The 72,089-nt window shown below is 44.2% G+C and overlaps 1 protein-coding gene and 1 long non-coding RNA gene across 2 annotated transcripts; one reads left to right on the top strand and one right to left on the bottom strand.

Moving 5' to 3' along the window:
- The first annotated feature begins 26,386 nt into the window (after positions 1-26,386).
- LOC143301113 (uncharacterized) lies at positions 26,387-27,867 on the top strand. Its single transcript, XR_013057732.1, has 2 exons — positions 26,387-27,774; positions 27,805-27,867. It is a non-coding gene; the product is annotated as an uncharacterized LOC143301113 (long non-coding RNA).
- Positions 27,868-27,997: 130 nt separating this feature from the next.
- LOC143301112 (adenosine deaminase AGSA-like) lies at positions 27,998-61,590 on the bottom strand. Its single transcript, XM_076615164.1, has 11 exons — positions 61,510-61,590; positions 49,519-49,744; positions 48,283-48,638; positions 45,397-45,543; positions 42,936-43,002; positions 42,156-42,366; positions 38,084-38,211; positions 35,633-35,838; positions 35,128-35,285; positions 31,491-31,693; positions 27,998-28,749 (listed from the first exon to the last, which is right to left on the bottom strand). Exons 3-11 carry the CDS (start codon positions 48,626-48,628, stop codon positions 28,644-28,646), a joined length of 1,572 nt encoding a protein of 523 aa, XP_076471279.1. The 5' UTR covers positions 48,629-48,638; positions 49,519-49,744; positions 61,510-61,590; the 3' UTR covers positions 27,998-28,643.
- Between the last annotated feature and the right edge of the window lie 10,499 nt (positions 61,591-72,089).

Here is a 72,089-nt window from a genome sequence, read left to right as displayed (position 1 = left end):
GATTAAGCTTATAATGCATTACATAATAGTTTAGCAAAAAGTTCAGTTACAGCTTATGCTTATATAACTTAACTTTATTACCTATCTTGTGTGTGTCTGCGTGTGTCTGTGTATGTTGGTCACACTTAGGTGCATTTCCTCTTTCATTTAAACAAAAGCAAGTGTGAGTTAGAAATGATTTTTTTTCCTTTGTGACTTTAATTTTGCAAACAAACAAAAAAAAGAAAGAAAAAAAAGTGAAATCCAACACAACTTTGTGTGGTCTATATTTCTGTTTTGGGAGGTGCACATGACTTGTTTTGCAATTGATTTTTTGTGTGTTTTGATTCAATTGTTGTAGTAAGTGCATGTCACAAGTGAGTCTTGTCGGCCTTGCCTCTCTTGTTCTCTTTGATTTGTGTTTGGAAAAGACAACCAACCAACCCCAATGACAAACGGTGTGTAATGGTTGGTATGTGTGTGTTGGACATTGGTTTGTGTGTGTTGGATAGTCTGTATACCTGTTGGACATTGGTTTGTGTGTGTTGGATAGTCTGTATACCTGTTGGACATTGGTTTGTGTGTTTTGGATGGTCTGTATACCTGTTGGACATTGGTTTGTGTGTGTTGGATGGTCTGTATACCTGTTGGACATTGGTTTGTGTGTGTTGGATAGTCTGTATACCTGTTGGACATTGGTTTGTGTGTGTTGGATGGTCTGTATACCTGTTGGACATTGGTTTGTGTGTGTTGGATGGTCTGTATACCTGTTGGACATTGGTTTGTGTGTGTTGGATGGTCTGTATACCTGTTGGACATTGGTTTGTGTTGTTGGACATTGGTTTGTATGTGTGTGTAAGAGTAGGGAAAGGTTGGTATGAGTCATTTAGAAGTATTCATGCCAAAATGTGAGTATGTGTGTTGGATGGTGGATATGTGTGTGTTGGATGGTTTGTATGTGTGTGTTTGACACAAGTACGAGCAAACTGTTGATTTTTAAATGATTTTAGAAACTCATGTGTGCTTTGTTTTACCGAAACCTGGTTTAGTGAGAAAGTGTTGAATGAATGTATTGCGATTGATGGTTTTAACACTCCGTACAGAATGGACAGAGACTGCAAGAAAGTGGGGAAGAAAATGGGTGGTGGCGTGTGCCTGTATGACAACGAGAAGTGGCATGATAGTGCGAATGTGTGTGTGAAAAAGCAACTGTGTACACAGGAACTTGAACGCATATCAGTGTCGCTGAGGCCTCGATACCTGCCACGTGAGTTTGGCCGTATTTTTCTGACTGTTGTGTATGCCCCAGCCATCTGCTGCACGTGCAGGACAGACTATCGCAGGTGTTGTTCGCGACCTTCAACTCATCTCTGCCGATGCCCCGTGTTTTATTGTTGGAGATTTTAATCACTGTGATTTAAAGAAAGCCTTACCTTCTTTTAAACAATATGTTACCTGCCGGGCCCGACTGGACAAGACAATCGATCTATGTTATGGGAACATTCCTAATGCCTACAAATCTGTTCCCCTTGCACCAGTGGGTGTATCTAATCATGATGTTGTTCATTTAATCCCAGCCTACAGAACAAAGATACAGACAGAGCCGATTGTGAAAAAGAGTGTGAAAGTTTGGACGTCAGAGAGTGTGGATGAACTGAGAGGATGTTTTGATTGTACTGATTGGAGTGTGTTGACTGACCCATGTGAGAATGTTCATGAAGCAGCTGATGTTGTTACATCTTATATCAGTTTCTGTGAAGACATGATAATTCCGACAAAAATAATTAAACTTTTCCCCAACAACAAACCATGGATCTCAAAGTCTCTCAAAACAATTTTAAACGAAAAAAAGGTAGCGTTTCAGTCAGGGAACAAGAAGGATAGGAAACTGATACAAAAGAAGCTTAGAGGTGAATTACGCAGGGGACAGAGGGAATTCAAATCAAAAGTAGAGCAACAGTTTCAGACAGGAAAAATGGCAGATGCATGGGATGGGTTAAAAATTATCACTGGAGAAACGAAAAGGAAAACAGTAGCTTGTGAAATGAAAAAGGATGAACAGCTTGATTTTTCAAACAAACTGAATGATTTCTACTGTCACTTTGAAAGGAATGATCTGGGAAGGGAACTGGATAGTGTTATCTCACAGCTGCAGGAAAAGATCAAAGATAGGAACACAGGTGAAGACTTTGAGATCGATGCAAAAGTTGTTGAATCTTTATTTTTAGAACTGAATGTCACAAAGGCAATTGGCCCCGACAATATCTGCGGAAAATTACTGAAAACATGTGCTTCCCAGTTGTGTGACGTGTTCTGTAAAATTTTCAACTGGTCTCTGAAAGACTGCTCTGTCCCCAGCATCTGGAAAAAATCTACAATCTGTCCTATCCCCAAGAAAAAGAACCCAGCCGCACTAAATGATTACCGTCCTGTTGCCCTGACTTCAGTAGTGATGAAATGCTTTGAAAAAATTATTCTCCGCCATCTTCTTTCTTTCACTGAACAGCAGCTTGACTCTCTTCAGTTTGCTTATAAAGCACACAGAAGTACTGATGGTGCTATCCTAACTCTCCTTCATAATGCTTTCCTTCATTTGAATAACACGGGATCTTTTGTTCGGATCCTTTTTGTTGACTTCTCTTCTGCTTTTAACACAATACAACCTCATCTCCTTGCCCTCAAACTGCTAGGCATGGATGTTGATCCGAAGCTTACTCTTTGGATAGTAAGTTTTCTTCTCAATAGAGCTCAGTCCGTCCGCTTTCATTCTGCCCACTCTTCTCTAAAATCTACTTCTACTGGTGCACCCCAAGGTACAGTGCTGTCCCCTGTTCTTTTTACACTGTACACAAATGACTGTAGAGGCACGGAGGAAACTCATGTCATAAAATATTCTGATTATTCAGCAATTGAAGATCTGTCCAACTCTGATGCTATTTATTTCAGTGAAATTAAAAAGTTCTGTTCTTGGTGTGAGAAAAACTATCTGGATCTCAACGTACTGAAAACAAAATAAATGTTAATAGATTTTCGGAAAGACCCCTTGCCTGTAGCTAACCTTGTTATTGATGGTCAAACAGTGGAGAGGGTCAATGAATATAGATATTTAGGGACCATCTTAGACAATAAGCTGACTTTTGACAGAAATGTTGATTCCATTCATAAGAAATGTCAATCTAGAATTTTTTGTTTACAGAAGCTTAGAAATGTTGGTATAAATTCAAATATTCTTCAAAGTTATTATCGATGTTGTATCGAGTCCGTGCTCACAGTTGCATTTATGTGCTGGTATGGAAGTTTGGGAGTGAGGAGTAAGCTTGTTTTGAACGATGTCATGAGTGTATGCAGTAAAATTGTGGGAGTGAAACAAGCTAGTATGCAAGAGCTGTATGAAAATTGAGTGGTTAAAAAAAGCAGGCATATAGCAACCGACAACACCCATATTTTAGCAAAGTATTATGAGCTATTGCCATCAGGACGACGCTACAGAACGAAGTTGAAATCCAGAGCTCTGAAGACTTTTATTCCACGTTCAATCCACCTTTTAAATTCTTGAGAATTGTGTGTGTGTGTGTGTGTGTGTGTGTGTGTGTGTGTGTTTACTGAGCTTAAAAACGTGACAATTGGTTATAATGAATGTGCAATATGTAGGAGGAATAATGTGCAATATGCAGGATGAATGTACAATGGAATATGTCTAATGCTAACGTCCATATTCTAAATATATTTCTGTTAATAATTACGGTGTAATAATCAATTGCAATGTTTTTAAAAGCAAATAATTTTGTGAAATGCTTTTATTTGAGAACCTATGTTTATTACTCTTGTTTAATCAAGTAATCCGCATGTGTGGGGTGGGGGGTGCGGGTGTGTGCTGATTATCTGGTTGCGGTTTTCTGCAATTTATCTTTATTCTTATCTTATCTGTCTATTATAATCAATGTGCAGTATAGTAGGCTATGTTTATAATTATATTCAAATAATGTTTCTTAATTCTTTCTGTTTTTACATTACGAATACTACTTATTACCTGCAGTGTGTGGATGTATGTATGAAACGGTGTATGTGATATTTTTTTTACATTTGTATCTTTGTAAAAGCTGTTGTTGACTTTTACAGTTATGGTCCCCATGTTGTTTACTTGTCTATGTTGTGATAATGCACCTGACCAAATTTCTCCACTTGGAGACAATAAAATTATTCTTATCTTATCTTATTGGTTTGTGTTTGTTGGATGGTTGGTATGTGTGTGTAAGAGTAGTGTAAGGTTCGTATGAGTCATTTAGAAGTATTCATGTCAGAAGGTGAGTATGTGTGTTGGATGGTGGATATGTGTGTGTTGGATGGTTTGTATGTGTGTGCTGTAGGCCAGCTATGTGTGCTTTGGAGAGGTATTTGTGTGTGTTGGACAGTGGGAATGTTTGGGTGAGGAGAGTGTGTGTTTGAGGGTTGATATACATGTGTGTTTCTAGGTTACTATATGTGTGTTAGGGGGGGTGGGTATGTGTGTGTTAGATGGTGGGTATGCGTGTGTTGGGAGTGGGTATGTATGTTGGAGTGTGGGTATGTGTGTTGGAGGGTGGGTGTGTTGGAGGGTGGGTATGTGTGTTGGAGGGTGGGTATGTGTGTTGGAGGGTGGGTATGTGTGTGTTGGAGGGTGGGCAGGTGTGTTGGAGGGTTGGTATGTGTGTGTTGGAGGGTTGGTATGTATGTGGGAGGGTGGGTATGAGTGTGTTGCGAGCGAGGGTGCGTATGCATGTTGGAGGTTGGGTATGTGTTGGAGGGTTGGTATGTGTGTGTTGGATGGTGTGTATGTGTTGTAGGGTTGGTATGTGTGTTGGAGGGTGAGTATGTGTGTGTTGGAGGGTTGGTGTGTGTGTTGGAGGGTGGGTATTTGTGTTGGAGGGTGGGTATGTGTGTGTTGGGTGGGTATGTTTTTTCTAGAGGGCGGGTATGTGTTGGAGGGTGGTTATGTGTGTGTGTTAGAGGGTGGGTATGAGTGTGTTTGGAGGGTGAGTATGCGTGTTGTAAGTGGGTATTGGATGGTAGATGTGTGTGTTGGGTGGGAAATTGTTTTAGAGGGTTTGCATTTGCATGTGTTGACAGTCGGCTGGCAATGCGTGTGCTGGGGGTGGGCCTGTGTGTGTTTTGTTTATTTACATATGTTATCCTTTATTTCATTTAAAAATTGTAGAAGATAAAATCAGAACGAAGCCTATGTACAAATCAAAGTCCATGAAGGAAGACGATACAAAATCTGTGAACAAAGTGGAGAGAGAAAAAAAATACGACTATGTACAAAGCCTCAATACCAACACACTATCACTCCTCCTCCTCTTCGATGCCTGATCCAAAGAGGTCAGTCAAGATGAGATCAAGCTGGGTGCTGTAATAGTGTTCCAGCCTGCGAGTCCTCCTTAACTGTTTATCAGCATCGTGGTTAGCACACTCTGTCCTAGAGCAACGACAAGGCTTGCTACCTCCCAGGCAGTGGATGCCTGCCTGTAAGCAGTCACACGATGATTCCAAACACTTGCCTACACAGCTACAGCCACCGTGCTGTATGGCCTGGCGAGCAGTTTCGTGCTGCTGGCCTAAGTCCATGTGCTGCTGCCGAGTGGCTGTGTCCATTTCCTCCAGAGAGGGTAGGAGGAGGGAACGGCGACTGCTGGAGTTCAGAGCTGGTAACCTGTACCTCGTGTCTTTCTCTGCACACAGAGGGACACTTTCCTCCGCAAAGTGCTGCATTTGCATTGCAAGAGCGCATTCGTTCCCATCCCGTGGGAATCGGTCGAAAGCTGCTTGCCTCTCAAAATAGAGGGTGGTCGTGTTCTCAGCGAATTTGACCATTCTGGACTGAGTTCCCGTGGAAGAACTGTCCCGTGAAGGTCGCAAATACGGAACTGACCTCCGATCTCGAATACAGGACTTTGAAACAGCACAGCGCGCGTTTCTCTCCATTCCAGTAACGTGAAAAGCAACGGAAGACAGAGTCTGAAGCCAGCAACGGACTCAAGAAAGTGCTGATACAAACGGCTAAACCCGAGGAAGAAGAAACCAGACTGAAGCTGAAAGATTAAGCACTCAGTCAACTGTGAAACCCGAAAGAGATGAGACGGCCCAAAGAGGAAAGACTGCGACCACAACCAAAGCGAAAATCACCAGTCTGAGGCAGCTACGGAAACAACTGACTGTGACAGCAACCAAAATGGCAGTATAAAACAGCTACCAAAGGAAACTGGTTGCCAGTGACCAATTCAACAGTCAACGACAGCGACAAAAGCTGAGCGACAGCGACATGCGTCTACAAGCAACAACGAGCAGAGTGAAAATGGCGGCAAGTGGAAATGATGCCCCAACAGCGGAAATGACGCCATCTCAGATCACTGCATTTCGGGTATGCGGTTTCTTAAGTTTTTGCCTTTTGTCGTCGGGCAGGTGATTCTATACTGTTAACCGGTCAGTCACACACATACACTCAAAAGTAGTAGCAATAGTAGTAGTTTTACTCGTCGCATTTATAATTTATTTTGATCAAATATGATTAATCATACTGTGACACGGTGATGACGTCACGAAACGAGGACTGTCAGAGTTTTCTCCCTTCTTTTCTGACACTTTTCAGCAGTTTCGTGCTGTTCGACGTTCGTGTGCACTGTCAGTGTGTGTTTGTACTGTATACACTGATAAAAACAAAAACAAAACAAAAAACATCAGTACATGGCTTGTGTGCGCTCGCACGCACACACACACACACACGCACACACACACAGAGTTTTCATGTATGTTCTGTTTCTTTTGTATGCATCTGGCATTTTCCTTTGGTTAAAAATGGAATTTTCACTTAGCACACCTTTGAGATTTTTCTTATATTCCATAAAAAAATTTTTTTCTTAAATTCTCTTTTGTCATTTCTGATTTTCCTACTACGTAGATTTCTTGATGCTGTGTATTTTTTGTAATCTCTTCCATTTTTAATTTCTAGAAACCTTGGTATAAATTATATTTTTTCTTGACAACTTTCACTGTTTCGGATGTCATCCACATTGATTTTTGACTCACTTGTGTAAACAAAGTGAGTCTATGTTTTAACCCGGTGTTCGGTTGTCTGTGTGTGTGTGTGTGTGTGTGTCTGTGGTAAACTTTAACATTGCCATTTTCTCTGCAAATACTTTGTCAGTTGACACCAAATTAGGCATACACATAGGAAAAATTCAGATCTTTCCAGTCATCTTGTTTAAAACAATATTGCACCTCTGGGATGGGCACAAAAAAATAACAAATGAAGCCTAATTATATGCAAACTGCATTTACTGTTATATTTATATTTTTTTGTATTCTCAAAACTTGGCACTTTGATCTGATATTCTGACCCAACTAAAACAGCAGTCATTATTATCATTTTCTGTTCAAACAGGAACTTCTTTTGCTCAGCATGGAAGTTTTATTTATTTTGCAAACGTTTTGGTGCAGATAGTAAAAAAGGGAAATTACTCTGCAATTAATGCGAGGGGACTTAATTTGCTTTAAACTGATCTTTCTCATCTTAAACATTCTATTTTGAAATTATACTCAATACATAAAAAGCTTGGATTTTTTTAAAAGTGTATCACAAATGAGTCGTGAAGGCCTTGTGTCTCTTGTTGTCTTTTTTCTTTCTTTGTTTTTACTTTGGGAATGCTGCTTTCCATACTGGTATATATCTTCTTCTTTATTAATTCCCAGCACTGTTCCACACTGAAGTAGTTCACTCCAGTCTGTATTGCTGAATTCAAGTCTCATTTTGTCAAAATTTGCCATTTTTATGTCATATATCCATTCTTTCTCATGATTTTCAATAATTTCAGAAAAAAATAATGAAAAAACAAAAACTTCATGATCACTTTTACCTAATGGGGTAAGGTGTTGGACTCTGATACTAAGGCTTCATCATTTACAATTACTAGGTCAAGAATGTTATATCTTTGTCCTCTTCATCTTGTAGTGTCCTTCACCACTTGGTAAAGAAAACTGTCTCGTAAGCATTCTGTAACATTATCTCTTTCCCCTGTCCATGTTCCCAACCAGTCAATGTTTGAAAAATTGAAATCCCCTGTGATACATAGTCATATTTTGTTAATAGTGTCTTGTGTTAATAACTTTATTAAACTATCCTCATTTTCTATAGAACTATTTGTGCTTTTGTACACACATCCAAAAAGGACTTTTTGACCATCTCCTGAAGTGAAATCAACCCACACACATTCTTTAAACTCAGTGTCATTCATTCTAGAACATATTTTTGCATTCATTCCATGCTTTACATACAACATTACTCCTCTTTTGGGGGTTATTGTTAAAGAATAAATCATATCCTGGGATTTCATATTTCACTGTATTCATTTCTTTCTGATTCTTGGCCAGTACTTCAGTAATAGCAATGATACTAGGTTTTATACTATCTACCTGAGTTAACAGTTCTTTTTTTAATTTTTTTATTCAGAAGTCCGTCTGCATTTGTATAGAAGACTGGGCATTTAATGTAAAACATAATTTTATTTTCTACAGCATTTTTAAAACTGTGTACATGGTTGTCATGTGTGGTGGTTTGTCAGTCATCCTTTTGGGCATCCTGACTAAGTCTGGGTGACCACTTGACTGTCACAATCCTTCCTCCCCTTATCCCAATGTCTCTTTCTCCCTTGTCAATCCGTCTCTTTAGTTCTTGTCTCAGAAGTCTGTTTTTCTGTCGTTCAGTTGGTGTGTAGTCAGGGTATGTTTTTCTGTCGTTCAGTTGGTGTGTAGTCAGGGTTGATGTTTTTCTGTCGTTCAGTTGGTGTGTAGTCAGGGTTGATGTTTTTCTGTCGTTCAGTTGGTGTGTAGTCAGGGTTAATGTTTTTCTGTCGTTCAGTTGGTGTGTAGTCAGGGTTGATGTTTTTCTGTCGTTCAGTTGGTGTGTAGTCAGGGTATGTTTTTCTGTCGTTCAGTTGGTGTGTAGTCAGGGTTAATGTTTTTCTGTCGTTCAGTTGGTGTGTAGTCAGGGTTGATGTTTTTCTGTCGTTCAGTTGGTGTGTAGTCAGGGTTGATGTTTTTCTGTCGTTCAGTTGGTGTGTAGTCAGGGTTGATGTTTTTCTGTCGTTCAGTTGGTGTGTAGTCAGGGTTAATGTTTTTCTGTCGTTCAGTTGGTGTGTAGTCAGGATTGATGTAAATTTTGTCTGCTTGATCATTTACACCCTTGTTCAGTTTCGGGCATTTTCTAGGATCTCATTTTTCACTGCAATACTCTTTGTTTTAATGTGCATTAGTCTGGGCCGGGAACCTTGGTTCACCTTGCCCAGTCTCACAGGCTCCTCAATGCAGCCTTCCTTAAAGTCAGGGCAGATCTTTTTTACTAAGTTCTCAACACACTGCATTTCTTCCTTGATTCTCTCTTCTCTGTCTGTCTTCTTACTTTCAGGTATCAAGATCTGATGTGGTCAGATTTAGCTCTCTCTTCTCTGTCTTCTTACTTTCAGGTATCCAGATCTGATGTGGTCAGATTTAGCTCTCTCTTCTCCTTTCCACCCTCTCTTCCCACAACTCCTCCAGCTTCTCCTTCACTCTTTCGTCAATCACTTTTTGTAGACTTGCACCTGAGCACCCTGCTTCCAGTCTGCTGAGTCTAGCGTCCACTGACTCAAAGAGTCTGATCAGTCGATCTAGCTTGGCCTCTAATTCTGGTGGTGGTGTTTTTTTTTTGTTTTTTTTTGCTGCTGTCCCCTGCACAGCACTGATCACATGCCCAGTCTATCCCAGACTTGGAGTCACAGAGGATGCCAAAATCTCTGTCAGGTTTGAAGAATCTTCCTTGTGGCACCACATTTTGCAATTAAAGCACTGGACAGCATCCTGTCCTTCCTCAACTGCTACTTCACATTTAAGGCAGAGAAAAAATTTCTCTCTTGCTTCATTGACAGAGTCATCAAAAACCAATTCACTGTCCTTTCCCATTTCACCCTTTAGCAGTGTGCTCCAAATTTTCAAACTGAGCAAGATCTTCACTGGCACTGAAAAGCAACAACCAAAGCCCATTACCTCTCCTTCGTTCATCAGAAGGCTACTGGGGTCGAGACTGATGAAACTAACAGTAAGAGACACAGCTCGAGACTGATGAAACTAACAGTAAGAGACACAGCTCGAGACTGATGAAACTAGCAGATACAGATAAAAGGAATTAGTTATTGTTGGATAGATTTTGATTTTTATCAGGCTTTTCTTGTAGTGAAGCCGTATGATAAGCCAACATATTGTGGGCCTTCATCTGAACATTAGTGAGAATTCATAGAAAATCTTGTGTAAGCCTAAGCTTCAACACATGTTATGATTAGCCTATCTGGGGGGAACACTTGAGAATTCATTTTATTTTGTAGCTGACAACGAAGTGTTATCTCCACGGAAATGTCTTGAACACACAAGCAAATGTTCACAGGTATAATTTTTGCAAATGTCACTGAGGTGCGCCGGACAGGTGCGACACATGCCAGGTAGCAGTACTAGTGGTGTAGGGACTGGCAGGTTGTCTGCCTAGTAGCAGTACTAGTGGTGTAGGGACTGGCAGGTTGTCTGCCTAGTAGCAGTACTAGTGGTGTAGGGACTGGCAGGTTGTCTGCCTAGTAGCAGTACTAGTAGTGTAGGGACTGGCAGGTTGTCTGCCTAGTAGCAGTACTCGTGGTCTAGGGACTGGCAGGTTGTCTGCCTAGTAGCGGTACTAGTGGTGTAGGGACTGGCAGGTTGTCTGCCTAGTAGCAGTACTAGTGGTGTAGGGACTGGCAGGTTGTCTGCCTAGTAGCAGTACTAGTGGTGTAGGGACTGGCAGGTTGTCTGCCTAGTAGCAGTACTAGTGGTGTAGGGACTGGCAGGTTGTCTGCCTAGTAGCAGTACTAGTGGTGTAGGGACTGGCAGGTTGTCTGCCTAGTAGCAGTACTAGTAGTGTAGGGACTGGCAGGTTGTCTGCCTAGTAGCGGTACTCGTGGTGTAGGGACTGGCAGGTTGTCTGCCTAGTAGCGGTACTAGTGGTGTAGGGACTGGCAGGTTGTCTGCCTAGTAGCGGTACTAGTGGTGTAGGGACTGGCAGGTTGTCTGCCTAGTAGCAGTACTAGTGGTGTAGGGACTGGCAGGTTGTCTGCCTAGTAGCAGTACTAGTGGTGTAGGGACTGGCAGGTTGTCTGCCTAGTAGCAGTACTAGTGGTGTAGGGACTGGCAGGTTGTCTGCCTAGTAGCAGTACTAGTGGTGTAGGGACTGGCAGGTTGTCTGCCTAGTAGCAGTACTAGTGGTGTAGGGACTGGCAGGTTGTCTGCCTAGTAGCAGTACTCGTGGTCTAGGGACTGGCAGGTTGTCTGCCTAGGCCTTATGGCCTTTTTATGTCCCCTTGAATGTCTGTCTCTGTTTATGGGATATGTATACTTTGTTTTGTTGACTCAATTATTTGCTGTATTTCATTTGTCAAAGCCAAAAAATTTTTCTTTTTTTAAAAATTTGGTGTTCATATCTAGGAGATTTTTAAACACGTTCGTATTTCATTCAAGTTTAGTTTCAGCTGGTAGTGCATTCCATATTTGAATAATTCTGTTAGCAAATGAATTTCTCCTTATGCTGATATCACAGTACTCCTTTCAAATTTTCATCTCTGAGTTTCTCGTAATCTGACATTCTAAAAAGATTATTTACATTAATATCATTTAAGCAATTTAACATTTTGTAGGTTTCAATTAAATCTCATCTTAACCTTCTACCCTTTAATGAATGTAGATTTAAATATATATGTAAGTCTCTGTTGGTAGCTCATAGACTTGCACTCTTTTAACAACTTAGTTGCCCTTCTTTGTACCCTTTCAAAAGCAAAGATTGTCTCTTGAGGTAAGGGTGCCACACAATATTACCATATTCTAAGAAAAGTATCTTTACTGAAATAAGTAAATCTTCTCTTAATTACTCCTATCATCTGATTGGCTTTATTAATTATGTTCTGTATTTGTGTGTCAAAAGATAATTTACTATAAAAAATTATGCCAAGTCTTTTTCACTTTGACATTTCTCAGTATCCTGTGTGGTGTCTTCTATTTTCATATAGTATTCATTTTCTGGATTTTTATTTCCCATGCACATTACTTTACACTTTGATACATTAACATTTAGGTTCCATCCATCAGACCATTCCTTTAACCTATTTAAGTCCTTTGGTAGTGTACTATTATGCCTATTACAGTAAAGTTTAGTATCATCTGCAATATTCTGCATGTACTTTCTATACATCCTGTGATACCATCTGAAGATAATTCTAATAAAAGTCTTTGATGTGGTACAGAGTCAAATGTTTTTCTCAAGTCTAAATAAATTATGTCTATAGGCTTACCCATATCTATCATTTTTGTAAGGTCTTCGATTACTTTTAGGAGCTGTGTTGTGCATGATCTTCTCTTGTCTAAAACCATTTTGACAGTCTGCATACAGATTATTTGTTGTCACATGTGACACAATAGCATCTCTAAAAAAAGATTCCAAGACTTAACACACGATACAAGTCAAGCTTACTGATCTGTAGTTTCCAGGCTCATGTTTTGACCCTTCTTTATAAATAGCTGTTACCTCAGCCATCTTTCAATCTTTAGGTATGCAAGCAGTTTCAAGCAATTTATTGTAAATAATGCTCAAGAGAAGAGCTAACACTGCTCAGTTCCTTTAATACTGGGGGATTTGGTCTGGTCCTTGTGCTTTGTAGGGGTCTAAGGCTCGTAACTTCTTTTCTACTGCTAAAGGAGTGACCTTAAAGATTAAATCACAAATATTAACATTTCCAAACCTGGAGCTATCTCCAGGCGTCCTGCCTCTTTTGTTCTGTGACTTCTTTACCCTGCTGTAGTTTCAACTGTGGGAATTCTTAAAAAAATTGATGCCCAGTGGGTCCCCAATCAGTGTTGTATCCCCAGCTTGTACAGTCAATGCAGCAATGGAGTGGCATCGCTCAGTATCCTAGTGGAGACGATCGTTGTTTAGAACCGTGGGTTCGTTTTCATTCGTTGTGCCCGACAAAATGCTGAATCCTGTCCCACAGTGCACTGCGCATGACGTCATTTATCATTTGGAGTAGCCATAGCAGTAACAGCAGCAACAGTAGTAGTAGTAATAGTATTACACTGTGACATGTACTGTTATAATCAGCTTAGACACAGTGGGAACAACATTACAGTTACAGCTGGAAGGTCTGCCTCTTGCAGGGGTCGTCCTGATTGACCCATTTCTGATTCACCCATTACTGGGTGCAATATAAATGTAGGTATAAATGTACATTATTATTATTGTTACTGATTGACCCATTAGTGGGTGCTATATAAATGTAGGTATAAATGTACACTATTATTATCATTACTGATTGACCCATTACTGATTAACCCATTACTGATTGACCCATTACTGATTACTGTGATTCACCCATTAGCGGGTGCTATATAAATGTAGGTATAAATGTACACTATTATTATCATTACTGATTGACCCATTACTGATTGACCCATTACTGGACACTATATAAATGTAGGTATAAATGTACATTATTATCACTGATTGACCCATTACTGATACTGATTGACCCATTACTGATTACTGATTGACCTATTACTGACTGACCCATTACTGATACTGACTGACCCATTACTGATATGTCTGTTAATGATTGACCCGTAACTAATTGACCCATCACTGTTTCATCTGTTAATGACTGACACATTACTGTTTCATCTGTTATGATTGACCCATTACTGATTCGCCTATTACTGAACTGTGTGTGGTTTCCTGAATGCCTATTAATTCCTGATTCGCCTAATTTCGATTCCCATACTCTCACCAACAATTTTCAGTGAATTTACAAACACGGTTGTACCATATGTTGTCGTGTCTATACCTAGATAGTAATACAAGGGAAATAACTACTATAAAGAGTCAAAGGTCACAGGAAGCGTGACGATATATCTGGATCAAGATGGTGGATTAAACCGGTGTAAATATTACCAAGTGTCTGTGCAATTTGAATGGTAGCACATGATAACAACACCAATCATCCACGCATACATACACACAAGATACAGATAAGACAATGGCGACGAGTATAAACCTTCTAGGACGACCACAAGCGTTTGAAGCGGTAGGTGACGCACAAACTCTTAGCATCAAGTGGACTTCGTGGATAGAAGAGTTCGAAGCCTATGCAGACAGTGTTGGTTTATTTGTCAACGAGGAGAGTACAGACAACGTGAGGCAACAACGTAGAGCACTCTTGCTATATACGGCAGGCAAGGAGGTGAGAGACATTTTTGCAAATCTTCCAGACAAAGGAACAGCAACAGAATATGACGAAGCAGTGACGGCGCTGACAACACACTTCAAAGTGAAACCAAACAAGACATTTCAGCGACACCAGTTCAGAAAACTAACCCAGAATGACACGGAAACTGTTGCTCAATTCGTGGGTAGACTGAGACTGAACGCAGATGGTTGTGAGTTCGATAATATAGAAGACCAGATAAAAGATCAAGTTGTGCAAACAGTGAAATCTGACAGATTGCGACGCAAACTGCTAGAACAGGGAGATGAACTAGATTTAGCAAAGACTCTCAAGATTGCAGCAACACATGAAGCCGTAGATGAACAAGCTAGACAGATGAAACAAGATCATTTGGGTGGAAATGGAGCAGTGGCCAGAATACACACTAACAGTAAAACGAACAGTCACAAAAACAAGTCAAGCAAAGGTGAGTGCTATAGATGTGGTAATATTGATCACTATGGCAGTAATCCAAGTTGCCCTGCCAGAGGCAAAATATGTCGCAAATGTGGTGGAGCAAATCACTTCCAAAAAATGTGCCGTTCTAGATCTAAGAGAGAAAGGACAGATCATCGAGATGCTAGACCACGGAAAAATAAGAACCAAGAGGAAGGTAGACAGCAAAGTAGAGGAAACAGAAATCGAGTGAATCAGCTTGACGCAGAAAACTCAGAATCAGAAAGCGATGAAGAGACGGTCCACGTATTCATGACTAGGGAAACTACCGTCAGAGACAGTAAACTCACTATCCAAGTAGGAGGTGTGCCTGTTGACTGTATTGTTGATTCCGGATGCGACATCAACATAATCAGTGAAAAACTGTGGTCAAAACTGAAGTCAAAGAACATAGAACACAAAATCAAGAAATGCACCAAAAAGCTGTACCCCTACACATCAACTACACCACTAAAGACAGTATGTTGTTTTGAAGCAGAAGTGTGTGCTGGTGAAAACAAAGCTATAGCCGACTTCATTGTGATCAGAGAAGATGCAGACCCGCTGCTTAGCAGAAAAACTAGCATGGAGCTAAATGTACTTCATATCGGACTGAATGTTCAGAACGTGTCAGCAGATGAGAACGAAGACATCAAGACTAAGTTCAAACCACTGTTCACAGGGTTTGGAAAGCTGCAAGGACGCCAAGTCGAGCTCACTGTAGACCCCAAGATAAAGCCAGTCGCACAACCAGTACGACGAACACCATTTGGACTCAGAACCAAGGTAGAGGCCAAGATCAAAGAACTTCTCAACAGTGACATCATCGAGCCCGTGGAGAAGCCTACTCCCTGGGTAAGCCCGGTAGTGATCGTGCCGAAAGCCAACAATGACATCCGTATGTGTGTGGACATGCGACGTGTCAATGAGGCCGTTCAGAGAGAACGCCATCCAATACCAACAGTTGAAGAGCTACTGCAAGACATGGCTGAAAGTAGAGTCTTCACAAAACTGGATCTGAAGATGGGCTACCACCAGCTGGAGCTACACCCAGACTCACGAGACATCACTACCTTCGTTACACACTGTGGACTTTACAGGTATAAGCGATTGGTGATGGGCATCAATGCAGCAAGTGAGATATACCAACATGAAATAGCACAGGTGTTACAAGGCATCCCTGGTGTGGCCAATCTCTCAGATGACATCATTATACATGCGCCAGACAGAAAGCAGCATGATGAGCGACTGCAGCAGACACTCCACAGACTCCAAGATGCAGGTTTAACACTGAATCCAGACAAGTGCCATTTCAGAAAAGACGAGATTGAGTTCCTCGGACACAAGCTGACTGCCAAAGGCCTTGACCCTGCAAAGGATAAGGTTGAAGCTGTGATCAACGCCCGTGAGCCACAGAACATCAGTGAAGTGAGGAGTTTCCTTGGGCTAGCAAACTACTGCGCACGTTTTATCCCAAACTTCGCGACATTGACTGAGCCCCTACGCAGGCTGACCAGAAAAGCTGAAAAGTTTCATTTTGGCCCAGAGCAGAAAGAAGCATTCAAGTCACTGAAAGAAGCCCTAGGTAGTGCAAAGACATTAGGCTACTATGATCCCAAGGCGCCAACTCAAATCATCTGTGATGCTTCGCCAGTTGGATTAGGTGCAGTTCTAGTCCAGAGACAGAAAGAAGGAGCCAGAGTCATCAGCTATGCAAGTCGAAGTCTGACCGCTGTAGAGAAGAGATATTCGCAGACAGAAAAAGAGGCTCTTGCAATCGTCTGGGGATGCGAGAAATTTCATCCCTACATATACGGACTGAACTTTGATCTTCTCACAGACCACAAACCTCTCCAGACCATCTATGGCCCCCACTCGAAACCAAGTGCTCGGATCGAGAGATGGGTACTTCGACTCCAAGCCTACCAATTCCGAGTCGTGTACATCCCAGGAAAAGCCAACATTGCTGATCCATTGTCCAGACTCTTGCCTACCCAGACCCCTCCACCATTCTCAAACGTTTCTGAAGAAGCTGAAGAACACGTCAGATTCGTCACAAACAACGCAACGCCATGTGCTGTGACAACGGCTGAAATGGAAAAAGCATCAGCTGAAGACGACGAGCTGGAGACAGTCAGACAATGCATAGAGACAGGACAGTGGCACAATTGTGACAAGCTGTATGCCGCTGTGAGCCATGAACTGTGTACTGTTGGCAACATAGTGCTGAGAGGTTCCCGCATTGTGATCCCCAAAACATTGAGACCTCGCATTCTGACACTAGCCCATGAAGGACATATGGGTATAGTTGGAACAAAACAGAACCTAAGAACCAAAGTTTGGTGGCCCGGCATGGAGAAACAAGCCGAGAAATACTGCAAGACCTGCCATGGCTGCCAACTGGTGAGCCGAGCTAACCCGCCTGAACCAGTGAAGAGCACCAAACTACCGAACGCACCATGGGAAGACCTAGCCATGGACTTCCTAGGACCGCTGCCATCAGGACACTCAGTACTTGTAGTCATTGATTACTACAGCCGGTACTACGAGATTGCCATCATGAAATCTATAACAGCTGAAAAGACTGTGGCAGTGTTAAAGACAATATTCGCCAGACATGGAATGCCGCTCACAATACACTCTGACAATGGGCCGCAGTTCAAATCTGAAGTCTTCGCAGACTACATGAAAGACATTGGAGCCAAACACATCAGAGTTACACCAAGATGGCCGCAAGCAAACGGTGAAGTTGAACGCCAAAATGAATCGCTTCTGAAGAGAATGAAGATCGCACAAGCAGAGGGAAAAGACTGGAAGGATGAAATTCTGAAATACTTGCAAGTATACAGAGCATCTCCACATCCTTCAACTGGAAAGAGCCCAGGAGAATTACTGTTTGGACGCAAAATCCGAACAAAGATTCCCCAGTGGCCCAGCGACTACATTGACCAAGAAGTCCAAGACCGTGACGCTGAAAGGAAAGGACTTTCAAAGTTGAACGCTGACCAGAAACGAGGAGCGACTGAGTGCAACATCATGCCCGGAGACACCGTCCTGCTGAAAAGAGACCAGAAACAAGGGAAGCTGGACACAACCTTCCTGCCAGAACCATATGAAGTCATCGAGAAATCAGGCAGCAAAGTGACAGTCCAGTCTCCAAGCGGTGTGAAAATCTCCCGCAACTCATCCCATGTAAAGAAGTTTCACAGCCCAAGTAGTGATGAGCCCAGCAGTCCACGGGAGGCAACCCAGTTCACCGACCTTCCAACAGCTGACAGTGAAAACCCACCCCATCCCCAACCCCTAGCAGAGGCCCCACTCAATTCCAGACACCCTACCCCATCACCCCCCAAAACCTGTACTGCAACCCCAGTCCGAAAATCTGAGCGCACAAAGACAAGACCCAGAAAGCTTGAGGATTATGTGACAAGCTGAAAGTGAGAGAGACTGGGAATGAATGCGTGTGTATTTGGATTAGTAGAACAGATAGTTCATTCAATGTGCTTTATTTTAATTTCATTTATTACAGTGATAATACTCCCACTGAATGTTGGACATTGATTTATTTTAAGAAAAGGGAGAGAAAGAAGGAGAGAGAAGGACAAACTTTGAACGAATGTGAGAATGCGTAAGAAAAACAGACATTGAAAGAGTTTAAGATTGAAACTCAAGAGACAATGCCTTCATTTCTTAATTGTTGTATTTAGAAAGAGTTTAAGATTGAAAACTCAAGAGACAATGCTTTCATTTCTTAATTGTTGTATTTAGTTTGTCAGAAGTTTTGAATGAATATGGGTGAACATAAATTTGTTTGTAATTAATTTCTTTAATGTTTATGTTTTTGAAACACAAAACAAATTCAGACATTATGAGAGTGAATCACAATGTAAAGAGTTTCCAATTGATTAAGTTGAGTATTTTTACATAGGATGATAGTATTTCATACCTAAAACAATTACTAATTCTGTTTGATATCTGTTGGGTAATTTTAAACTGATTTTAAATTAAAGTAAGGGAGGGATGTCGTGTCTATACCTAGATAGTAATACAAGGGAAATAACTACTATAAAGAGTCAAAGGTCACAGGAAGCGTGACGATATATCTGGATCAAGATGGTGGATTAAACCGGTGTAAATATTACCAAGTGTCTGTGCAATTTGAATGGTAGCACATGATAACAACACCAATCATCCACGCATACATACACACAAGATACAGATAAGACATATGTATCTTATCAGCTGCCATTTCCATTTTAAACTCAGTGTAAAAGGATCTGCTTTTAATGAAATCATGATTTTATTATGGTACTGTTTATTTCATTTCATTTCTTTATTCAGTCTGTAATGCTGACATCTTCATGATGATGTGATGTGAAAGTGACTAGTGCACTGTTGTCAAGGTGTCCTGCTCTGATGGACATGTGTGTGGAGGGGAGTGTTGAGGGGTAGGTGCGTTGACTGGGTGTGTATGCGATTGGGCGAGTTATGTATTTATTTATTATTCAGTGTGCTAATGTCTTCTCATATATGTGGTCTACATTAATTTCATATAGCTATTAATGCAAATAATCATCTTCATAAATATTTTAAATGATTGTGCTGTACACATGCATAGCTTATCTTACTTTCCAGTGGGAATGACGTGTGTGTGTGTGTGTGTGTGTGTGTGTGTGTGTGTGTGTGTGTGTGTGTGTGCGTGCATGCCAGTTTTACCAAGTCAACATCAATCTCATTACATAGTTATTGTGTTGCACATGTATGTCAATGTATATGCATGTTCTAACCGTGACTGTGTTTTATACAATTCATTACATGCACTTGAGCCAAAGACAAATTTTGGTAAATTTACTGGCAATAAAGTTGAATTTTATCTTATCAAGTACTATTTCCACTTTAAACCCAGTGTAAAAGGGACTTCTTTCTGGTTTTTTTTATAATGAAAACAGGATTTTAATATGGTACTGTGTTCAAAATTCATTTTTCTGTTATTTTATTTCTTATTTATTCTATCAAACTCACGTCTTCATAATGAAATGAGATAGTGGCTGGCGCACTGCTGTTACCAGTATGTCCTGATGTGTATGTGTGTGGAGGGGGTGTTGGGCAATAAGATACATTGACTGGGTGTGTTAGTTATTCATTTATTCATCTATCATATTTTCTTTTTATTTATCCACATGTATGCAAGTTATCTGTTATTTATGTTACGTTATTTCAATTTATTCATTCATTTATTATTTTGTATTTTAGTAATGTGCTATGTGTAGCATTCACAAGACTTGACAATATCCACAATGTTTCCCTCAAGAGGGAATGAGTACGGTCCACAAGACTTGGCAATATAACTAGATAACTAGAATTGTGCAATCAACCATCTACCTGAAGATCTAGTCATCAGCCCCATCCACATGTAATATGCGGCTTCTGTTCAAATGTGTGTGGGTGAGAGAGAGAGAGAGAGTGTGTGTGTGTGCGTGCGCATGTGTGTGTGTGTGTGCAGTGCGTGCATGTGTGAGTATGCACAAGTTTTTATATTGATATGCACTTGTATGTATCCTAATTTCTACTGTATCTGTGTCTGTGTATGATTTTCGATTTATGTTCATACCTTGTTATGTACTATCCCCCCCCCCCCCATGTAACCCCGGTACACTTGGTAATAAAGCATATTCTATTCTATTCTAATATCCACAATGTTTCCCTCAAGACAGAATGAGTAGTGTCCACAAGACTTGACAATATCCACAATGTTTCCCTCAAGACAGAATGAACAGTCTCCACAAGACTTGACAATATCCACCATGTTTCCCTCAAGACAGAATGAACAGTGTCCACAAGACTTGACAATATCCACAATGTTTCCCTCAAGACAGAATGAACAGTGTCCACAAGACTTGACAATATCCACAATGTTTCCCTCAAGACAGAATGAACAGTGTCCACAAGACTTGACAATATCCACAATGTTTCCCTCAAGACAGAATGAGTAGTGTCCACAAGACTTGGCAATATAACTAGATAACTAGAATTGTGCAATCTACCTGATGATCTAGTCATCAGCCCCATCCACATGTAATATGCGGCTTCTGTTCAAATGTGTGTGTGTGTGAGAGAGAGAGAGTGTGTGTGTGTGTGCATGCGCATGTGTGTGTGTGTGTGCAGTGCGTGCATATGTGAGTATGCACAAGTTTTTATATTGATATGCACTTGTATGTATCCTAATTTCTACTGTATCTGTGTCTGTATATGATTTTCGATTTATGTTCATACCTTGTTATGTACTATCCCCCCCATGTAACCCCGGTACACTTGGTAATAAAGACATATTCTATTCTATTCTAATATCCACAATGTTTCCCTCAAGACAGAATGAACAGTGTCCACAAGACTCGACAATATCCACAATGTTTCCCTCAAGACAGAATGAACAGTGTCCACAAGACTCGACAATATCCACAATGTTTCCCTCAAGACAGAATGAACAGTGTCCACAAGACTCGACAATATCCACAATGTTTCCCTCAAGACAGAATGAACAGTGTCCACAAGACTTGACAATATCCACAATGTTTCCCTCAAGACAGAATGAACAGTGTCCACGAGACTTGACAATATCCACAATGTTTCCCTCAAGACAGAATGAACAGTGTCCACAAGACTTGACAATATCCACAATGTTTCCCTCCAGACAGAATGAACAGTGTCCACAAGACTTGACAATATCCACAATGTTTCCCTCCAGACAGAATGAACAGTGTCCACAAGACTTGACAATATCCATAATGTTTCCCTCAAGACAGAATGAACAGTGTCCACAAGACTTGACAATATCCACAATGTTTCCCTCAAGACAGAATGAACAGTGTCCACAAGACTTGACAATATCCACAATGTTTCCCTCCAGACAGAATGAACAGTGTCCACAAGACTTGACAATATCCACAATGTTTCCCTCAAGACAGAATGCACAGTGTCCACAAGACTTGACAATATCCACAATGTTTCCCTCCAGACAGAATGAACAGTGTCCACAAGACTTGGCAATATCCACAATGTTTCCCTCAAGACAGAATGAACAGTGTCCACAAGACTTGGCAATATCCACAATGTTTCCCTCAAGACAGAATGAATAGTGTTCACAAGACTTGACAATATCCACAATGTTTCCGTCCAGACAGAATGAACAGTGTCCACAAGACTTGACAATATCCACAATGTTTCCCTCAAGACTGAATGAACAGTGTCCACAAGACTTGACAATAGCCACAATGTTTCCCTCCAGACAGAATGAACAGTGTCCACAAGACTTGGCAATATCCACAATGTTTCCCTCAAGACAGAATGAACAGTGTCCACAAGACTTGACAATATCCACAATGTTTCCGTCCAGACAGAATGAACAGTGTCCACAAGACTTGACAATAGCCACAATGTTTCCCTCCAGACAGAATGAACAGTGTCCACAAGACTTGGCAATATCCACAATGTTTCCCTCCAGACAGAATGAACAGTGTCCACAACAAGGTGTGGACATTCACTCTGCCAGTCACAGGGGTGTGTGCAGGGCAAGAAATATGGATTCAGCCCAGCATCCTACTAGTGAGCAGAGACTGGGGTTTTTACTCCAACCTGAACCAGCGGCGTGCACACACACCACACTGTACATCAGTGACTTCACAAATCTTTCCCTGCATCCCACCATTGCCACACCACTCCCACCGCTTCAGGAAACAACTCCATCCTCTTTCCCAAACATCTCATCATCTGTTAAAAAGAAAAAGAAGAAAAAAAAGGACCAGTATGGAAAGAAACGACAATCTCTTGTCCCTTGAACATGGAAAAAAGAGGGCAAGTCCAATTTTAGCATCCAAAATTATCGCACCTATTTCACGGGCAATTTTTGTTACATGTTGTAACCCACTTTTGCGTGGAATTCCACACACTCTGGGCAATATTCAATTTTAGCATCTTAAATTCATGGAGCTGTAAGGTATATTCATGTATACTGCAATGCAGGCATGAAGTATAACATAAATAAGTCATCTGACCTTTGTCATGCACTCTGAGTAGGTCAGTTGTGGGGTGTAAATTGCCTGAAAAACCACCCTCATAACCCCTTACTAACATAACGACATCACACGCTTTCCCGTAACTGAATTTTGGTGTGTACGGTTATGACGGTGGTTTTTCAGGCAATTTAACGTGCCACCACCTTGCCTTTTCCGTTTTTCGTCCCACAAACCATGGAAATGCAACCATTATGTGCAATAATTTTGGTTGCTAAAACTGGTTAGCAGTGTCGCAACGTCTCAAATCGAGTTATTTTTCCAATTCTGGACAGTGAAAATTTGAAGGGGGGCGGGGTGGAAGCCTTTCTACACTTGGCACTTACCTTGACACTGACACTGTAGATATCTGGTTGATCAACACGGCACGACAGGGTGGCTATCCGGGAAAGGATGGGTTTTTTTTTTCCTCATGTCCCAGGTCAACACATGAACAAAACTGCTCCTGCCTCAACCCCACGCATGCTGAAGTCCTGACACCACGTTACAGATAATATTGGTAATCCAGTCACTGTCGATTGGAGACACAAAAACACACCCCGCATGCAATAACCACGACAAAAATGTGCTGGGTGTGCGAAAGGAGAGGGTGAGAACAACAACGAGCCTTCTGGAAAAGGCTTGAACACGTTCCTCACCCGCCACCACTGGCTGAGCAAACACGTCTGTGTCAAGAAGAAAAGTGGACAGCTGATTGGTCGGAAATCTCTGACCAGTCATTGCACAGTCCTGCTGTCCCCACACAGTGAGCCCTCCGTGTGAGTGTCAGCACGTGACTCGCGTCAATCACGATTTGTGGGCACTTGTGAGACAGTGCAGCTGGTGAGAGAACAGAGAGACAGAAAGAGAGAGAGAGATACATATACACACAGAAGGTGGAGGAGGGTGGTGGGTTTGGGGACGGAGGTGGGTTAAGCAGCGTGCTCTTTGTTGTGTGTGCGTGCGGGAGTGTATCTGCGCGTATTTGTAGAAGTGTAAGAAGTCACTCCTCTCCCTTTCTCTCTTTCCAGCGTGGAACGTATGTGTGAAGAACCTTACGAGCGGTGGTCAACTAAGCCCGTGTACTGAGGAAGTGTCCTGGTTTGATATCTATGCAGACCAGGATTTCTACTCCCCTCAACTTGACCCTGAGTGATGGTCTGGGTGCCAGTCTTTCGGATGAAACGATCAACAGAGGTCTCCTAGAGCAGCATGTACTTAGCGTGAGTAGAAGAATCCATGGCAACAAGGGCCGGAGTGTGTCCCTGGCTAAAATTGTATGTTCCTATCATATTAGTCCACTGAAGAAGCATTGATACTTTCAACAACGGCACTGCAACCGCTGCTGCTGCTTGTGGAACTGTTTTGATCTTAGTGTTTATCATGAGCGCTGCTGGTTTTCTCAGTGAAGCAGTGTGCTGATGAAGAGACCTCACACAGTCCATCAGCACGGAGCACGCTGAGCGAGATTCACGTGCACTGCTTTGCTCTGCCCTGAACCCAATGTTTGTGCGTCCGTCACATCACAGTGAGTCCAAGTTCGTCCTGGCTTCAGTTGGTCAGTCCCAGGCTTGACGTCTCCGCTTGAGGTGTGCGTGTCAGTGCGTGCTCACCACCCCTGCATGACTCAGTGAATGTGTGTGTGTCCATCGAGTGTGTGTATGTGTGTGTGTGTGTGCATCGAGTGGGGGATGGGGGAAGTGTGTGTGTGTGTGTGTGTGTGTGTGTGTGTGTGTGTGTGCATCGAGTGGGGGATGGGAGAGAGTGAAAGTACGCATGCTTGCGTGTGTACATGACACGGTGTGCCAGTGCTGTGAAAAGATTGTGCCGGCAATGAGGATTGCACGTGTTGTCCCCAATGACGCGAGCGACCTGCTTATTTAACCAGTTATAAACACCGTGACCAATTCAGTGCACACACCAATACCAGTTCCCTGTTCGTGAAAGTCGTGTTTGGTGTCAATTTACGTCTTTTTTTGTTTGTTGTTGTTTGTTTGTTTGATTGTTTTCCAGTTTTGTTTTGTTTTGTTTTTTGTCCTAACACTAATCATGACAGCCTGTACTTCAGTTCGTCGCGCTGAGCCAGTCTTGTCCAGAGACGAATCGAAGCGCATTCACACCGGCAGTCATTTGCACGCCAACATAACTCGGATTCAGAAAGATAGTGAGAAAGAAAAAAAACAAAAAAAAAAAAAAAAACAAGTAGTATTTTGGTGCGGTTGTTGAGTCCTGGAGGACGAAGGGTGACCAGATTTTTTCCGATCTCCCAGGTCAACACGTGTTGGTGACTGAACCCCCTTCGTGTGCACGCAGAACATCAAATACGCACGTTAAAGATCCTGTAATCCATGTAAGCGTTCGGTGGGTTATGGAAACTAGAAAACGGAGAATCAGTGACTGCATGCCTACATAGCAGGAGGGGTAATACAAAAAGGTCATACACTGACGTAAAACAGTAACGCGCGCGCGCGCGCGCGTGTGTGTGTATGTGTGCGCGCGCGCGCGCGCGACTAAACCTCACTGAATGACACAGGAAACAAATGATGAGAGCTAAGTCGGCTCTATCCAGGTACCATTTGGCAGCCAATGTTGCGCAAATGACTCCGCCGGTGTTGGTAAAGCACTGAAGATTGAGCTTGGTCTCTGACCAAGAATAGGCGCTGTACAAGTATCATCATCATCATCATCATCAGAGTGAAAACTAGAAAAACAAACTATAGACCGGGAAAAGAGCTTGGGGGTATTTTGGAAGAGGTCCGTTTCAAGCCGTTCAGTTCCATCACGGATATCCGCGGTTTAGGGGTAACTGCATTATCATGTCTCCAGCCACTTAGCTGCATAAGCTTACCTCCCTTGCCAATGGCACTGCCTTGATGAGTGGTTGAAGCAATTTTTCAGCACGTTTTGGCTTGATTGTGACGCGATTTTCGGTACGTTTTGGCTTGATTGTGACGCGATTTTCGGCACGTTTTGGCTTGATTGTGACGCGATTTTCGGTATTTTTGGCTTGATTGTGACGCGATTTTCGACACACATTGGCTTGATTGTGACGCGATTTTCGACGTTTTTAAAGCGAAAAGCTGGTAAGCCTGTCAATATGGCTGTCAGAACATACAAAACAGAATAGACGGCTAGAATTTTGTTTGATTTTCCATACATCGTCGCAACTACGAAAACGTGATAGAAAGCGAAAGTAATGTTGTTATCAACTGAAGTAATTCTGGTTATCCTGATGATGACTACACGTACAATGTACATTAACCGGAAGGGGGTGGGGTCATGTCAGAAGTGGGTATAGAAAAAAAAACCCAATATTTTAGCTTGGAACCTTCATTTTGGGGTTTTCATCTACTATGAAACTCTCCAGATTAAAGTGGCTTCAAGCCGAAATACTGTGTACAGAGTTTTTGTGTTTTAAAATTGTGTAATAGTGTTTGTGGGTGTTTGGGTGGGAGGGGGTGTTTCTGGGTGTCTGTGAGTGATTATGTATTGTGTTTATGTTTAAAACATGACAGTGCAGGAAACAACATAACTGCACATGGTTGTTGTGTCTAATACATTTATTAATATTTATGCACTATTTCACCCGTAAAATAAACAAACTTTATTTTGTTTTTCTCAAAATATTCTGTGTTTTTTTTTTCTTCTAAAAATCCGAGTTATCTTCCCCAGATTTAGAGTTATTTCATCCTGTCAACAATGAAGTTATGGTAATTATATTCTCCATTCGTTTTCCTTCAAGAACATATACTTTTAAATATTTTTGAGCATGATTTCAAGTTTTGAGATTTTTTTAAAAAGAGGTTGGTGATTATTTTGCAAAAATCACAAATAGTTCCAGAAGTGAAAGGGTTAATGCCAGGAAAACCACACACAATCGTGGAACCAGTTGTAATGAATGGAAACAAGTATTTATTCATAATTTTTACAATAATCCATACAAACCAAGTAAAATAAAAATTAAAAAAGGAGTTGGGGAGATGGGGAAAGTCTCCATAGCAAAAGTACCGCAGTTTTAAACAGCTTGTTTCCCTTCATTTTTAAAGCTTTAGTAAACACTGTAACCATAAACGTTATGGTGTGTTTCAGGTAGCAAATGAGGCAAAAAGCTGAAATTGAAACAAAACTGCCTTTCATAACTAAAAGCAGCACTGGAAAAACAAGAGAAGAAGAAAAAGAGCACATTTCATGACAAAAAGCATCACTGGACCTGTTGCCCATATTTAAACCAGCAGACTATGAAGACGACACTAAAAATACAGCTATGAACAAACTAACTTCCAAGATACTAACAACACAAAGCAAGTTCCAAATACAAAGATCGAGGGAACAAAAAAAGTATGAAACAACAGCTAAAACTTTTAACAGCCAAGACAGACAAAATAAAAGCAAAAGCAAGCCAACACTTTCAGTTCCAAGATGTCAAAATGTGTGGAATGATACATATAGACAAGACTACATGTTCTAAAAGAAAAAGAAGAGATGCATAAACCCAACATACTGGTCAGGGCCTTTATAGCCTACGCTGGGTTTGTATAAAGCATTAACCTCAAATGAAACAAACCAAATAGATCAGTAAAAACACCAAGATGCAATAAAAATGAAAGACATGAAACAGTGTTATGACTTATGGCACTACGTCTGACTGTCCTCTCTGAAGTGGCAACGTTGACTTACTGTGCAGTTGACCTTATCTTGTTTCTTCCATCTCTTGTTGTTGAAGTTTGCCACACAAGTATCATATTTACACATGGGATTTTTTATATATATTTTTTTTAAATTATTTTTTGACGCAAAGGATTTCTTGTTCATAATGGAGACATTGGAGACTGTGTTTACACATGTACAATTACATAAATGCCATGACCCTTTCTGACAAAAACAACAAAAAAACAAAAACAAAAACCGAACTCCCAAGCAATGCTACAAACAGCAGGAATGGTTAAAGTAAATAACAGATCAATATAAAAACAAAGGTCAAATAACAAATCAAAAAAAAAACAAAGGTCAAATAACAGATCAATATAAAAACAAAGGTCAAATAACAGATCAATATAAAAACAAAGGTCGCAAGCAAACGAAGCAGAACAAAACCAACACAAAGTTTGAATAAAACAAAACAACCCCAAACCAAACCAAAAGAATAAGAAATCGAGACAGAGAGAGGGAGAGAGACACAGAGAGAGACAGAGACTGAGACACAGAGACAGTGTGTTTTTATTTAAGACAACAGCTTCAGACACAGAGAGAGTGGAGGCAGAGCAGACAAGGCTGGAGAAGGGAGGCAGCGCTCAGGATAGCTTCAGCTCCTGCACCATGAGAGGAGAGAGATAGAGGGGGAGAGAGAGAGGGAGAGACAGACAGAGAGAGAGTGGAGGCAGAGCAGACAAGGCTGGAGAAGGGAGGCAGCGCTCAGGATAGCTTCAGCTCCTGCACCATGAGAGGAGAGAGATAGAGGGGGAGAGAGAGAGGGAGAGACAGACAGAGAGAGAGTGGAGGCAGAGCAGACAAGGCTGGAGAAGGGAGGCAGCGCTCAGGATAGCTTCAGCTCCTGCACCATGAGAGGAGAGAGATAGAGGGGGAGAGAGAGGGGGAGAGACAGACAGAGAGAGGGGGAGAGAAACAGAGAGAGGGGGAGAGACAGACAGAGAGAGAGTGGAGGCAGAGCAGACAAGGCTGGAGAAGGGAGGCAGCGCTCAGGATAGCTTCAGCTCCTGCACCATGAGAGGAGAGAGATAGAGGGGGAGAGAGAGAGGGAGGGAGAGACAGAGAGAGGGGGAGAGAAACAGAGAGAGGGTGGGAGAGTGGAGGCAGAGCCGACAAGGCTGAAGAAGGGAGGCAGTGCTCAGGCCAGCTTCAGCTCCTGCACCATGTCCCTGATGAAAGTGTCCCACGTGTCGCTCCACCTCCTGAGGGCCGTCACCTTCTCCTGGTCTGTCAGGGCACTGTACCTGTCATCATCATCATCATCATCATCACCTGTCAGGGCACTGTACCTGTCATCATCATCATCATCATCATTGTCATCATCATCATCATCATCACCTGTCAGGACACTGTACCTGTCATCATCATCATCACCATCATCGTCATCATCACCATCATCACCTAGTCTTTCGGATTGGACAATAAACCAAGGTACAGTGTGCAGCACACACTTGGCACACTGAAAAAGAACCCATGGCAACAAAAGTGTTGTACTCTGGCAAAATTATGTAAAAAGAAATCCACTCTGATAGGTACACAAATATATAAGGATGTACTCAGGGCCTGATTAAGCGTGTTCGGTTATGCTGCTGTCAGGCATCTGCCTAGCAGATGTGGTGTAGTGTATATGGAGTTGTCATGACATCAGAGACCTGAGCGAGTTGTCATGACATCACAGAGACCTGAGCGAGTTGTCATGACATCACACTGACCTGAGGGAGTTGTCATGACATCAGAGACCTGAGCGAGTTGTCATTACATCACAGAGACCTGAGCGAGTTGTCATGACATCAGAGACCTGAGGGAGTTGTCATGACATCAGAGACCTGAGCGAGTTGTCATTACATCACAGAGACCTGAGCGAGTTGTCATTACATCACACAGACCTGAGCGAGTTGTCATTACATCACACAGACCTGAGGGAGTTGTCATGACATCACACAGACCTGAGGGAGTTGTCATGACATCACACAGACCTGAGCGAGTTGTCATGACATCACAGAGACCTGAGCGAGTTGTCATGACATCACACAGACCTGAGGGAGTTGTCATGACATCACACTGACCTGAGGGAGTTGTCATGACATCACAGAGACCTGAGGGAGTTGTCATGACATCACACTGATCTGAGGGAGTTGTCATGACATCACACAGACCTGAGCGAGTTGTCATGACATCACACTGACCTGAGGGAGTTGTCATGACATTACAGAGACCTGAGCGAGTTGTCATGACATCACACTGACCTGAGGGAGTTGTCATGACATCACACAGACCTGAGGGAGTCATGTCATCACACTGACCTGAGGGAGTTGTCATGTCATCACACTGACCTGAGCGAGTCATGACATCACACTGACCTGAGGGAGTTGTCATGACATCACACTGACCTGAGCGAGTTCTTGGCATCACATTGACCTGAGTGAGTCATGACATCACATTGACCTGAGCGAGTCATGACATCACACTGACTTGAGTGAGTCATGCCATCACACTGACCTGAGTGAGTCATGACATCACACTGACCTGAGCGAGTCATGACATCACACTGACCTGAGTGAGTCATGACATCACACTGACCTGAGGGAGTCATGACATCACACTGACCTGAGGGAGTCATGACATCACACTGATCTGAGCGAGTCATGACATCACACTGACCTGAGAAAGTCATGTCATCACACTGACCTGAGCGAGTCATGACATCACACTCACCTGAGTGAGTGAGTCATGACATCACACTGACCTGAGTGAGTCATGTCATCACACTGACCTGAGCAAGTCATGTCATTACACTGACCTGAGGGAGTCATAACATCACACTGACCTGAGCGAGTCATGACATCACACTGACCTGAGCAAGTCATGTCATTACACTGACCTGAGCGAGTCATGACATCACACTGACTTGAGTGAGTCATGACATCACACTGACCTGAGCAAGTCATGACATCACACTGACCTAAGCGAGTCATAACATCACACTGACCTGAGCGAGTCATGACATCACACTGACCTGAGCGAGTCATGACATCACACTGACCTGAGTGAGTCATGACATCACATTGACCTGAGCGAGTCATGACATCACACTGACTTGAGTGAGTCATGCCATCACACTGACCTGAGTGAGTCATGACATCACACTGACCTGAGTGAGTCATTTCATCACACTGACCTGAGTCATGTCATCACACTGACCTGAGTCATGTCATCACACTGACCTGAGCAAGTCATGTCATTACACTGACCTGAGGGAGTCATAACATCACACTGACCTGAGCGAGTCATGTCATCACACTGACCTGAGCGCGTTCTTGGCATCGCACTGACTTGAGTGAGTCATGTCATCACACCAACCTGAGCGAGTCATGACATCACACTGACTTGAGTGAGTCATGCCATCACACTGACCTGAGCGAGGCATGACATCACACTGACCTGAGCGAGGCATGACATCACACTGACTTGAGTGAGTCATATCATCACATTGACCTGAGCGAGTTCTTGGCATCACACTGACCTGAGCGAGTCACGACATCACATTGACCTGAGTGAGTCATGACATCACATTGACCTGAGCGAGTCATGACATCACACTGACTTGAGTGAGTCATGTCATCACATTGACCTGAGCGAGTTCTTGGCATCACACTGACCTAAGCGAGTCATGACATCACACTGACCTGAGCGAGTCATGACATCACACTGACCTGAGTGAGTCATGACATCACACTGACCTGAGCGAGTTCTTGGCATCACACTGACCTGAGCGAGTCATGACATCACACTGACCTGAGCGAGTCATGACATCACACTGACCTGAGCAAGTCATGACATCACACTGACCTGAGCGAGTCATGACATCACACTGACCTGAGCGAGTCATGACATCACACTGACCTGAGCGAGTTCTTGGCATCACACTGACCTGAGCGAGTCATGACATCACACTGACCTGAGCAAGTCATGTCATCACACTGACCTGAGCGAGTTCTTGGCCAGCTGTTTGAGTGCCGCCAGCCCCGTCTCCTCCCCAGTCAGCGCCATGAAGGTCACGTAGAAGTCATGGGTCAGAGATAGGGCCTCCCAGGAGGCGTTGTCGTCGGAGCTGATGACGACCGGCATGTTCTGGGCCAGAAGGGCCGCCACTGGGTGGTTCCGGGGATCGTCCACCAGCTTCAGCACCTGTGGAGTCGACAATGGTCAGTGTTGTCACCTGGACAGTGGGCAGTGTTGTCACCTGGTCAGTGCTGCCACCAGGACAGTGGTCAGTGTTGTCACCTGGTCAGTGGTCAGTGTTGTCATCTGGACAGTAGTTAGTGTTGTCACCTGGTCAGTGTTGTCACCTGGACAGTAGTAGTCAAGTGGTGTCACCTGGTCAGTAGTCATTGTCACCTGGTCAGTGGTGTCACCTGGTCAGTGGTGTCACCTGGACAGTAGTAGTTAAGTGTCAGTGGTCAGTGTTGTCATCTGGACAGTAGTTAGTGTTGTCACCTGGTCAGTAGTCAGTGGTGTCACCTGGTCAGTAGTAGTCAGTGGTTGTTGTCATCTGGACAGTAGTCAGTGTTGTCACCTGGTCAGTGTTGTCACCTGGACAGTGGTCAGTGTTGTCACCTGGTCAGTGTTGTCACTTGGACAGTGTTGTCACTTGGTCAGTGTTGTCACCTGGTCGTTAGTAGTCAGTGTTGTCACCTGGTCAGTGTTGTCATCTGGTCTTTGGTAGTCAGTGGTGTCACCTGGTCAGTAGTAGTCAGTCAGTAGTAGTCAGTGTTGTCACCTGGACAGTAGTAGTCAGTGGTGTCACTTGGTCAGTGGTCAGTGGTGGCACCTGGTCAGTGGTGTCACCTAGTCAGTAGTAGTCAGTGGTATCACCTGTACAGTCATGTCACCTGGTCAGTGGTCAGTGGTGTCACCTGGTCAGTGGTATCAGCTGGTCAGTAGTCAGTGTTGTCACCTGGTCAGTGGTGTCACCTAGTCAGTAGTGGTCAGTGGTGTCACCTGGACAGTCATGTCACCTGGACAGTGGTCAGTGGTGTCACCTGGTCAGTGGTGTCACCTGGTCAGTGGTGTCACCTGGACAGTGGTCAGTGGTGTCACCTGGTCTGTGGTCAGTGGTGTCACCTGGACAGTCATGTCACCTGGACAGTTGTCAGTGGTGTCACCTGGTCAGTGGTGTCACCTGGACAGTGGACAGTTGTGTCACCTGGACAGTTGTCAGTGGTGTCACCTGGACAGTTGTCAGTGGTGTCACCTGGACAGTAGTGTCACCTGGACAGTGGTCAGTGTTGTCACCTGGTCAGTAATAATAATAATAATATTTTATTTTCATATAGCGCTATAATACAAGCATAAGCAAGCTCTAAGCGCTTTTCAATCCAGTACCTAAAGTGAAACAAGAAAGCATATAAAAAGTAATAGAAACATAAAAACAGTACAATTAATATTATAAAAACACAATGCATAAAACTCCCAAAGTAACATACTATCAATACTACAACTGTTACACTCCAACACTCACACTAACACCCACGCACAGACACAAACGTGATTAAACGGCTGAGATGACAACAATTTTCACTTAAAATACATACATGTAAAAAGGAACATAATTGTAATCTGCGTGCCACAGATTTTGTAAAAATTGTAAAATAAAATTTTGGATAGAAAAGGTAAAAGGGGTAAAAATCGGGTCATTCTCCCTTTCGAACCACACCACCACCATCCATCTACCCACCCCCATTCTCTCTACTCTCCCATCACACACACTCACATTGCCATGGGCCTGGGACAACAGCACTATTTGAGTTATGACAAGCATTTTTTAAAGAGATAAGTTTTAAGATTTACTTTAAAGGTAGATATATGTGTTTGTCTGAGAGCAATAGGCAGAGAATTCCAAGTTGTTGGGCCGAAGACGGAAAATGACCTCTTTCCACAGGAGTTAAGGAAGTATCGGGGAACAGTTAGCTGGGAGGAATCAAGAGATCTCAATGTTCTGTTTGGCAAGTACAGGTTAACAAGCTCAGAAAGATATGAGGGTGTGGTATCACAATTCAGGCACTGAAAGCATAGGCAGGCAACTTTATAGTAGTCAGTGTTGTCACCTGGTCAGTGGTGTCACCTGGACAGTGGTCAGTGGTCAATACACTGTGACCTGGACAGTCAGTTTCAGTTTTAAAACAGTGTCAGAGCTTGCAGACACATCTATATACGCTACACCATATAATATGTATGATAAAAAAAAAAACCCTAAAAAACCAACAACACAAGAATAAACGTAGATGGGTGACCAACGCATAAACAATGGTCAACGCACTGTCACTGGCAACAGTCCTGCACAATGGTCTTTGTAAGAGCTCTCACACTTCCTGGACACTGGTCTGTCTGTCTGTCTGTCTGTCTGACCAGCACCTGACTGAATTTAGGACACAAGTGGACAGGATGGGACATGTTGAATGAAGGAGACAGGCCTACTTGATGGGAAACACTGAACGAACATTTGCTGACAAAAAAAAAGAAAAGGGTGGAGCTGCATTGTGAGAGGAACCCAAATTTCACACAGAGAAATGTGTTGTGACAAAAGGCAATGTAACACAACATAATACAATGTAATGGAATATAATGTGATACAACACAACAAACAACAACACAAAAAATTACAACACCAATGCCAGACTGATGATAGCCATGGGGTTGACCTCCACATCAACACATCTGTCCCACACCACACCACAGCGAGGTACCTGGTTAGAGACGGGGTTGACCTCCACATCAACACATCTGTCCCACACCACACCACACCACACCACAGCGAGGTACCTGGTTAGAGACAGGGTTGACCTCCACATTAACACATCTGTCCCACACCACACCACAGCACACCACACCAAGGTACCTGGTTAGAGATGGGGTTGACCTCCACAGCAATGCCCCTGTCCCGCACCACACCACACCACACCACACCACAGCACACCACACCAAGGTACCTGGTTAGAGATGGGGTTGACCTCCACAGCAATGCCCCTGTCCCACACCACAGCACACCACACCAAGGTACCTGGTTAGAGATGGGGTTGACCTCCACAGCAATGCCCCTGTCCCGCACCACACCACACCACACCACACCACACCACACCAAGGTACCTGGTTAGAGATGGGGTTGACCTCCACAGCGATGCCCCTGTCCCACACCACAGCACACCACACCAAGGTACCTGGTTAGAGATGGGGTTGACCTCCACAGCAATGCCCCTGTCCCGCACCACACCACACCACACCACACCACACCAAGGTACCTGGTTAGAGACGGGGTTGACCTCCACAGCAATGCCCCTGTCCCGCACCACACCACACCACACCAAGGTACCTGGTTAGAGATGGGGTTGACCTCCACAGCAATGCCCCTGTCCCGCACCACACCACACCACAGCACAGCACACCAAGGTACCTGGTTAGAGATGGGGTTGACCTCCACAGCAATGCCCCTGTCCCGCACCACACCACACCACACCACACCACACCAAGGTACCTGGTTAGAGACGGGGTTGACCTCCACAGCAATGCCCCTGTCCCGCACCACACCACACCACACCACACCACAGCACACCACAGCGAGGTACCTGGTTAGAGATGGGGTTGACCTCCACAGCAATGCCCCTGTCCCGCACAGCCTTCATGAGCTGTGGGTGTTTGAAGAGAGCGTAGCCATGGCCGATCCGCGTGGTGTTGAGCAGAATGGCGTCCACCAGGTTGTAGTCTGTGGCCGTCTCCTGCCAGTCTGGCCACATCAAGAGAAAAACAACCACCGCTTAGTTTGTTTTTTTTGTGGAGTCACGCATCGCTTCAACAGCTCTGGTTCGGGTAACACACACACACGCACACACACTTACACAAGCATGCACTCATGCACACACACATACACAGGCGAAGACACGCACGCACACACACACACACATGCACACACCTGTCAAATAACACTTCTCGTGAATAGATGTTAAACTGAAGATCACACACGCACACACACACCTGTCTAATAACACTTCTCGTGAATAGACGTTAAACTGAAGATCACACACACACACAGACACACCCATACCCCCCCCCCCCCAAGTCCCCCACACTGACCAGTCTCCCCAGCGTGGAAGAAGTAAGGGAGGTGTACTGGGGGTGTCTGCTGGGAGGGGTAGAGGAGGGCGTCAATGTAGTACAGCAGGGGGTGGTAGGGGTCCTCCTGACCAACCAGGTCAAAGCCCTTCAGGAAGTCCCTGTTGTCGGCGTACAGCCTCATGGCCTCCTTCACCTCCCCCAGGATGTCCTCGGCAGGCTTGAACCTGGGGCCCACACAGCCACACGGCGGTGACACTCACACCCGTTCTTGGTCACTGTCCTCTGTGTGTGTGTGTGTGTGTGTGTGTGTGGAGGGGGGGGGGGGGTTATCTCTACCTCTCTCTCTTTGTACAGAGTATGACAACATTTATATGTGTGTTTATTATTAGAACAACAGCAGATATGTAAGTCAACCAGTGTGCAAATATCTCCACCGTCAAACACAGATCCATTCATTTATTCATTCATTCACTCTTTAAGTCTCCCTCTCTCTCTTTTACTCTCCCTCTTCCCCATCTATTGCTCTGTCTCTTTATCTCTCCTTCCTTCCCCCCCCCCCCACCTCTCTCTCTCTCTCTCTGTGTGTCTCCCCTTTCTCTCTGTCTCTCTTTATCTTTCCCTCTCTTTTATACCCCTCTATCTCCCCCTGTCTCTTTCTCTCTATCTCTCGCTATCTCTCTCCACTCTCCTCTGTCTGCCCCCTCTCTCTGTCTATCTTTCCTTCTCTCTCTGTCGCTCTTACACACCCCTCTATCTCTTGCTGTCTCTCTTATGTCTCTCTATTAATCTCTGTCTCTCTTTAGCTCTCCCTCTTTTTTTGTCTCTTTTTATCTCCCCCCCCCCCTGTCTTTATCCCCCCCCATTCTCTCTGTTCCCCCCTCTATGTCTGTCTTTATTTCTCTCTCTGTGTCTCTCTCACCACAAAAGACAATATCATCCAATCCCATTTAATGAATTGACAGAATGTTATCCTTCACAATACCAGTTGGGAAATGCAGCAACAGCTAATGTTTGTTGTGCTTACTAACAATGCACCAGAAAGCATGCAGGGTGGATGTGTTCTGTCTACACGTGTTCACCACTGTTTGTCTTTCAGCCCTTTGGTTCAGAGCTCAGAATGCATGTGAAAGTCTGGTGTGAAAGCACTTTGGTTTGTCTCCGCGCCAGATTCAGTGCTGAATAAATACATGTATTCTTCTTCTTCTTCCTTCATGGGCTGCAACTCCCATGTTCCCACGTACAATAGTAGGCTTTTACATGTATGACCGTTTTTACCCCGCCATGTAGTCAGCCATACTCTGTTTTCGGGGGTGTGCATGCTGGGTCTGTTTTTATTTCCACAATCCACCGAATGCTGACATGGATTACAGGAATTTTAACGTGCATATTTGATCTTCTGCTTGTGTATACACACGAAGGGGGTTCAGGCACAAGCAGGTCTTCACATATGTTGACCTGGGAGATCGGAAAAATCTCCACCCTTTACCCACCAGGCGAACCCGGGACCCTCAGACTGATAGTCCAACACTTTAACCACTCGGCTATTGCACTTGTCAAATACATACATTGTTATTATCATCATCATTATCATCATCATTGTCATTATTATCATCTCCTCATTATTATTTTCATTATTACTAATTATCCTCATTATTATGACTATCATTTTTTGGGTAATAGGAGTAATAATTATCATCATTATCATTATTATCATTACCATCATCATTTATTATCATTACCATCATCATCATTATCATTATTATCATTACCATCATCATTACCACCACCATCCTCCTCCTCATTATTATCATTACCATCATCATCATAATTATCACTACCATCATAATCATTACCATCATCATCATAATTATCATTACCATCATCATCATAATTATCACTACCATCATAATCATTACCATCATCATCATAATTATCATTAGCATCATCATCATAATTATCATTACCATCATCATCATAATTATCACTACCATCATAATCATTACCATCATCATCATAATTATCATTACCACCATCATCATAATTATCACTACCATCATAATCATTAGCATCATCATCATAATTATCATTACCATCATCATCATAATTATCATTACCATCATCATCATAATTATCACTACCATCATAATCATTACCATCATCATCATAATTATCACCACCATCATCATCATAATTATCATTACCATCATCATCATAATTATCACTACCATCATAATCATTACCATCATCATCATAATTATCATTAGCATCATCATCATAATTATCACTACCATCATAATCATTAGCATCATCATCATAATTATCATTACCATCATCATCATAATTATCATTACCATCATCATCATAATTATCACTACCATCATAATCATTACCATCATCATCATAATTATCATTAGCATCATCATCACCATCACTACTGAACAAGCAAGGACGTGTTGCAGTGAGGCTGACCTCAAGGAGCACTTGATGACCCTGGCCCCGATGAAGTCCGGGTACTGCTGCACAAAGCGGGACACCACCTGTCTGTACAGCGACAGCACCCAGCTGCTGTTCCGTGTCCGTCCGTCCAGCTCGTACATCTGTCACACCACAGTGTACACACTTCCTGTCTTCATCTGTCAGGGTTTACACACTTCCTGTCTTCATCTGTCAGGGTTTACACACTTCCTGTCTTCATCTGTCAGGGTTTACACACTTTCTGTCTTCATCTGTCAGGGTTTACACAATTTGTGTCTTCATCTGTCAGGGTTTACACACTTCCTGTCTTCATCTGTCAGGGTTTACACACTTCCTGTCTTCATCTGTCAGGGTTTACACACTTCCTGTCTTCATCTGTCAGGGTTTACACACTTCCTGTCTTCATCTGTCAGGGTTTACACGCTTCCTGTCTTCATCTGTCAGGGTTTACACACTTCCTGTCTTCATCTGTCAGGGTTTACACACTTCCTGTCTTCATCTGTCAGGGTTTACACAATTTGTGTCTTCATCTGTCAGGGTTTACACACTTCCTGTCTTCATCTGTCAGGGTTTACACACTTCCTGTCTTCATCTGTCAGGGTTTACACACTTCCTGTCTTCATCTGTCAGGGTTTACACACTTCCTGTCTTCATCTGTCAGGGTTTACAGACTTCCTCTCTTCATCTGTCAGGGTTTACACACTTCCTGTCTTCATCTATCAGGGTTTACACACTTCCTGTCTTCATCTGTCAGGGCTTACACACTTTGTGTCTTCATCTGTCAGGGTTTATACAATTTGTATCTTCATCTGTCAAGGGTTTACACACTTCCTGTCTTCATCTGTCAGGGTTTACACACTTCCTGTCTTCATCTGTCAGGGTTTACACACTTCCTGTCATCATCTGTCAGGGTTTACACACTTCCTGTCTTCATCTGTCAGGGGTTACACACTTCCTGTCTTCATCTGTAAGGGTTTACACACTTCCTGCCTTCATCTGTCAGGGTTTACATACTTCCTGTCTTCATCTGTCAGGGTTTACACATTTCATGTCTTCATCTGTCAGGGTTTACACACTTCCTGTCCTCATCTGTCAGGGTTTACACACTTCCTGCCTTCATTTGTCAGGGTTTACACACTTCCTGTCTTCATCTGTCAGGGTTTACACACTGTCATCTCCATCTGCCAGGGTTTACACAGTTCATGTGTTCATGTGTCAGGGTTTACACACTTCATGTCTTCATCTGCCAGGGTTTACACACTTCCTGTCTTCATCTGTCAGGGTTTACACACTGTCATCTCCATCTGCCAGGGTTTACACAGTTCATGTGTTCATGTGTCAGGGTTTACACAGTTCATGTCTCCATCTGTCAGGGTTTAATCAGTTCATGTCTTCATCTGTCAGGGTTTACATACTTCATGTCTTCATCTGTCATCTCCATCTGCCAGGGTTTATACAGTTCATGTCTCCATCTGTCAGGGTTTACACAGTTCATGTCTCCATCTGTCAGGGTTTACACACTTCCTGTCTCCATCTGTCAGGGTTTACACAGTTCATGTCTTCATCTGTCAGGGTTTACACACGTCATGTCTTCATCTGTCAGGGTTTACACAGTTCATATCTTCATCTGTCAGGGTTCACACACGTCATGTCTTCATCTGTCACATCAGAGTTCAACAGTTGTGTGTTGTTTTTTAACATGAAGTACAGAACGGTCAGTGCATACAAGTACACCAAACCCAAATGCTCTTAAAAAGCCAGCAATAAATGTACGATTGCGAAATGCGGTTGTTGTTTTTTCTTCTTTGTTTTGTTTATCGTAGTCTTTTTTTTTTCCTTCAAAATAAACATCAACTATTCTGGTGAACCATGACAGTTTCTCTTGCGGGTTTTCCCGTTCGGTATCTCTCTCTCTATATACCAGTAGTTATTCTGCTGAACTATATGATGACAGTTCGGTATCTCTCTATATATATACCAGTAGTTATTCTGCTGAAATATATGATGACAGTTTGTTTCTCTTGCAGGTTTTCCTGATCCTTATCTATAGACCAGTGGGGCATCAAAGGCAGTTGGAAAAGACTATACATGACCAGTGGGGCATCAAAGGCAGTTGGAAAAGACTATACATCACCAGTGGGGCATCACAGGCAGTTGGAAAAGACTATACATGACCAGTGGGGCATCACAGGCTGTTGGAAAAGACTATTCATGACCAGTGGGGCATCACAGGCAGTTGGAAAAGACTATACATGACCAGTGGGGCATCACAGGCTGTTGGAAAAGACTATACATGACCAGTGGGGCATCACAGGCTGTTGGAAAAGACTATACATGACCAGTGGGGCATCACAGGCTGTTGGAAAAGACTATACATGACCAGTGGGGCATCACAGGCAGTTGGAAAAGACTATACATGACCAGTGGGGCATCACAGGCAGTTGGAAAAGACTATACATGACCAGTGGGGCATCACAGGCTGTTGGAAAAGACTATACATGACCAGTGGGGCATCACAGGCTGTTGGAAAAGACTATACATGACCAGTGGGGCATCACAGGCAGTTGGAAAAGACTATACATGACCAGTGGGGCATCACAGGCAGTTGGAAAAGACTATACATATCTACAGACTTCAGAAAAAGAACAGGACCACTTCATAAAAGCAGGCATTTCTTTATGAAATGTTGAAAAAAAAAAAAAAAAAAAAAAAAAAATCGAGACATTCAAGCACACGTGTGTTCAAGGACTAGCTTGAAAAATGGATGTTTCAGCCAAACTTTTCACAATTGTTCAGTGTTCATAAAGAATGACAGCTGTCGAATTTCACTGCTGAAAAAATGACAGGAAAGCCCCTCGGCTGTATGAGAGGTGCTTGTCACATTGGCTGCAGACAGCGCTGTTTGCTGACAATTCAGCATCACTTCACCACCACCCTCGTCACATTGGCTGCAGACAGCGCTGTTTGCTGACAATTCAGCATCATTTCACCACCAACCCTCGTCACATTGGCTGCAGACAGTGCTGTTTGCTGACAATTCAGCATCATTTCACCACCACCCTCGTCACATTGGCTGCAGACAGCGCTGTTTGCTGACAATTCAGCATCACTTCACCACCAACCCTACACCCCCCCACCCCCGAAGAAAACAGTGCAAGTTCCCTGACAGTGGTTCTGAACTTTTAGTGAACCCTGTATTTACACACACAGACATGAGGCAGCAGAGAACTTTTAGTGAACCATATATACAGAGAGAGAAACACACACACATACACAGACAAACACACAGACACAAACATACACATGCAGAAACATGCACAGACACACACACTGACACTCACACACACACACACAAACATATACCCACACATACACCCACACACACAAAGTATATACAGGCGCATGTGCACTAGCCTGTATATATGCTTTGTCCATAGTGACATGATTTGTAATGATAACTGACAGATTCAAAATTAACAGAGCATGTGTATCTATGCCTACATATGAACAAACACTTTATTAAAGAGTGTAATAGATGACTGCACCCTCCCACCACCACCACCCCTCCACACACACCCTAACAACCCCCCCACACACACCCTCAAATCCCCCCGCAAACAACCTCACAACCCACACACATACACACGCACACACACAGACATGTACATGCGCGCGCGCACACACACACACACACATACTCACAAAACCAAAACGCACACATACACACACCCTCACAACACACCCACCCACCCACCCCCACACACACAGAAACCCCCACCCCCACAACACATACACACACCCTCACAACACACACATCCCCACCCACCCCCACACACACAGACACCCCCACCCCCACAACACATACACACACCCTCACAACACACACATCCCCACCCACCCCCACACACACAGACACCCCCACCCCCACAACACATACACACACCCTCACAACCCCCCCCCCCCACCCACCCCACACACACAGACACCCCCACCCCCACAACACATACACAAGACCTCCCCCCACCAACCCCCACTACCCACACCCCCCCGCCCCACCCCTACAGACCGGAAGCAGCAGTGCCCTGATCTCCACGTACTGCACGTGGTCCTCCCTCATTTGCCGCAGCCCCTCCCACAGGTAGTCGGCGAACACCGGGGCATGCAGGATCAGACCCTCCACCTTGGCGAAGTATTCACTGAACTTGGCCCACACCGCGTTGATCGTCGGGTAGGCTCGGGCCGGGTCCGCCGTCACCATGGTCAAGTTGTTATGGAGACTGCAGCAAGGGCAACAAAATCAGGTCAAGGTCAGTTGTCGCGGAGACTGCACACGGCAACAAAGATCAGGTCAAGTTTCATTCCTTGCGCAAGGCAACAAGATCCTAACAGAGTCAAGGCCAGCTGTCATGAAGACTGTGCACGTCAACAAGATCTCAACAGGGCCGAAGTCAGTTGTCATGGTAACTGCGCACAGCAACAAAATCAGGTCAAGGTGAGTTGTCGTGGAGACTGCGCACGGCAACAGAGCCCAACAGAGTCAAGGTCAGTTGTCACTGAGACTGTGCAAGGCAACAAAGATCCCAACAGAGTCGAGGTCAGTTGTCATGGAGACTGCCCAAAGCAACAGGATCAGATCAAGGTCAGTTGTCATGGAGACTGTGCACGGCAACAATATCCCAACAAGGTCAAGGACAGTTGTGAAGAGAGTACTGATAGACAGGACAGTATAAACAAACAGTACAGACAGACAGACATAGACAGGACAGTATTGACAGAACAGATGGACAGACAGACAGTACAGACAGACAGAGGGACTGAAGGAGGGAGAAGAGAGCAACACACTGACCTCTGGTCAAACATGGTGGCGTTTCCCGCGTCTCCCCTGAACTCACTGACCAGCCTCCATTCACAGCCTGTCACACACACACAGTTCACACACACACAGCACACAGCTCACACATCACACACAGACAGCACACAGCTCACACACACACACAGCACACAGCTCACACACACACAGCACACAGCTCACACACACACACATCACACACAGACAGCACGCACACACCACACAGCTCACACAGACAGCACGCACACACCACACAGCTCACACACAGCACACACAGATAGCACACACACACACACCACCCACAGCACACAGCTCACGCAAAACACACACAGACAGCACACACACACACAGCATACACTATCACACACACACACACAGCACACAGCTCAGACACACACACACATACACACACAGCACACAGTGTTAGTCACATTATGTTGTACTCTACTGTACAATACTGTACTGCACTGCTCTGTACTATGCAGAACTGCACTGCTCTGTACTGTACTGTACTATACTCTACTCTGCTCTACTGCACTGCACTGCTCTGTACTGTACTGTACTGCACTGCTCTGTACTGTACTGTACTGCACTGCTCTGTACTGTACTGTACTGCACTGCTCTGTACTGTACTGTACTGCACTGCTCTGTACTGTACTGTACTGTACTGCACTGTACTGCTCTGTACTGTACTGTACTGCACTGCTCTGTACTGTACTGTACTGTACTGCACTGCTCTGCTCTGTACTGTACTGCACTGCTCTGTACTGTACTGTACTGCTCTGCTCTGTACTGTACTGTACTGCACTGCTCTGCTCTGTACTGTACTGCACTGCTCTGTACTGTACTGTACTGCACTGTACTGTACTGTACTGCACTGCTCTGTACTGTACTGTACTGCACTGCTCTGTACTGTACTGCACTGCTCTGTACTGTACTGCACTGCACTGCTCTGTACTGTACTGCACTGCTCTGTACTGTACTGCACTGCTCTGTACTGTACTGCACTGCACTGCTCTGTACTGTACTGTACTGCACTGCTCTGTACTGTACTGTACTGCTCTGTACTGTACTATACTGCACTGCTCTGTACTGTACTGTACTGTACTGCTCTGTACTGTACTATACTGTACTGCTCTGTACTGTACTGTGCTGTACTATACTGCACTAATACAGTAATACACTGTTCTGTGCTGTACTATACTATACTACACCATACTGTACTGTACTCTACTGCACTGTTCTGTACTGCACTGCTCTGTACTGTACTATACTGCACTAATACAGTAATACACTGTTCTGTGCTGTACTATACTATACTACACCATACTATACTGTACTCTACTGCACTGCTCTGTACTGCACTGTACTGTACTATACTGCACTATACTATACAGTACTGCACTGTTCTGTGCTGTACTATACTATACTACACCATACTGTACTGTACTATACTGCACTGTACTGTGCTGTACTATACTACACCATACTGTACTGTACTATACTGCACTGTACTGTGCTGTAGTGCACTGTGATGTGCTGCTGTGTACTGCACTGCACTACATTGTTCTATACTGCGCTGCACTGCTCTGGCCTGCACTGTACTGCAATATACTGTACTGCACTGTCAGATGTAATTTTTGTAAGTCAAAGGTCCCATAGCCTTTTATGGCCTGCGGGGCAGTGAATTCTGATCAACAGTGAATTCTGATCAACAGTGAATTCCAATCAGATCAACAGTGAATTCCGATCAACAGTGAATTCCAATCAGATCAACAGTGAATTCCGATCAACAATGATTTCCGATTTGATCAACAGTGAATTCCAATCAATACTGAATTCTGATCAGATCAACAGTGAGTTCTGATCAACTGTGAATTCCAATCAACTGTGAATTCTGATCAGCTCAACAGTGAATCCTTATCAACTGAATGAATTCCAATCAACAGTGAATTCCGATCAGATCAACAGTAAATTCCGATCAACAGTGAATCCCGATCAACTGTGAATTCCAATCAGATCAACAGTGAATTCCGATCAACTGTGAATTCCAATCAGATCAACAGTGAATTCCAATCAGATCAACAGTGAATTCCGATCAACAGTGAATTCCAATCAGATCAACAGTGAATTCCGATCAACTGTGAATTCCAATCAGATCAACAGTGAATTCCGATCAACAGTGAATTCCGATCAGATCAACAGTGAATTCCAATCAGATCAACAGTGAATTTGGATCAACAGTGAATTCCGATCAGATCAACAGTGAATTCCGATCAGATCAACAGTGAATTCCGATCAACAGTGAATTCCAATCAGATCAACAGTGAATTCCGATCAACAGTGAATTCCGATCAGATCAACAGTGAATTCCAATCAGATCAACAGTGAATTCCGATCAACAGTGAATTCCGATCAGATCAACAGTGAATTCGGATCAACAGTGTCCATGGCTGACCTGGGTTGCGAGGCGGGGAGAGGAAGAAGTGGAACCTGATGTTGTAGGAGCTGTCCACACACATGTAGCAGTGCGGGCGGTACGTCACGTTCTTCACCAGCCACTCAATGCTCGTGATGGACTCGTCGTGTGTGTGCAGGATGCCGCCTGGAAACACACACACACACACACACAGAGACACACGCACATTCACACACATGCACGCACACTCACACACACTCACACGTATACATACACACACATACATGTACATACACACACACACACACACACACACTTACACACACACACACATGCACAGACACAGAGACACACACACATTCACACACATGCACGCACATTCACACACACTCACACACATACATACACACACATACATGTACATACACACACACACACACACAAACACACACACAGAGGGACAAATCAATCAACTGCGAATACATCAGTGAATGAGCTTAGATAAAACAAGTTTACAAATAAACTATTCAGTAACAAACAACAGTTTGACCTTTAAAGATGAACATAATGAACATGTAACTGGTCAGTTCTGTGAAAACGGTCAGTCAACCAGATGTCTCCAACAAATACTGCAGGCTGAACCAGCATGATATAATGTTTCAGACTGAAACAGCATACTATGGCTGGGACTATACCAGCATACCATGTTGGGGACTGAATCAGCATACCACACTGGGCACTGAAACAGCATGCCATCTTGGGGACTGAAACACCACACTGCGATGGGGACTAAAATAGCTCAGTGTGTTCAGAATGAAACAGCATTCTTTGTTGGGGACTGCATACCATTTTGGGGACTGAAACAGCATACCATCTTGGGCACTGAAACAGCATGCCATGTTGGGGACTGAAACAGCATACTTTGTTGAGGACCAAAACAGCATGCCATGTTGGGAACTGAAACAGCACACTGCGTTAAGGAACGAAACCGCATACTTCGTTGGGGACTGACACAGCATGCCATCTTGGGGACTGAAACAGCATACCATTTTGGGAACTGAAACAGCATACCAGGTAGGAGACTGAAACAGCATACTGTATTAAGGAACGAAACAGCATACTTCGTTGGGGACTGACATCGCATGCCATCAAAGGAACTGAAACAGCATACCATTTTGGGAACTGAAAAAACATGCCAGGTTGGAGACCTAACCAGCATACTGCATTAAGGAACGAAACAGCACGCTTCGTTGGGGACTGACACAGCATGCCATCTTGGGGACTGAAACAGCATACCATTTTGGGAACTGAAACAGCATACCAGGTAGGAGACTGAAACCGCATACTGCATTAAGGAACGAAACAGCATACTTCGTTGGGGACTGACACAGCATGCCATCTTGGGGACTGAAACAGCATTTTGGGAACAGAAACAGTATGCCAGGTAGGAGACTGAAACCGCACACTGCATTAAGGAACGAAACAGCATACTTTGTTGGGTACTGACACAGCATGCCATCTTGGGGACTGAAACAGCATACCATTTTGGGAACTGAAACAGCATGCCAGGTTGGAGACTGAAACAGGATACTGCGTTAAGGAATGAAACAGCATGTTTCGTTGGGGACTGAAACAGCATGCCATACTGGGGACTGAAACAGCATACTGCGTTAAGGAATGAAACAGCATTCTTCGTTGGGGACTGACACAGCATGTCAGGTTGGAGACCGAAACAGCATACTGCGTTAAGGAATGAAACAGCATGCTTCATTGGGGACTGCATACCATGTTAGGGGCTGAAACAGCATATGATTTGGGGGCTCAAACATTCATTCAAAGAAAAGAAATGAAAAAGGATATTATTGAGTTAAGATCTGAAAGAGCAATTCGAGTCCGGGACTCACACTTCACCGCAGTGACAATGAGAGCAATTCTGTCTTATTAAAGACACACTGAGGTGAGGGACTGACCTCTGGGAATCCTATGGATGATGTGGAAAGGAGGACTGACCTTTGGGCATGCTGTGGATGGTGTGGAAAGGACTGACCTTTGGGCATGCTGTGGATGATGTGGAAAGGACTGACCTTGGGGCATCCTGTGGATGGTGTGGAAAGGAGGACTGACCTTTGGGCATCCTGTGGATGATGTGGAAAGGACTGACCTTGGGGCATCCTGTGGGTGATGTGGAAAGAACTGACCTTTGGGCATCCTGTGGATGATGTGGAAAGGACTGACCTTTGGGCATCCTGTGGATGATGTGGAAAGGAAGACTTACCTTTGGGCATCCTGTGGATGATGTGGAAAGGACTGACCTCTGGGCATCCTGTGGATGATGTGGAAAGGACTGACCTTTGGGCATCCTGTGGATGATGTGGAAAGGACTGACCTTTGGGCATCCTGTGGATGATGTGGAAAGGACTGACCTTGGGGCATCCTGTGGATGATGTGGAAAGGACTGACCTTTGGGCATCCTGTGGATGATGTGGAAAGGACTGACCTTTGGGCATCCTGTGGATAATGTGGAAAGGACTGACCTTGGGGCATCCTGTGGATGATGTGGAAAGGAGGACTGACCTTTGGGCATCCTGTGGATGATGTGGAAAGGACTGACCTTGGGGCATCCTGTGGATGGTGTGGAAAGGAGGACTGACCTTTGGGCATCCTGTGGATGATGTGGAAAGGACTGACCTTGGGGCATCCTGTGGGTGATGTGGAAAGAACTGACCTTTGGGCATCCTGTGGATGATGTGGAAAGGACTGACCTTTGGGCATCCTGTGGATGATGTGGAAAGAAGGACTTACCTTTGGGCATCCTGTGGTTGATGTGGAAAGGGATAACTAACCTTTGGGCATCCTGTGGATGATGTGGAAAGGGATAACTAACCTTTGGGCATCCTGTGGATGATGTGGAAAGGGATAACTAACCTTTGGGCATTCTCTGGATGATGCTGAAGGCCGTGGTGCTCTCCATGGCGGCGCGGGCCGTGACGTTGAGGAAGCTGTACACAGAGGCAAAGCTGGACCCGTTCAGGCGTGTTGCTTCGATCAGCACCCTTTTCTCCCGCATTAGAACCGCGTCCACTTTCTGTTCATCCGGGCTGAGGTCCCCGAGCCCGCCGACACGTAACACCTGTTCTGACCGGATCAGGGCTCTCCTCATGGCCTGGTAACCAGGTGGAACTGAAGTCACGCCGCTGAGGCACACAGCAGTCAAGATGGCGGCGAGGCTGATGATGTGGCTGAAGAGGTGTTGGGTGTTCCGTGGCGCCATGGCGTTTCTGCTAAACCATGTCACATGAGACAGGGTGAGCAATATCCCAACATAAAGGAGTACCAGGCATGGATACATGATGAAACAAATGTGAAATGGTTTTGAAGAACGTATGGAGTATAAGGTGATCAGTTCAGTTTTGAAGACCAAACTTACACACAACTCATTGGTCTCTACATCGATAACGAAAGGTCTGTGATCTATAATCAATTCCATTTTGTCACCTGAATGTGGAAATGTACAACAAAAAATACTACTGCTCTTGCATTAAAAAAAAAATCAAACAAAAAAAACACAAAAAACAACACAAGATGGCGTGCTGGGTGATGAAACTTACTCAACCGACAGGCTGATTAAGCAAACTATAATACAAAGACTGTAATTTCAGTTTGTGCAGAATAACACAACAACCAAAGCATAAAATTAGAAGTTTTAGTTTCAAGAAGGGAGGTGTCAAAGCGTGTGGACTTATCCATATATGCTTCACCACGCCTCCTTGAAAACAACAACAACAACAATGGAGCAGATGCTTGACCGACGCATGAATTCAACATGCTGATCAAGCCTGGAGGACCTACCTTTAAAATTACAGGACAACGTTCCGTCCACAGCATTCAAAACAGCAAAGGAATAGGCATTTCAAATGGTCGAAATATATTTATGGCCAGGACCGAACAAGTTATGAAAACGTGACCAAAGTCCTAAAAGGAAGAAAATTACCCACATCTCTTAAGTCAAGAAGTAGAGTTCAATGACAAACATGATCCAATACGATTTATAACCATTAATCTTGGTTCATTCTGGTGACTTATCTCTTTCCAACTGCACAACACACACACACACACACACACACACACACAAGCCCACACATACAGATCGTGAGCACTCACCACCACACACAGCCTACAGCAGGGGAAGTAAGCGGACAAGGCCGGCAAGTGGCGGACAGCAGGCAGACGAGGACAGCGCCAGGCCACAGGCTATCGGCTGAGGCAACACGGGCACCGGATGCCTTATAAACCCTGTGTCCACTGTTCACGTGTCCCCACCCTCCACCAATCAGATCTCCGGATTTTTGGGTGACGTCCTCAATCCCACACACCGCCAGGTGGCGCCCTGTCTGGCGAGCGAATGACATAATAGCTCTCATCATCTCTCGGTGTTTTATCATCCATTTGAAGTCACCTGTCTCAAATATTGTGGTTTCTCCATGCCTGTTTGTATGTTTTCTTTGTCTGTCTGTCTGTGTTTGCCTATTGTGTTTGTCTATGTGTCTGTTTATCTGTGTCTGTTTGTCTATCTGTCTGTCTTGCAAGTCTGTCTGTCTTGGGTGGTCCATGAAAGGAATGGATATTGCAGGAAGCCACACAAGCCAAATGACCGTGAAGATCTGTGTGAAAGCGTGTTGGGACAAGACAAGACAAGACAAAATCTTTATTATCGAGGGTAATAGATAAGCAAGTTACATGCTTTTTTTTTTTACATCCAGCCCTTGCCCTAAAGAGGGAATAAAGCTTAAGAAACGAAAACGAGCAAAAAGAAAAAATCAAAACACAATCAAAATACATCAGTATTTTCCCATTAGAGAGAAAGCGGGGGGTGGGAGAATCAGGCTGGAGGGGGGGGGGAGGAATAGACAGACAGATAGAAAGAGAAGGGGGGAGGGGCGAGAGGGGGTACAGCAGAGAGGAGGGTGTAGGGGTTCAGGGAGAGTGTGTGTGCGCGAGCGAGCATGCAAGCTTGCAAACGTGGCGTGCCTCGAGAAATGTGTAATATCTACAATCAATATTCATCACCAACAATATGCAGTTTCTGTGGCAAATACACAATACACTACCATAAGTATTGAAGACTGCAAGCAGAACATATGGCAAAGAGTTGAATCAATGCACTGTTGGGCTGAGAGTTTGGGGAAAGAACAGGCGACTGGCCAAGGTGACATCTCTCTCACAAGACAGATTTTATTTTGTACGCTACGCTTCGGTCAGTGTCGGAAATGTTCATAAGTCTATCTATTTTTTGGTCTGAAGTAACAGTTGATCGCAGCTGGTAAACACGCACACACACACACGCGCGCGCGCGCGCAAGTTTAAATCAAGATTTCTTTACCCCAGAAAGATGGGGATATTTTCACACCTAACTATTTGTATTTGTATTTCTTTTTATCACAACACATTTCTCTGTCTGAAATTCGGGCTGCTCTCCCCAGGGAGAGCGCATCGCTACACTATAGCACCACCCTTTTTTCTTCTTTTTTTTTCTTTCTTTTTTTTCTTTTTTTTTGGGGGGGGGGGGGGGTATTTTTTCCTGCATGCAGTTTTACTTCTTTTTCCGAAGCGGATTTTTTTCTACAGGATTTTGCCAGGAACAACCCCTTTGTTGCCGTGGGTTCTTTTACGTGGGCTAAGTGCATGCTGCATACATGCTCGGTATATCGTCTCATCCGAATGACTAGCGTCCAGACCACCACTCAAAGTCTTGTGGAGGGGGAGAAAATATCGGCGGCTGAACCGCGATTCGAACCAGCGCGCTCAGATTCTCCCGCTTTCTAGGCGGACACGTTACCTCTAGGTCATCACTACAACTAGTGATAACAGCTGCTAAGAGAAGGTGTTTTCACACCTGATTTGTGATAACAGCTATTAAGACAGGGGTATTTTCACACCTAACTTGGGATTACGGCGTTATGAGAGGGGTATTTCACACCTAACTTGGGATTACGGCGTTATGAGAGGGGTATTTTCACACCTAACTTGGGATTACAGCCGTTAGGAGAGGGGTATTTTCACACCTAACTTGGGATTACAGCCGTTAGGTGAGGGGTATTTTCACACCTAACTTGGGATTACAGCCGTTAGGTGAGGGGTATTTTCACATTAACTAGTGATAACAGCTGTCAGGACGGGGATCTTTTTACGCTAACTAGTGATAATAGTTGTTAGAAAGGGGGTGCTTTTCATCGCTAACTTGTGACAAAACCTGTTAGCCAGCTAAGTTGTCTGCTCACAAAATTCAACTTTCGTTCTGCCAGAGTACACTTGTGTGAAAAGCTAGTGGCTAAGACATGTTATCATTCCGAAACTGACATCACATCATAAGATCAATGTCAGTGCCCATATGGATTTTCAGTCACGCCCAAATTAGGTGCGGGGATGTTCAGTTTCTACCTGCCTTTCAGTTCCTTGGAACTTCTTCAACAGAAAGCACCCCATGTTCTACACCATGCTGCAAACGTTTTCCATAGGACAGTAAGTCGTGCACTACGTCATAAAGGACAAAAGGTCACACACCAGAGGTCAGTCGGTAAAGGTCAAATTGAGCAAATCGACACAACCAGAACGGAACAAACAACGACAATGACTTGGATTAAAGAAGATAACCTACTTCCCGATTTTTCAACAAGTGGTCTCCTTCCAGTGGTATTCTAAATGGACGTCATTAGCAGCAGGTAAGTGGTGGCAATTAACTTATCATGACAGAGCCCTGGCCATCAATGTCATCTTTGACACTGACAACAACAGCGACATCAGGTGCACAATAAAACAGCTAATCGTCCCTTTCCGCCATTCCGCCATCAGTGCCAGACTGCCCTAGCTGCAGCAGAGATGCAGTGATAACTGACCTGAGCGGGAAGTTTCCACTCACAAGAGGGATTCCATCTGGACCAGCTTGACAACTGAGGCTATTACTCCCTGCTCATGTTCCCATTTCAAACAATATCTCCGAGTTGGGCGGCCCAGAGCTGAACTAATTATCAAAATTCATCCCTATCAGTACGCTCAACTCAAACCCAACCTTTGCACTAAGTCAGTCACAATTTGTGTCGTCGCCACTTTAATGTCCAAAAAACACTGTGTCAATGTGTGTGTGTGTGTGTGTGTGTCACAGTGTGTGTGTGTGTGTGTGTGCTGAAAGTGAAACATGACTGGCTTCCAAACCGGGCCCCATTCCCAGGGCTTTCCCTTCCCAGAGTTCCTCACGCACTCACACGCCCCTTCCACGGTGGTGACGTCATTTCTACACAGCGCCATCTCCAGGACGGCAGGAAACAGATACAATCAAAAACAAAATGGAACCCAGGTTCCCCAACCAATCACAACGAGATCGAATCAAATGAAAAACAGTTGATTTCCTCAAGAAGTGAAGAAAAAAAAAAGTTTCAGGCAGTTCCGTGAAAAAAGAAAGCCTTTAAGGAGTCAGCGGTAAGAACGCCCGCGTCCTCTAATAGTTATATCACCTAAATCCCAACATTCGACAAGCAGACGTTTATTACTGAGAAGGGAATATATCTGGAGTCCCCTCCGCTTTCAGATGGTGAGAAGGGGTAAAAATTGGAAGATATACAGACTGCAGAAAAATATCGCCTCTTCTCTGCTTCATTTGGCAGATGGCATGATTTTCTGCAGGCTGTATTGAATATGAGAGATCTTGCAGAGGGATGGGAGGCCTTCAGAATAGAACAGAATTTTGGGTCAGAGGTCTGTGTGAGAATTGAAGTAGTTGGTATTTGTTGATTTGTGACAGTCAGCTGCCTGGAGCTGAAGGGGTGGTGATACAATCATGGGCAGGATTGTCCGGGTGGTGACACACATCTAGATGATAGTCATGGGCAGGATTGTCCGGGTGGTGACAGATCTAGATGAGATAGTCATGGGCAGGATTGTCAGGGTGGTGACACAGATCTAGATATGATAGAATCATGGGCAGGATTGTCAGGGTGGTGACAGATCTAGATATGATAGAATCATGGGCAGGATTGTCAGGATGGTGACAGATCTAGATAAGATAGTCATGGGCAGGATTGTCAGGGTGGTGACACAGATCTAGATATGATAGAATCATGGGCAGGATTGTCAGGGTGGTGACAGATCTAGATATGATAGAATCATGGGCAGGATTGTCAGGGTGGTGACAGATCTAGATATGATAGAATCATGGGCAGGATTGTCGGGGTGGTGACAGATCTAGATATGATAGAATCATGGGCAGGATTGTCGGGGTGGTGACAGATCTAGATATGACAGAATCATGGGCAGGATTGTCAGGGTGGTGACAGATCTAGATATGATAGAATCATGGGCAGGATTCCGGGGTGGTGACACAGATCTAGATATGATAGAATCAGGGGCAGGATTGTCCGGGTGGTGACAGTTCTAGATATGATAGAATCATGGGCAGGATTGTCAGGATGGTGACAGATCTAGATATGATAGAATCATGGGCAGGATTGTCAGGGTGGTGACAGATCTAGATATGATACAATCATGGGCAGGATTGTCGGGGTGGTGACACAGATCTAGATATGATAGAATCATGGGCTGGATTGTCAGGGTGGTGACAGATCTAGATATGATAGAATCATGGGCAGGATTGTCAGGGTGGTGACACAGATCTAGATATGATACAATCATGGGCAGGATTGTCAGGGTGGTGACACAGATCTAGATATGATACAGTCATGGGCAGGATTGTCAGGGTGGTGACACAGATCTAGATATGATACAGTCATGGGCAGGATTGTCAGGGTGGTGACACAGATCTAGATATGATACAGTCATGGGTAGGGCTGTCAGGGTGGTGACACAGATCTAGATATGATACAATCATGGGATTGTCAGGGTGGTGACACAGATCTAGATATGATACAATCATGGGCAGGATTGTCAGGGTGGTGACACAGATCTAGATATGATAGAATCATGGGCAGGGCTGTCAGGGTGGTGACAGATCTAGATATGATACAATCATGGGCAGGGCTGCCAGGGTGGTGACACAGATCTAGATATGATACAATCATGGGCAGGGCTGTCAGGGTGGTGACACAGATCTAGATATGATACAATCATGGGCAGGATTGTCAGGGTGGGGATAGAGTTCCCTATAAAAGAAAAGTATAGTTCTGTTATGTTGCCGAGATTTGATTTTATACTTATTAACAGAACATTAATATTGATTAATAACCACTCGCACCCAATGCCCCCCCCACCCCCCTTCTCCCATCCACCCACCATCCAAATAAGATCTTTATTAAATCTGCTTCAGTTACTATAATATTATAGGAGAAAAGATGACATCATGTACGTTTATCACGGTAGAGAGCAACAGGCACACTTTATCAGGTATTATGTCTTCATGAAATGAGGAAAATTTCATATTTCCTCGCAAGCACGTTGAAACACAAAAAACACAAACACGATGTGACATGTCCACATGCCCCTCCCCCCTCCACTCTTCCACCCCCAACTCTCCCTCCACCCCCACCCTCCTTCACCCCTACCTGTGCATAGACATACAGCACATATTATACTGGCGCACATCGACACACACATATGTAGGCCTATTTGCGCCGCCCACCTCCACACACACACACACACACGTTCTTGGGCACAATATCATCGCACCAAGCTACAGCTTGAATAAAACACTGACCACTGTTTAAAATATCTATGAAGTCTCAGAATAACACACGCCCTAAACAACAAAAACGCATGCACATTCACAGACACAAACATGTCAACTCAGAGAGAGAGAGACAGAGTGACAGAGATAGAGAGAGGTGGAAATAACTACCCGTACAGACACAATACATCTATGAAACTACAAAACGGGCGAAAAACACAAAAATAAAAAGTAGAGCTACATGCAGATCTAAGTAAATTGTACATGCAGATTTGGACTGCTCGCTTGCTTTGGCACCCCCATGTGACAAATGACAAATACTATTCTGCCTGAAAAACACTTTCGAAAGAATTAAACCATCTATATTATCATCACTGTCTATCTCCGAATGCAGAGAGAGAGAGAGAGAGAGAGCAGAAAACTACCTATATAAAACAAAAAAAAAACATCCACAAATTTTCAACGGGTGTAAAATTACAAATAGTGATTCATGAATGGTTCTGATAAAACACAAATTTTCAAAAACGTATTAATACCATTCCTAGAGTATTTAAAAAGACGTGCGACTTTTTCTTATGTGCAGATTCTCATGGGTTTTTTTTTATTATTATTTTTTTAATATATATAAATTATTATTTTATCTACTTTCCTGCCCAGTTTTGTTTGTTCACCATTAACAATTGCAGTGAAGCTACCTATGTTAAAGTACACACACACACACACACACACACACACACGCACACACACACAACTGAAACAGTTGATACAAAACCTCACTTTGTGCTCACGTGAGAGTAAAAAAGCAGGAAAAGAAATAGACAGGCTGGCAAGCAACCTGACAGGGGACAGTCCTGAGGAAAACAATTCTCAGAAATACAAACAGGAAGAATATCTATCTATCTCTCACACACACTCTCTCTCTCTGGCTGGAGAGAGACACTGAGAGAGAGAGAGAGAGAGAGAGAGAGAGAGACTGGCAGGCAGGTTTACTGACAGAGAGGGGTGAATGCTACTCACAATCGTTGGTAACAACATAACTGGAACAGGAAGACTGTGAAACAATTGGAGGATGAGGTGAAAGAGAAAAGTGGTGTGACATGGAAGGGGCACGCTGAGGGAGAGAGAGAGAGAGAGAGGGGGGTGGGGGGGGGGGGGGGGGGGGGGGGGGGGGGGGGGAGAGAGAGTTTATTTAAGGCCATTGCTTCACCAGGACAATGGACAGTAACTAAAATTTATAATACCACCACAGTTACAATATACCACCAAAGAAATTAATAAGACATAATCATCTCTCGTAAATGAAAAAAACCAACAACATAAATACAATGCCTGGTTATGTATAATACCATCATCAGTGAATATATCTTCACTTAACTCAACCCGAATAACTGTGGACGTGTTTTGTAGTAATGTATATTCGCAAAAAACCGGGCATATCAACATAAAATGAACGTATTCTCAATTGATTTATTACACAAAAGGACACAGCCGATGAGAACCGCGTGGAGTTTTATAATGGTTAACAGGCCAGCTACCCTATCTAGAGTATACCCCCAGATAAACTGGCAGAGTCCAGAATGTGTCCCCGTATAAACTGGCAGAGTCCAGAATGTGCCCCCGGATAAACTGTCCAGGGCCAGAATGTGCCCCCGGATAAACTGTCCAGGGCCAGAATGTATCCCGGGGATAACTGACCTGAGCTACTTTATACCCGGGGTACAGTTTGGCCCAGGCCCCTTTATATCCTCTGGGCCATTTTATACCCCCTCTTTTTCTCTGAAATACATTGATATTGGTAGGGTGTAAATATTGCTAAGATTTACAACCTTAGAGTGAATGCAAGGTGAACTGAGATGGATTTTGTTGTTGTTGTTGTTGTTGTTTTTACACAAGATATATCCTTCAATGGGCTTATATTCAAAATGGGGGAAAGTGGGAAAACAGGTATGTGCCTAAAAAATATTATCTCCAAAGTCAGTTTTCTGTTTTAAAAAAAAAAATTGGGGGGGGGGGGGGGGGGAGGGGCAGAAAAGCTTTGTCAGCTATAAGCTAATTAAATTTGCGAAACTTGTTTATTTAATTAATATTCATTGTAGTTTGGAACACATTTGTGCTTTCTTAATGGTTAGTTAAGGTGTTGAGTATTTGAATGTCTTATTTGGGCGTGGAGTTTTGGATTGATAGTGGTCTTTCATATTCCAATAAAAGTAAAAGGATAAATAAAACTTTATCATATAAAATGTAAGGAAAGAAAAAGAAAGAAAGGATAGAGACGAACAAGAAAGAACATGATGGTATTGAGGACAGAGGTCTTCACTAGAAATTAAAAGAGCAAGAAAAGAAAGAAAGAAAAAAAAGGTAAATCAATATCACACGAACGCCTGCAAACACACACGCACAGACACGCACGTAGACTTACACACACACACACACACACACACACACACACACACAAACTCCAGGAAATTATGGACTAACGGTTCTGACTTACAGACAATTTTGGACTGAATTAAAATACCCTCTGGTCTGAGCAGTAACTGAACGTTCGGAACACGGAATGCGCTCATCCTCAATCCATTAAAAAGGCAAAATTATCCCGATAGATAAAAGAAACAAGAGAGGCAAGGAAAAAGGCAAAATTATCCCGATAGATAAAAGAAACAAGAGAGGCAAGGAAAAAGGCAAAATTATCCCGATAGATAAAAGAAACAAGAGAGGCAAGGCCTTCAATACTCACTTGCGACACACTTTTTAAAAATACTTTTAAAAAATAGATTCAATAATCAAATGTGTTCTGTATTTGTATTTATAAAGCTTCGTGTTAAAAAAAAAGCCTGAGCGCAGATTCGAATCCAGCGTGTTCGGCGAACACGTTCAAAAATTAATATACAAGCATGATTTTTTAAGGGCGATAAATCAACTGTGGAATTCGAACTGATAACGCTGTTTGAATCATGATATTTTGGTGTATCTTGGGCATTTAAGAATTCTTTCAAGTCCGCGGTTAAGGAAACATTGCCAAGCACACTGCAACATTTAGCCGATTTCTCTGGATCTAGATAAATGCATGACAAGTTTAGTCACAAACGCCGGGAAAGTACGACATGGTCGATTCAATTTCTCTTTTATGTTTGTTCTAGTTAATTGAGTATCCACTCTAAAATATCCATATGCAGTAAACATGTCGATGATGTAGTATGTGTTACTGTATGTGTTCTGTCCAGAATTTATATTTCTTTCCATTTAATCGCGAACAAGAAAAACGAGGTCACGTCGATTTTTATTTTTTTTTAATTTTTACAAAGCATCGCCTGTATCAGTATCAGTAGCTCAAGGAGGCGTCACTGCGTTCGGACAAATCCATATACGCTACACCACATCTGCCAAGCAGATGCCTGACTAGCAGCGTAACCCAACGCGCTTAGTCAGGCCTTGAGAACTGAGATGCGGTTTTCTGGTGTTTTCAGAATCCCGGAAACAGCCTCAACGAAATAAACCGTTAATGATTCGGGAAACACGACTTAATTTGGGAGACGTACAACCTATTATTGGTATGACTGTGAAGATTTCTTTTCCTACTATTTTTTTTTAGCCAAATTTGGTATTGACGGACAAAGTATTTCCAGAGAAAATGGCAATGTTAAAGTTTACCACGGACACACAGACAACCGTACACCGGGTTATAACAGACTCACTTTGTTTGCACAAGTGAGTCAAAAATGGACGACAGTGACATGTTTAGGCCAGTAACCCCTGAACTAATTATGATTTCAAACAAAAAACGGCAAGCGTATGCGGAACTCGTGCTTGCAACAAACGCGCGCGCGCGCGCGTGTGTCACAGTGTGTGTGTGTGTGTGTGTGTGTGTGTGTGTGTGTGATGCATTATTGCTTCTTATTCAAGACTTGAGTTCAGTGCACTTGAAATTGTTGGACGGTTTATGTTGATTTTATATGCTATTGTACATACACCGTATCATATCATTGTTCCTCTACGATCACATTCTTACAGTCATTGTAAAGTGCATTATAAATTTCCTTTATTAACATTATTAAACTACTATTGACAAAAATGTTATGCAGACTGATAGGGTGAGCGAAGTGTACACACGGGGTATATTCCAGCCAGGAAGGGGTATGGCATGACTGAGGGCTGATTTAACCGCGGGGGTTAAACTAGGCTACTTTATACCTGGGGTATAAACTAGCCAGGGGTAGGATCAGCCTCTTACACCGGTACCTTTGGATACACCAAGTCTAAAACTAGGGGAAAATCGGAGATGTCTGTCCGGATTAAACAAGACAGCTGCCCTTCACCAAGAGACTGTGAGAATTTCAGTTTCAGTTTCAAGGAGACCTCAAATTGTGCATACTGGTCCGTGGAAGAGACAGAGAGAGACGGACAGATACACAGGGGAGAGACAGAGACGGACAGAGATACGGGGGAGAGACAGAGACAGACAGAGATACAGGGGAGAGACAGAGACGGACAGATACACAGGGGAGAGACAGAGACGGACAGAGATACGGGGGAGAGACAGAGACGGACAGATACACAGGGGAGAGACAGAGCCAGACAGAGATACAGGCAAGAGAAAGAGACGGACAGAGAGACAGGGACAGAGAGACAGAGCCAGACAGACATACGGGGGAGAGACAGAGACGAACAGATACACAGGGGAGAGACAGAGCCAGACAGAGATACAGGCAAGAGAAAGAGACGGACAGAGAGACAGGGACAGAGAGACAGAGCCAGACAGACATACGGGGGAGAGACAGAGACGAACAGATACACAGGGGAGAGACAGAGACGGACAGAGATACAGGGACAGAGAGACAGAGACGAACGGAGATACAGGGCAGAGACAGAGACGGATAGAGATACAGGGACAGAGAGACGGACAGAGATATAGACAGACAGATGGACAGAGATGCAAGGGACAGAGACGGACAGAGATACAAGGGACAGAGACGGACAGAGATAAATGGATAGACAGACTGGCGGATAGACAGACAGACAGAGATACAAGGGGGGCAGACAGACAGAGATACAGAGACAGACAGAGATACAGACATACAGAGACAGACAGATATACAGGAGACAGACAGAGATACAGGGGACAGACAGAGATACAGACAGAGATACAGAGGCAGACAGAGATACAGAGACAGACAGATATACAGAGTTACAGAGAAAGAGATACAGAGACAGACAGGGATACAGACAGAGATACAGAGGCAGATTCAGAGATACACGGGACAGACAGAAAGACGGACAGAGATAGACAGAGATACAGAGACAGACTGAGATACAAAGACAGACTGAGATACAGAGATACAGACATAGAGAGATACAGAGAAAAGGACAGACAGAGATACAGAGACAGAGAAAGATACAAACAGACAGAGATACAGACAGAGAGACGGACAGAGATACAGTGACAGACAGAGATAAAGGGAGAGACAGAGACGGACAGAGATAAAGGGAGAGACAGAGACGGACAGAGATAAGGGGGGCAAAGACGGACAGATACAGAGAGAGACAGACAGACGGACAAAGATACAGGGAGATACAGAGATAGGCGGACAGAGATACAGGGAGAATAGACAGAGATACTGAGACAGACAGGCGGGCAGAGATAAGAGACCGACAGAAATACTGGGACAGACAGAGACACAGATGGACAGAGATACAGAGAGAGATAGACACAGATGGACAGAGATACAGAGAGAGATAGACACAGATGGACAGAGATACAGAGAGAGATAGACAGGCGGACAGAGATTCAGGGGACAGACAGACTGAAATACAGAGATACAGATACACACAGACAGACGGAGATACAGGGCCAGACAGACAGACAGACAGACGGAGATACAGACACATATACACACAGACAGACGGGCAGAGATACAGATACAGAGATACAGATGCACACAGACAGACATAGATACATATACAGAGATACATATAAACACAGACACACGGACGGAGATACAGATACACACAGACAGGCGGACAGAGATACATATACACACAGAGATACAGATACACACAGACAGACGGACAGAGATACAGGGCCAGACAGACATAGATACAGATACAGAGATACACACAGACACAAGCATTGAGATACAGATACACACAGACAGGCGGACAGAGATACAGATACACACAGACGGACAGAGATAGATACACACAGGCAGACGGACAGAGATACAGGGCCAGCCAGCCAGCCAGCCAGAGATACACATGCTGGCATAAAAAAAACACGGTTGCGTTCTCATTGCAGCGACACGCTGTTCCGAATTTCATATAGGAAAAAAATCTGTTGTGACAAAAGAGGATGTTACAATCCAGTCCCATAACAAAACAAAACACAATGTTAAGAACTGCACAGCAATAACCTGCATAGAAAAGTCGACATCATTTTTTTTTTCTCTCGCCCCTCTCTCTCCCGACAAAAAGAACAGACAGCTTACTTGTGATGGAAAGACGGGAGAGAGATGGCAGACCTCTGACCGGAAACAACTGCTTGCAGACGACACAGACTGAAGAGCACAGGGGAAAGTACAGAGGAAGTCATTCAGTTTGTTTAACGTTGGTGTCTAACACCCCAAATGGACGAAACCCTTTTGAGGTCAAACACCTGCAATTTCTTACGCTGGGGGGTCATGTCTTAAGAACAGAACTGACGTGGTATTATCTCGGGGTGGTGGAAGACTTGTGGTTTTTTCTCAACGTACTTCATTCTCTCGCTGTTTTTGTTTCGGTGTGTGTGTGTGTGTGTGTGTGTGTGTGTGTGCCGTCTGTGTGTGTGTGTGTGCCGTCTGTGTCTCCGGTGTGTGTGGAGGGGGTGATGTCAGTGCTGTGCTATGGTGTGGTGAGGTCTGGTGTGGTGTGGTGTGGTGTGATCATGTGAGTAATGTGGTGTGGTGTGGTGTGGTGTATGTGTGGGTGTGGACGTGGATGTACTGCATAAAACGTATGAGTTTTCACAACTGGCATAGTCAAATCGCTTTAACATGGGTAAAAAACAAGAAGAAGATGACGGCAAGGGCTTCATTGACAACCACCCTCCCATACCAAGGCCCTGCATCTCGCTTGTGGATGCCCAGTAAGTAACAGCGTCACAGTTTCACACACACACAAACACACGCACACACATGCACATACACACACGCACGCGCGCGCGCACGCACACACACACAAACACACTGACACACACACACACACACGCATGCACACAAAGGCACACATACATGCACGCACGCGCGCGCCACACACACACACACACATACATACATACATACATACACGTACTCCGCACACGCGCGCGCTCACATACACATACCACACACACACGCACGCACGCATGCACGCACGCACGCGCACACACATTAGCGCTCGCACACAAAAAATAACAATGAAAAACAATACACACATAAATACACGCACGCACGCGCGAGCGCCATACACACACACACACACACACACGCACACGCACACACACACTGACTCACGCGCGCTCACATACACACCACACACACACACACACACGCACTGACGCACACACTGACGCACACACACACACACACGTGTTGACTCACGGGCGAACAAGCATGATCACATACAGATGAGTCACACACACACGCACTGACGCACACAGTGACACACACACACGTGTTAATTCACTGGCGAACAAGCGTGATCACATACAGATGAGTCACACACACACACACAGAGGAAATAAAACTCAAAAACTTTGATACCGAGCTTTGTACTTTGGAACACTGTCCTTCCCCTCCCCCCCCCCCCCCCCTCCCACTTTTAACCCCCGCCCCCTGCACTGTGATCGCCTTCTGTCCACACCGGGACACACACTGCAAGGTACGTGAGACCCCGGTCAGTAAAGTGATGTGTTGACCAGTGTGGTGTGGGACTGATAACATACATTCCCTGCTGATGCCCTCCACTGACCTCGGCAACCTCGCTTCCCCCTCCGTCCCCCCCTCCTCCCCCCATCTCTGCACCACCTTCCTCTCTCCACCCTATCTCTCCATCACCCCCATCCTCTCCCTTCAACCCCCATCTCTCCACCCCCTCCCTTCCTCCACCCCACATCTCTCCACAGTACCTCCCCACCCCTCCCTACTTTCTCCCTCCCCCTCCTTCCCTCTGCCCCATCTCTCCACACACACACACCCCCCATCCCCCCACCACCCTCCCTCACACGGATACCTCCCTCCAACCCCCATCTCTCCACCCCACTCAACCTTCCTCCCTCTCTTTGACCTTTTGATTCCTGTTTGACGTTTTGACAGTCCGTGATTCCTGTTTGACGTTTTGACAGTCCGTGATTCCTGTTTGACGTTTGGACAGTCAGTGATTCCTGTCTGACGTTTGGACAGTCCGTGATTCCTGTCTGACGTTTGGACAGTCCGTGATTCCTGTCTGACGTTTGGACAGTCCGTGATTCCTGTCTGACGTTTGGACAGTCCATGTTTCCTGTTTGGCGTTTTGACAGTTCGTGATTCCTGTTTGACGTTTTGACAGTTCGTGATTCCTGTTTGACGTTCTGACAGTCCGTGATTCCTGTTTGACGTTCGGACAGTCCGTGATTCCTGTTTGACGTTTGGACAGTCAGTGATTCCTGTTTGACGTTTGGACAGTCAGTGATTCCTGTTTGACGTTCGGACAGTCCGTGATTCCTGTTTGACGTTTGGACAGTCAGTGATTCCTGTTTGACGTTTGGACAGTCAGACAGCTGACTGTAAACGATGGTGCATCCTGTCTCCAGGACAAGGAAGTTTCTGTCCACACACACACACACACTCACACACACACACACACACACATTCAAGTTCACACACACACGCGCACGTACTTACGGTTGTGTACACATACAGAGAAACTGAATAGTATGAATTTGGTGATCGAAAAGATTCCATGAATTTGAGAGGTGCGAAGTTATATACATCATTATGTGCTACAATGGTTGCAGAACTAAATCTTAAAGGGGAAAAAAACGAAGAAAAAAAGAGTTAAAATCTCTGCGTGCTAACTTATTTTGACGTGGACAGAGCATGCTGTGACCAATTCATCAATCCCTCTTTCCCCATGCAAAAAATGACGTACCAATCCTGCTACTGTTAACGCACATCAGTTCCATTCGGAACACTGTCAAATGACGCAAAATCTAAACTTGTCGTTTCTCTCATTCCCTCTCACCCAGACCACTGTAACTCTCTGTTGTCTGGTTTGCCTGCTTCACCCCTTCACTTCCTTCAGTGCTTAGAAAACTCTGCCAACCAGATTCGTCCTTAGAAAAAGATTTGAGGACATGATTTCCGAGGCTTTCTTGCATCATCTCCATTGGCTCCCTGTCTCACACAGAATAAAGTACAAGATCAGCACTCTATGTTATACATGTATTCACAAATTTGCCCCTTCCTATCTCTGTGGCATCTACACCCCATCTCGCTCTCTACGATCGGCTTCGGATCCACTCTGTTTATGCATACCCAGATTCAAACACTGCACTGTCGGCCGTCGTTCTTTCTCTGTCTCTGGACCTCACACTCGGAATGAGCTCCCTCTTTCGTTCAGTCAAATATCTGTACACAGCTCTTTCAAGTCTGGCCTTAAAACCCTCTTCCACTCCCCCCTCTAGATCTGCAGTTTCTCCAGCTTTCTGTTTACACGTGTTTATCTCCATCTTTCCGTTTACACGTGTTAATCTCCAGCTTTCTGTTTACATGTATATATCTTCAGCTTTCTGTTTACAAGTATTTATCTCCAGCTTTCTGTTTACACATATTCATGTCCAGCTTTCTATTCATGTGTATTCATCTCCAGCTTTCTGTTTACATGTATTTACAAGCTGTTATCTTTCATTTCTCTGACTCAGGAGCCAGGCATGTGAATGACTGGTGGATTAGTGCTGTGATTTGTCTGAACAAGGTCCGGCGCTCTGTGAACACCCTCATTATCACCATCACCGTCACTGCCAGTCCTGGAAACGGTTTACTGGTGTCGAACGGTGGCCGAGTGGGAACACGCCCGACTAGGAAGCAAGTGTCCACAGGTTCGAGTCCTATACACGGATTCCCCCCCTCACTAGACCTTGATTCGTGGTCTGTGTGCCTGTCAATCGAATGATACGATAAATCCACGTCCCGTAAGCAGCTAAGCACTTAGCACACGTAAATTAATCCACGGCAACAAAAGAGCTGTTCCTAGTAAGTTTCTGCAGAAAAAAATCTACTGTGATAGTAATAAAAGTGTAGCCAAGTGCTCAGCTGGCTACGGTAACTGTAGTTCAACTCACAGCACTTGCCAGAAAGCGAATGACATTTTAACCGCAGCAACGGTGTCCAACCACTGACCTGCTGATGTAATACGTGTAGCGTGACGCGATTCAAATTTTGACGTTGCTTTCCAATACACATGGTGTGTGTGGCACCCACTGTCTGCTGTCCAACATTCTGCTGGACTGTCTTCTAATCTCTTCTTCTTTCATTCAACTGTTGTAAAATAAAACAATAGAAAACCCTTTCTGTGACTGGCCTCTATATTTCCCTGGCCTGTGTGAGGGACTTTCTGTCCTTTCACTCTTTTTTTTTTTTAATCCTAATTCAGTAATTCAATCATTCTTTTGTAACCCCTTGATGATATACCACTCGGCTCACGGTCAGTTACATATGCATGATAGTCAGTCGTGTCCCACTATGACCATCACAACAACAGAGGAGGCACTGCTGTCCCGGCTATCTGGGCTAGAATTTGATTATAGTGGAGAGTGTCTTACCCAAGTTACATCCCCCACTCTCTCAGCAGAGTAGGTTTTAGGACAGTCGGCGTTGGGATGGTTCCCAAAGGCCAATTTGTCCCCAAGGCTGCAGCACTAAGAGCCAGTGCAGTCTTGCTTCCTAGTTTGATAGTAAAATACACATGCACGTTACAGGCCACTCATACATAAAAGTGGACGTGACAGATGCCAGCCCTTGAACAAAGACGACGAAGAAGACAGGTGCAGCAGCTAAGTGTGAATGCCAGATGGCCCATGACTCACACAATGCATGTTGTAACAATACAGCCCCTGGCCAGTCATCACAACACACTGTCAGCTCTCACCCACACTTCCCTCCCCTGCCATCTACCTGGGAATGCCAGCACCTGCTGCCCCCACGTCCATCCCCCTACCACCACAGCGCACAACAGATTCAACACCACTTGTTTGACTAGGTGGTGCTGATGGTGTTTGACCAGATGGTGATGGTGGTGTGTTTGCAACGCTACAACGTAAGAGCACACTGAAAAACCACCACCAAGAAATGAAACTACAAAAACGACAAAAAGGGGAGAATAAATAAATAATTCTTGACAAAACCCCTCCCCCATCACCTGAGAACAGGTGATCTCTACACTGACTAAACCCCTCCCCCTCACCTGAGAACAGGTGATCTCTACACTGACTAAACCCCTCCCCCATCACCTGAGAACAGGTGATCTCTACACTGACTAAACCCCTCCCCGCTCACCTGAGAACAGGTGATCTCTGCACTGACTAAACCCCTCCCCCATCACCTGAGAACAGGTGATCTCTGCACTGACTAAACCCCTCCCCCCTCACCTGAGAACAGGTGATCTCTACACTGACTAAACCCCGCCCCCCTCACCTGAGAACAGGTGATCTCTACACTGACTAAACCCCTCCCCCTTCACCTGAGAACAGGTGATCTCTGCACTGACTAAACCCCTCCCCCTCACCTGAGAACAGGTGATCTCTACACTGACTAAACCCCTCCCCCTTCACCTGAGAACGGGTGATCTCTACACTGACTAAACCCCTCCCCCTTCACCTGAGAACGGGTGATCTCTACACTGACTAAACCCCTCCCCCTTCACCTGAGAACAGGTGATCTCTACACTGACTAAACCTCTCCCCCTCACCTGAGAACAGGTGATCTCTACACTGACTAAACCCCTCCCCCTCACCTGAGAACAGGTGATCTCTACACTGACTAAACCCCTCCCCCCTCACATGAGAACAGGTGATCTCTACACTGACTAAACCTCTCCCCCTCACCTGAGAACAGGTGATCTCTACACTGACTAAACCCCTCCCCCCTCACCTGAGAACAGGTGATCTCTACACTGACTAAACCCCTCCCCCCTCACCTGAGAACAGGTGATCTCTACACTGACTAAACCTCTCCCCCTCCCGCCTCACAAGCGGACAGAGATTACAGCGGAGAGTATCTTGCAAGGTTACATCCCCACTCTCCTGGCCAAGAGGCTTGTTTTAGGACCGTCGGCGTTGGGATGGTTCCCAAAGGCCAACTAGTCCCCCAAGGCTGCAGCATTTGGAGCCAGTGCGATCCTGCCTCCAAGTTTGCGAGTCATAGTCCTTCACAAAAGACTAAGCTGTAAATGACTTCCTATTGTAGTGAAGAAACCATTGAAAATACAGCTCTGACTTTGCTGTTGGCCCAACTGTAAGCTGACGTTGATCTCCACACTGACTGTATAATGCCTGACGACGACACGTCCAACTGTAGACCAACACGCAGACACTCTAACATCGGGTACCTACCTATAACGCTGACATGTCAGAAGCGCTCTGTGTCTTATCTCTCCACATTCACCAGCGGCACGTGTGAATAGTGACGACGGCACGTGATGCTAATGTCACGTGGTTCTGTCGATGCGCACGCCAGACACCCCATGGCTGTGGGCAAGGTTAACAGCCCCGTATGGAGGACACACACACTCGTTCACAGCCGGTCTGAAAACAAACTACCAGCGGCAACGACACGCAGAAATGTTTGTTTTCTTCAAACCCGGCCTTATCCTAGGACTGACTCCCATTGAGGCAACAGGGAAACCAAATGGAGTTTATGAAGCAACAGGAAAACCAAATGGAGTTTATGAAGCAACAGGGAAACCAAATGGAGTTTATGAAGCAACAGGGAAACCAAATGGAGTTATGAAACAACAGGGAAACCAAATGGAGTTTATGAAACAACAGGGAAACCAAATGGAGTTATGAAGCAACAGGGAAACCAAATGGAGTTATGAAGCAACGGAGCTCCCATTCTTTCTGTCTTTTCATTTATTTATTTATTTATTTATTTATTCATTTATTGATTTATTAGTTGGACCAGATGGCAATGAAAACAGCGACATGTGAGAACATCCCAAGACAGGAGACAGCAACTTGACGGGACGGAGATCTCCCCCCGTGACTCAAAGCACCACCCCACCAGGATGTGCCACGGTGCTTAAAGCCCGTGCATCAGCAACAACAAAACAGCTGCCTCCGACAATCATCAGCAACAACAAAACAGCTGCCTCCAACAATCATCAGCAACAATAAAACAGCTGCCTCCAACAATCATCAGCAACAACAAAACAGCTGCCTCCAACAATCATCAGCAACAACAAAACAGCTGCCTCCAACAATCATCAACAACAACAAAACAGCTGCCTCCGACAATTATCAGCAACAATAAAACAGCTGCCTCCGACAATCATCAGCAACAACAAAACAGCTGCCTCCGACAATCATCAGCAACAACAAAACAGCTGCCTCCAACAATCATCAGCAACAACAAAACAGCTGCCTCCAACAATCATCAGCAACAACAAAACAGCTGCCTTCAGAACTCATCAGCAACAACAAAACAGCTGCCTCCAACAATCATCAGCAACAAAAAAAACAGCTGCCTCCAACAATCATCAGCAACAACAAAACAGCTGCCTTGGAGGTTTCGAACCTGGGCCCAGTGACCCTTCTGCCTCTGCCCAGCCCACATGCCGTGCACTACACAAGGGGAACAAAATGGATTTGAACCCCCACCCAATCCCCCTGCACCCCTCTCCCACAACCTGAAGTACGATACTGGTTTTATTTTTTTTTTTGGCCATTTTTTCTTTCCATTAATGTTTCTATTTTCATATATACAATTAATCTTAATTTTCATTTTTGCTATTATTACAGGCCTTGAGAGCGACAGCTTGCCCGATCTACTAACGGATAATGACTATTATTATAATTATTGACTCACTTGTGTAAACCAAGTGAGTCTATGTTTTAACCTGGTGTTCGGTTGTCTGTGTGTGTGTGTGTCTGTGTGTCTGTGTGTCCGTGGTAAACTTTAACATCGACATTTTCTCTGCAACTACTTTGTCAGTTGACACCAAATTTGGCATATAAATAGGAAAAATTCAGTTCTTTCCAGTCATCTTGTTTAAAACAATATTGCGCTTCTGGGTTGGGCACAAAAAAAATAAAGAATGAAGCCTAATTATATGCAAACTGCATTTACTGTTATATTTATATTTTTTGTATTCTCTAAACTTGGCACTTTGATCTGATATTCTGACCCAACAGCTAGAGCAGTCATTATTATCATTTTTTGTTCAAACAGGAACTTCTTTTGCTAAGCATGGAAGTTTTATTTATTTTGCAAACGTTTTGGTGCAGATAGTAAAAAAGGGAAATTACTCTGTAATGCGAGTGGAGTTAATTTGCTTTAAACTGATCTTTCTCATCTTAAACATTACATTTTGAAACAAGAGAGGCAAGGCCTTCAAGACTCACTTGTGATGCACTTAAAAAAAAAAAATCCAAGCTTTTTATGTATTGAGTATAATTTCAAAATGTAATGTTTAAGATGAGAAAGATCAGTTTAAAGCAAACTAAGTTCCTCAGCAGAGTAATTTCCCTTGTTCTTCTGTCTACATCAAAACGTTTCCAATAAATAAAACTTCCATGCTTAGCAAAAGAAGTTCCTGTTTGAACAAAAAAATTATAATAATGACAGATCTTTTGTTGGGTCGAATATCAGATCAAAGTGCCAAGTTTAGAGAATACAAAAAATATAAATATAACAGTAAATGCATTATACTCAATACATAAAAAGCTTGGATTTTTTAAAAAGTGTATCACAAGTGAGTCTTGAAGGCCTTGCCTTTCTTGTAATTATTATTCTTGTTGTTGTTATTTCTTTTTGGACAACGTCGCCAGCCTGTTTTATCTGCGGGACTGTCACCATGGTCTTGGCTTTCCTGACTGGACCAGGAAATTACATTTGGGTTTGGGACACCCTGTCGCTGCCATGCTCCTTGCAGTCCTTCACTGTGTGTGTGTGTGAGAGAGAGAGAGAGAGGTGGAGGGGCATGAGAGGGGAGGAGAGCGGAAGAGAATACAGAGTTGGGTGGGTGTCTCTTTCAATTTAATACTGACGACGCTGAAGCGATCAGAACAGAAGAAACTTTCCGGGGAAATTTATTTCAGGAAAACGTTTTCGTTAGCCTTTATCCTTCTTCTTCTTCTTCTAAATCTAACTCAGCTACTGTAATGCACTGTCGTGCAGTGCTGGGGTGTGTTGTATTCTTTCAATAGCAAGCGTCAAGTCAGTTGCTATTTTTGATTCCACGCACTCCCGCATATCATTGTCGTTGCGTTGTGTTGTGTTGATCTTATAATCATTCTGTTGATCAAAGCATTCTGTTGACAAACCATTCTGTTGATCTAACCGTTCTGTTGATCAAAGCATTCTGTCCGTTCTGTTGATGTAAAGGCTCTGTTGATCAAACCATTGTGTTGATCAAACCGTTCTGTTGATCTAACCATTCTATTGATCAAACCATTCTGTTCATCTAACCATTGTGTTGATCTAACCATTCTGTTCATCTAACCATTGTGTTGATCTAACCATTGTGTTGATGGAACCGTTCTGTTGATCGAACCGTTCTGTTGATTAACCGGCAATCTGTTGACTGGATCTGACCATTTATCTAACCAATCCATTGATCTGACCATTGTGTTGACTGGATCTGACCATTTATCTAACCAATCCATTGATCTGACCATTGTGTTGACTGGATCTGACCATTTATCTAACCAATCCATTGATCTGACCATTCTGTTGATCTAACCATTCTGCTGCGGATCTAATCATTCTGTTGCCACGACCCAATTTTCAGTTTTAGCACTCCGGAGTAAGCTCAGCGTGCAGTGAGAAAGCTTTCCCAGGGTCAGATCTACCAGGAAGAATAAAGAGCTTTCCCACGGTCAGGTCAGGTCTACCAGGAAGAAGAAAGAGCTTTCCCACGGTCAGGTCAACCAGGAAGAAGAAAGAGCTTTCCCACGGTCAGGTCAACCAGGAAGAAGAAAGAGCTTTCCCACGGTCAGGTCAGTCTACCAGGAAGAAGAAAGAGCTTTCCCACGGTCAGGTCAGTCTACCAGGAAGAAGAAAGAGTTTTCCCACGGTCAGGTCAACCAGGAAGAATAAAGAGTTTTCCCACGGTCAGGTCAACCAGGAAGAAGAAAGAGCTTTCCCACGGTCAGGTCAGGTCAACCAGGAAGAAGAAAGAGCTTTCCCACGGTCAGGTCAGGTCTACCAGGAAGAATAAAGAACTTTCCCACGGTCAGGTCAGTCTACCAGGAAGAAGAAAGAGTTTTCCCACGGTCAGGTCAACCAGGAAGAATAAAGAGTTTTCCCACGGTCAGGTCAACCAGGAAGAAGAAAGAGCTTTCCCACGGTCAGGTCAACCAGGAAGAAGAAAGAGTTTTCCCACGGTCAGGTCAACCAGGAAGAAGAAAGAGTTTTCCCACGGTCAGGTCAACCAGGAAGAAGAAAGAGTTTTCCCACGGTCAGGTCAACCAGGAAGAAGAAAGAGCTTTCCCACGGTCAGGTCAACCAGGAAGAAGAAAGAGCTTTCCCACGGTCAGGTCAGGTCTACCAGGAAGAATAAAGAACTTTCCCACGGTCAGGTCAGGTCAACCAGGAAGAATAAAGAGTTTTCCCACGGTCAGGTCAACCAGGAAGAAGAAAGAGTTTTCCCACGGTCAGGTCTACCAGGAAGAAGAAAGAGTTTTCCCACGGTCAGGTCTACCAGGAAGAAGAAAGAGTTTTCCCACGGTCAGGTCAACCAGGAAGAATAAAAAGCTTTTTTATGGTCAGGTCTACCAGGAAGAATAAAAAGCTTTCCCATGGTCAGGTCTACCAGGAAGAATAAAAAGCTTTCCCATGGTCAGGTCTACCAGGAA

This window comes from Babylonia areolata, chromosome 27 (assembly GCF_041734735.1).
Source record: "Babylonia areolata isolate BAREFJ2019XMU chromosome 27, ASM4173473v1, whole genome shotgun sequence".
Classification (NCBI taxonomy): Eukaryota; Metazoa; Mollusca; class Gastropoda; order Neogastropoda; family Buccinidae; genus Babylonia; species Babylonia areolata.
Note: the sequence above shows the minus strand (reverse complement) of the source record. Positions and strands in the feature narration are given on the sequence as shown.

What these genes read in the sequence shown, in the direction of transcription:
- LOC143301112 (XM_076615164.1), bottom strand. Translation starts at nt 48,628, where the DNA reads ATGGCGCCACGGAACACCCAACACCTCTTCAGCCACATCATCAGCCTC. An exon ending in CATCCAGAGAATGCCCAAAG is followed by an intron (nt 45,544 to 48,282) that starts GTTAGTTATCCC and finishes GTGTGTTTCCAG; the next exon opens with GCGGCATCCTGCACACACAC. An exon ending in TCAACCCCATCTCTAACCAG is followed by an intron (nt 31,694 to 35,127) that starts GTACCTCGCTGT and finishes TCGACTCCACAG; the next exon opens with GTGCTGAAGCTGGTGGACGA.